This window comes from Gymnogyps californianus, chromosome 3 (genome assembly GCF_018139145.2).
Source record: "Gymnogyps californianus isolate 813 chromosome 3, ASM1813914v2, whole genome shotgun sequence".
NCBI classification, from domain to species: Eukaryota; Metazoa; Chordata; class Aves; order Accipitriformes; family Cathartidae; genus Gymnogyps; species Gymnogyps californianus.
In genome coordinates, this window is record NC_059473.1 from 45,997,896 (window position 1) to 46,068,112 (window position 70,217).

Here is a 70,217-nt window from a genome sequence, read left to right on the forward strand (position 1 = left end):
AATGAGATTGCTTTTGCCTTTAGTTTGCAGAACCATTTGTTGACAAAGAGCACGTACACGTTTGACGCCTCTCATACCTGATTTGTCTCAGAAATCAAGTATATTAACTCATTTCTCACATTTCCAGTCAGGCAACCTATTTTACAGTTCAGTGAAGCATGTTTGTTCAAGATTCACTACTAGTTTCTCTTGTTATAGACAGTACCTAAACTCACTCAGGACAAAGTCAACTGACATAGAAGATGAAATTTCTCAACTTTGACCCAAATTTACCAGCATATTTTACAAGCACGCTGGTAGTCATTGTTATAATTGTGGGAAGGACACTTTATTCAAGAACAAAATCTTACAGAAACAGCATTCACAGTAACATACCCAAAAAAACAAGGCCATGACCTGTTAATAATAGCCTGCAATAGGTAGCAACTGCAAAGCCTATCCACCCAGCTCTTTGTCACCTTTATCTCTGTATAAAAGAGATCTTGGCATCATAATACTTCATTGTAAAAACACGCATGGGCAGAGGTGATGTTTTTCCATAGCTGGTCCAGAATTGCTCAATTGTTTTGAAAACAGATCTATTTTAGGACATTTGTGTATTTGAGACAGGACTTGCCTACAGCTTAAGTTCCTCCCCGCCCCGACAGGCTATACTATTCACTGAATTCTACAGGTCAATTCCCACATTTGTTTTCTGTTTGTTGTTCAAATGAACACTGTTGATGTAAAAGAAGACATTAGAAAAAAAATTCCATTTAACAATACTCCCAATCCTCCCTTCTCCTTTACTCTTATCAGTTGCAGTGGGAAAGACAAACCAGGAAACTGATGAGAACAATAGTAAGGGAAATATCTCTCAAAAAATGCTTCATGATGTGAGACCATTCATGATGTGAATCTAATCCTCATCTTAAAAACATATGACAGTACAAATACTTCTGTCCTTGTAAATGTCAAGTTTCACTGGGAACACTGACAGATACTGCAGTTTTAAGAAGGAAGTATGGAAAATTAACATGTCAAATCAAGTTTTAGAATCAGTATTTGTAAAATTTTCCACAGAAATGCAACACAAGTGAAACTGTGTTTGCACTGTTCCTTAAGAAGGAAAAGTGTTAATACAGAAAGGATCTCTTAAATCAGACTGTTATTAGATATACAAGTGAGCGCACTGGTGAGTAATACAAGATGGCCACAACTGCCATGTGAAACCCAGGCTTAGTGAAAATTTAAAATTCAGTATCAATTTATTCAGAATATGCAAGAACAATCCGATTCACATTAAACATCTGTAGCATATTTAAAAAATACACCAATGTTTAAAAAGAGTTTAGGTATCATTTGCCAAATTCCATTGCACGTCAGTTTATTTCCCAATTTCAAAAGGGAGCAGCAAGTAATTGATTATATAAAGGCAAACATATGTGCATCCAAGGCTAATATAGCCATTTAAAGTTGTAGCAACAATATATGAAACAGCATAATTATTTTTTCTTTTTTTAAACAAAAGTATTTATAATCAGTTTTACAAGTAAGGAATCAAGCTGTTAACTGTTTAACCAGTTAAATACTTTCAGTGCAACAAGAGAACTGTTAACATTTCAGAAAGTTTATATAGAAAACACATCTGCTCAGTACTCATCACTTCTCACAGCACAACAGTTTTAGTACTCAACTGACTGGCTTGTTGGATACTAACCACCAAGCTGGCTGGCTTCCAGAAGAAGCAAAATAAAGACCGTCAGCTCATGTCAATTTAATGCCATTTTGACCTGTAAAGCACTGAAAGTTTAACTGAAAAATCATGATGACTTTTATGACATGGCCTGGAACAGTCTTTACCAGTATTGCTACCAATATTCCTCAACTTTTACTTACTAGTGTTAGGATATGGGGGTCAGTTACGCATGCACATAATACCTATATCCTAAAAAACTAGTGAACTTTCAACACAGAGTTTGTGCAAACCATCAGAAAAAGCGGGTGGAGAATCTAGCCGGGATCCTGGACCAGAAGACACACATAAGACTGAAATTCATTAGCTTCCATTTGACCACTCAACTTTTAACAGTATAGCTAATTTTTAAATCCTTTTTGAAAACAAGCTCCTCAAATGATTTTTTTCTTTTTTTTAATTGAGCCCTTAAGTGTAGGGCCTTCTCCTCATCTGCCAAGTATCTTGTGCTTGATTTCCTAGCACCTTCATCGCCCTTCTGGATTTTCTCTTCTCCTGCTACAATCCACCCATTAAACCTAAATGGATGCTTTGCTATGTTTTTGATGCCTATGCCTCTCCCATCTTTGACAAAAGCCTGTATTTGAGATTCTCACTCTCATCTATCTTTTCAAAAAGGTCACAGGTGAGAAGGACCACCTGACAGTGTAATTGTGGCTTATGCAAAATATTTACTATTCTAAAAATACATGCCACTTAATTACACTGCAGTAAACAGAAGAATTCTAATCTATTATAGGTGGTTAAGAATGGCCAAAAACACTTAAAAACAACAACACAAAGGGGTCTGAAGAACAAAGATAAATTAGCAGGATTAAAAGTGTTTTAATTTTAAAAACTGCCTTGAAAATACGCAGTTCAGCAAGCAGTCACCTTCTCTTGTATTACCCAGATTCTGCAGCAAGAACATTGGCACAAACATCCACCTACTAAAACCTGAGTATTCGATTCTTTGGAACACAAGTAGCAGCTAGCTTCCTAGTCAGCGCTGATGTGCAACTCCACAAAACTTGTTCAGCATGCTGACAGTATTTAAATTTAAATTGCAGTTCAGAAGAGGCACATAGGGAAGTAACCACAGCTAAGCAAACCCTGAGCAAAGTAGTTTTCAAGCCATGTTTTCAGCCCTGGTTTATCTTTTTGAGAAAGCTTTCTGGAAGGTTTTATGCAAGACAAGAATCAAGGTGTTCATTTATTTTAGACTCGAAAACCTCAGCCAGGCAAACAGGACAACTGACTTTTTTATCCTGCCTTACAGCAGTGCTGGAACTTGCAGAGGACACTGTAGATTCAGCTTTGGTTTTCATAGGTGTATTTATACTTAAAGTGACATCACTACTCCCTTTTTTAATGAAATAGTTTTCAAAGGCAGTTTTGTCTTCCATTTTTGGCCACTGCTGCAGTATATTAGTACTTTCTGAGCTTTTTTTCTCAGTTGCAACCTGAGCTGCTGTTGTCTGCTCAAAACAGATTTGTTTTGGTGGCCTGTTATAAAGTGGCATACCCCTCTTGCCATTTGCAGAACCTTGGTTTGATTTTTCTTCCATAACACGAGCGATTTTAACAGGCGATCCACTAACATTCTTGTAAGCTTTTGTATTAGCAACAGAGGGTTTAGGAAACTCACGCTTTGAAGCTAAGTTGATTTTCTCACTGGCATCATCAGTATAAAGTGGAAAGAAGATGCCACTACGGGGTGATTTTTCAAATTTTATCTCATTTTTAGGGATTGGTATTGTCCTTATGGCTGAACGATGCTGTGAACCAGGTGTTTCACTGTTTCTAACACTGCTGCTAGAATTCATGCTTTTTTCTGAGAGTCCACTGTCTCCTCCTCCAAGGCGATATCCCTTTCCACTAAAAGGCATCAGATCTTGCATATCACGCATTTGTGTCTTGCCTGCAAAATAAGAACAGAAGAAAATAAGAAAAAAGTTAGTAACTTTTTCATATATAAATTATGGGCTTACTATTTTATGTGCTTCACCCGAAAAATCTGCTGCTTGAAAGCAGTGCAGCAAACTAAGCCTTTTGCAAATAATTAAGTTGAGAAGGAGCCTAGAAATGCACAAATAAAATGGGCCCTGTTCTTTGCTACTTAACAGTAATATCTAAACAAAGCTCATGTAGTGGTTGATCTGTATTTGTTCAAGGAACTGTCTGGACAAAAACAGTTTGGAAAAGAAAAAAATAATTATTTTAAATACCGTTATTAGTTGACTCAGAATTTGGAAGTTTTACTGGCTGAGTTTTCTCCTTGGATTTCTTAGAGAAGTTCTCTGGCTCCTTTACTTTTGTGAATGTACCTCCACACGTCTCTTGATGCTCAACCCACCAAAAGTCTCGTGCAGAGGGTGCTCTATTCATCGAACGTTTCACATATCCGAAGTAAGGTTTTCTATTTTGACAGGGGCCATTGCATCGCCACCAGTGCTGGCGGTACAAATCCACCTCATCATGAAAACTATGATAGATCTAGGTTTAAAAAAAATAAGCAGTCATTCAGAAAGTTTCTAATTTTATATCACTAGCTCTACAATATTTTTAAAAAAAATATATTGCCATTTCATTCTTTCCATTACTGCTGTGGTTTTTACATTATCAGTTAAAAGAGCTGAGCCTGGGTAAAATTTGATCAACATTTAGCTACCATTAAAACAAAGCTTTGAAAAAAGACAGGATGCGTAGGAATATGTCCTAGCTATCTTGTTTGAACTGCAATAAAATCACTTTGAAAATCTATCTACAGTTTCACCCTAAATGACGTACTCTTTAGAATGCATTGTAAACAATACCAGTATTGTATTCTCCCTCCAGCTCTTATGTTAATTGATCTTATCAGACACATTATTTTCAAATATCATCAACCCATTAGCCTCTACTGACACAAATCTTAACTAAAACAGACTGCTCTTCCCCAAATATTATTCTGAACATGGAGCTATTCTGTCCCTGGTATCATTAAGTTGTTTCAAGTTTAAAACAAAAGTTTAAAGAAAAATACTTACAGAGGGAATAATTGAAAATTATATGACTAACAACTCACCACATCTTCCTCAACCTGTTCCCACCATCATCCCCAACAAAGTAACTATAGAACTGGCATACACTTGGATGCAAATTTGTATTGGTACCAACTGTGGAGTGTCTAACAAGAACAAGTATATTACTCATATGTATTACTCGTATATATTACACCAGGCATACTAAAAAACCAAATCAGGAAGACACCTCTATTAAATTAGGTTAAGTGGATTATGCTTACTGTGACATTGGCTCCAGTCAAGCGATTAATGCGACGCATGTGTTTGCAGAACTCTGGTCCATGAGATTCACGATCTTTGTCATTATTAGTAACAAAAAGCAGGGCATGGATCATTTCATGCAACAGTGTCTAAAATGACATAAATCATTAGCTATTTACCAAAAAGCATTACATATAGTTTCAAAATTAAGCTGGAAGTATTTTACTCCTCTACATTTATCTTGGTACCGATCTTATTTTCATGCATTCACATATTCAGTCTGGGTCATAAAAACATAATACTTATTCTACCTGTCAAATCAGATTACCTCTATTTCCATACCACCAAAACATGCTGGAGAATATTACTACAATAAGTGACATTCCAAAAAGGAGAAGTAATCCTCAGACTTAAGTCAGATCTTTAAAGAGATCATCCCATCTACAACCCAAAAAAAGAGACGCTTGTGAGAAAGTTGAACCTCTACAGCATTTCTGTTTATTAAGCAAATCTGAATGTTGAGCCAACTCAGAGCAGCAGCCCTGACAGAGGCACAGGAAGCAACACAAAGTTATGTTTACAGTCATACCCTGTATCCTTATTTTCTGCTGTTGGCCTTTTGACCTAAAAGATGAAACTACAGCCATTTTCTGATTGTGCTTACAGTCCAAGTTTGTTTTTAATATTAGAGGATAATTTAGGAGTAAAAAAGTTGGGGTTTTTTTCTTTATGAAGTCAGTAAAATAAACAAGTGACTTTAGACTCCTACTCAGACTTGCCCATTTAGAAACATAAAACTGAAAGATTACCACGATACTGCAACACAAGCAACACAAATGTAACAATAAAGCCACCACTATTTTACTATCTATAAGTCACTGTATATAGAAATCCCGCTATGAAGTGTAAAATGTTTGTATGGAGTGGTGGGGAGGCACAATACATTTTATGTGCAGATTCATGAGCAATCTTCAAATACCTCAACGAGATCCTTCCTTGGTCTTAACTTTAGAAGTGGTTCACTTAGACGAATGGAACACATTCCACCTTTTCCTTCATATCTACACACTCCAGCACAGCTGAAAGAGTCACAGAAAGAAAATATGAAAAGCTACTTGTTTCTGTAGTACATGAAGAAAATTGAGAGTTAGAGCTAAAATGCCATCCCCTTCCAACACATGCTAGGTAACGCAGAACATGAAAAAACACTTTTAGTAGTTACTTGAAAAACTCAACATCTTTAAGCAAAAAAAAAAAAGCCTGCAAGTTCCTTAGAATAAGTTGTGACTGACCTAGCAAAAGTGAAACTATAATTTATTAGATCTCTTGCAATCACTTAATTCAAAGCTAGCAATCCTGAAAGAAAAAAAAAAAAAAAATCACAATGGACTGTTCCAAGCTAACCTGTTTAGGAGGCAGAGGACTGTTTTCATTAGAACTCCTGATGGAGTGAAATACATAAAACAGAGGCTGAAGATACACAGCAGCCAACACCGACTTAACCGCTGGTTGCTGCAATTTCACGCCTCCCCCTCCTTTTGACTCTTACTGAACCTTCACATATCATCACTTCTGCATGCTAATCCAGCAGAAAACACTTTTTTTTTTTGTTACTTAGTCCTCTACCAGTTCAGTATCCAAATATTTTCAAGTGTCTAAAGAGTACTGCAACCAGCAGAGGACAAGAGGGGACAGGACTCCAGCAGCCAGCAATTGCATCAGCTGATCTGCTGCAGAACTGCAGCCTGCAGTTCAAAGCTTTTTTTTTTAAAATCTCAGATTTCCTGTATATTCCCCTTCCTAGTCTATTCTAAGTCTTGTTAATATACTATTATCATTTCATATTTGCCTTTCTGCCATGCTGTAAACTATCATAAAAACTGAGAACAAGAGAAATGACAGCAATACAAGTATGTTCTTTCAAGTTTCAACATACACCGTTTAAGACCAAGTTATTTATTCCACTTTAACATCTCTGCAGTTTTCCTGCACCACGGGAAAAGCCATTTATGGCTGCCAAGGACAACAAATGAAGGACAAAACAGACAATGACAATGACCAACCCACATCCTGGGGTACGAACTATGTTAGAAAAGCAGGAGGCTCAAATATGTGGAAGAGAAACTGTGGCACTAGTACATCGCCCCTATGAAGCCACAGTTAGGAGCAGCATATAGCGAGCGACAAATGACAGCTTTTCCTCCCCCTCCCTGAAACCCACAGCTACATGATGAGATGAGCTGCTGCTTATTTGATGGGTTACAGCCTCTTCCGACAGCTCCGACACAGCACCAGCACACTGCTGGGGCCCGTTCAGAAGCACGGCAGCTTCTGAAACCTAACGCCGGTGACCGCCATCCTGCAGCGCTGCTCGGGAAGGACCGGCTTTCCCCGCCGCCTTCCCGCTCCTGGCGAGCCCCCCCCCCCCCCCCCCGCCCCCGGCTCCCCACCCGAGCCGGGCGAGGCCTGGCGGGAGGCCGCTCACCGCCGCGCCCGCCCCGAGAGCCCCGGCCCCCTCCCCACGCAGGGCTGCCCTGCGTAGTCCACCGAGCGCACGCCCCCCCCCCCCCACCCGCCCCAACCCGACGGCGTACAGAGTCATGCGTGGGCTCCACGACACCTCGACAGCCGCCAGGCGCCCCCAGAAGAGCGTCTCGTTGAACTGCACGAAAAGGCCGTGCACGTCGGGGCTGGGGTCCAGCAGCTCCCAAGCCTCGTCCACCACTGACAGCGGGCGGAGGGACGAGGGGTCCGGCGAGGCCTTAGGGCACACCGCTGCTACCGCAGCCGCAGCCTCCTCCTTATCCTCCGCTTCCCACAGCTCCTGGAGCTGCAGCGCCAACACGAAGTCCTCCTCCATGCCGCGCAGCGCCGCCGCGGGGCCGCCCCAACGGCCGGGCGATAACGCCTCGCCGGCGGTCACGAGAAGCCCCCGGGCGCATGCGCACTGTGCCACAAACAGCGCAACGCCACCACCTCGTTCCGACTACGCATGCGCCGAACACCCTCTAACGCCCTCCCCGCCCGCGCATGCGCGCAGCGGGACCCGTGTGCGACTCCTCCCCTGCCCCGCCCCGCCCCGCCCCGCCCCATCCGAGGCCGGCGCTTCCCCAGCAAGGCTGCCCCGCGTCGCTCCGGGCAGTTGCTTTCCGGCGGGGCGCCTGCGCATGCGCGATCGGCGAGGCGATGCTGGCGCAGGCGGCGTACGTACCGCTGTGCGCAGGCGCAGCGGCGGTCTCCCCGGCGGCGGCCGCGGCGGCGGGGCGGGCGCCGGGCGGTGGCGGGGCTGGAGGCGCGGCGATGGCGCTGTCGCTGGGCGAAGGCGGCGGGAGCCGGCTGCGGCGGCAGCTGGAGTCGGGGGGCTTCGCGGCGGGGGAGTACGTGAAGCAGCTGTCGCAGCAGTCGGACGGGGACCGGGACCTGCAGGAGCACCGGCAGCGCATCCAGGCGCTGAGCGAGGAGACGGCCCAGAGCCTGAAGCGCAACGTCTACCAGAACTACCGGCAGTTCATCGAGACGGCGCGGGAGATCAGCTACCTGGAGAGCGAGATGTACCAGCTCAGCCACATCCTCACCGAGCAGAAGGGCATCATGGAGGCCGTCACCCAGGCCCTGCTCCTCCAGGCCGACCGCGACGACCCCGCCCTGGGCGCCCGCCGCGCCGCCGCCGCCGCCGACCCCTTCCTGCCGCTGTCGGCCAAGGAGGCAGCGGCCAGCGAGGAGGGGCGGCAGCGCACGCTCACCACCCTCCTGGAGAAGGTGGAGGGCTGCCGTGACCTCCTGCCCGAGAGCCCCGGCAAGTACCTGGTCTACAACGGCGACCTGGTGGAGTACGATGCTGACCACATGGCGCAGATCCAGCGGGTGCACGCCTTCCTCATGAACGACTGCCTGCTCGTGGCCACCGCCCTGCCCAACCGCCGCGGCGCCTACCGCTACGATGCCCTCTACCCCCTCGATGGGCTGGCTGTGGTCAACGTCAAGGACAACCCACCCATGAAGGACATGTTCAAGCTGCTCATGTTCCCCGAGAGCCGCATCTTCCAGGCTGAGAACGCCAAGATCAAGAAGGAGTGGCTGGAGGTGCTGGAGGAGACCAAGCGCAACCGGGCCCTCAGCGAGAAGCGACGCCTGGAGCAGGAGGCCCTGCCCCGGCCTGCCCCGACGCCCCTCGAATCCACCAACCCCTTCGAGGAGGATGAGGAGGAGGAGGAGGAGGAAGACCCCTCTGCTGAGGAGGAGGTGGTCGACCTCTCACTCGAGTGGATCCAGGAGCTGCCTGAGGACCTGGACGTCTGCATCGCTCAGCGGGACTTCGAGGGGGCGGTGGACCTCTTGGATAAACTCAACGAGTACCTGGGGGACAAGCCTGTGAGCCAGCCCGTGAAGGAGCTGCGGGCCAAGGTGGATGAGCGGGTCCGGCAGCTTACAGACGTGCTGGTGTTTGAGCTGTCTCCAGACCGCTCGCTGCGGGGAGGGCCGCGGGCCACCCGCCGAGCTGTGTCCCAGCTCATTCGCTTGGGCCAGTCCACCAAGGCGTGTGAGCTCTTCCTGAAGAACCGGGCGGCCGCGGTGCAGACGGCCATCCGACAGCTGCGCATCGAGGGCGCCACGCTGCTCTACATCCACAAGCTCTGCCACGTCTTCTTCACCAGCCTTCTAGAGACGGCGAGAGAGTTTGAGACGGACTTTGCTGGCAACAACGGCTGCTACTCGGCCTTTGTTGTCTGGGCCCGCTCGTCCATGAGGATGTTTGTAGATGCTTTCAGTAAGCAAGTATTTGATAGTAAAGAGAGCTTGTCAACTGCGGCAGAGTGCGTCAAGGTAAGAGGGTCCAAAGAGGGTGGTGTGACATGATAGCCAAAACAAAGGCTGCAAAGCTTGTAAATCCTCTTTTCTAACCCTAGTTTAGTTGTTGACTCTTGAGTGGGTCTCCGGAGAGGTTTCCTGCATTGAAAAGTTAATGCTCATTTGGGGTCGGTTTGGTTTTTTTCAGTTTAGCAGAGGAAAGCATTAAGATGAAAATACACAGCAAGAAAAACCCTGCCTTTATCAGAAATGCAAAATGTGTGTATTCTTAATTTGCCTTTAACCAGTAGGAGGTCCTAAAATTTACATAAGCTGCATCTGAATGATGAGTATTTGAAGACCTTTTTGTTTGTTTTCCAAGCCTGTCCTGGACTACATTTCCATAATTTTTTGCAAGACTAACATTCTCAGGTTATGGTTTCTTTCAGCTTTCTTCACACACAAAAAAAAAAGTGTGGGGGGGGATGTTTATAATGTAATTGTCCAGAGTATTTTTGACAGGCAGGGTTTCTCTTTCAGTTATTAATTTCTCATTAATAAGGAATTTCTTAAAGCAGGAGAAATAAGTGAAGTATGACTAACGCTTCCCCGTTTTCTGAGAATGATAAATTTGGTAAATGTGTAAGATGTAAAGGGGGCCTGCACACTAGTAACACCCTTCACTTTTTGTTAATACCCAAGGTAGCTAAAGAGCACTGCAAGCAGCTTAGCGAGATTGGACTGGATCTCACCTTCATCATTCATGCCCTTCTGGTAAAGGATATCAAAGGTGCTTTACAGAGCTACAAGGATATCATCATTGAGGCCACCAAACACCGCAACTCTGAGGAGATGTGGAGAAAGATGAACCTAATGACTCCAGAGGCCCTGCGGAAACTCAGGGAGGAGATGAGGAGCTGCGGGGTAGGCAATTTTGACCAATACACGGGTGATGACTGCTGGGTCAACCTTAGCTATACTGTAGTAGCTTTCACTAAGCAGACTATGGCCTTCTTGGAGGAAGCGTTAAAGCTTTACTTTCCAGAGCTGCATATGGTTCTTTTGGAGAGTCTTGTGGAAATCATCCTGGTGGCTGTCCAGCATGTTGATTACAGTTTACGGTGTGAACAGGACCCTGAGAAAAAAGCATTCATTAGGCAGAATGCATCCTTCCTGTATGAAACTGTCCTTCCTGTTGTGGAAAAAAGATTTGAGGAAGGAGTTGGAAAGCCAGCCAAGCAGCTACAGGATCTGAGAAATGCTTCACGATTGATGCGTGTAAATCCGGAAAGTACCACCTCTGTGGTGTGAAGTGACCTAACAGTTCTTATGAACAGAGTGTGAAAGCACTTACTGAAAATTGTAGAAAAATTGTACATTGAATATGTGAACTAAATGGTTTTTTTGAGTCCCTGAAAAATGCAGAAGCCTAACTGCTGCATTCCAGAAGCTGAAGACTTACAATCAAAGCCTGCAAAGATGCAATGCTTTTCTTGGTGGATGGGGGGTAGGAGAGTGAGAAGTAAGGTCGAGGTCACATGTGCTTGGACAGCATATCCTATAAGAATGGCTTGTGTAGTGTTTGTGACTTGGGAAATACTATAATATACAATTTTTGGCCAAATGTTTGTGAAAGTCTTAAATATACGTATACCATATGGCAGGAAAAGATCACTTCTCATCACGTCACTGTAGGAATTCTTTTTTAAGGCAGCATTTTGGTAGGAGGGGAAGTGCTGAAACACTCCCAGGGTGTGGTATTCGGTGAGGCACATCCACCATCCAGATGTGACTCAGCACTGCAGATAAACAACGTGGATTTGCACAGTCTGATTTGTTTGGTAGCAATGCAGACTCTTCAGTTTCTCCAACGTTCAAATTCTCTTCATTCATTTCAGAGGCAGATATAAATTAAAAATGGTTTTGGTATAGGTTTTTGTGTTTGGGTGAAGCGGCTTCTTCTATTTAATAAGCTGGCCTGTCAGCTTAAATTACAGCTCTTGGAAAACAAACCTTCTGCTGTCAGAAACATTTGTTCCCTTCACAGAAGAAGTGAGAATAACTTTCTTCCCTTCCCCTTTGTGTTCTCCTTCCTTGTTTTCTCATGGACTTCATTGGGGTCAAGTCTATTTGATGAAGTGTGCCCTCTTGCTTGAGGTGCTGTCATAAATGCATTACGGGCCATTACCTACTGGTAGAAACCGTAGTGAAGAGGCATAAATGCTCTTGAGATGTGCAGGGCAGGGAGAGGGTCTGAACATACTGCTTCATTTGGAAGAAACAGAATGCTAGTTTTGCTGTGCAGAAGCAGCACGGGATGAAGAGACTGGGTGTGAGGCTTTTTGTAAATGATGTGATCTTCAAAATACACACTCTGTCTCTCCTGCAAATATTAGTATCATTTCCTGTAATACAGCAATAACCAAGAAGAACTATCTTTTTTGCAGAAAACACAAGGACTGTATTTGGTTGCGAACTCTAATGTAGATGGGGGAAGTTTATGCAAATGCATGTATGTTTGGATTGAATGGTGATGGCTATCTCATTCAGTATATGTCTCTGGAAATAAAATAAGTCCAGTCTTGTGTAAAGGCTGGCTTTAGAAAGCTGTCAGCATCATCTTCTAAGCTGTGTAAGCTTCCCCTTTAGCGCAGACTTTCTTAGTTGTGAGAAAATCATGTTACAGCTAAGTAACCTTGTATTAGACCCTCAATAAGTGTTCTTGACTGGAATAATTGAGTATCCTGTTCCTCTTGCACTTTCACGTGAAAGCTTTTGCAATTTGTATCATGGTAATGAATGCCTTGTGACTGCCTGAACAAACAAAAGATACCGCTAGTAAAACATCCTGTGTAACTGCTTGTACTGGAACTTCTTCATTTCTCCCTATTTTCACAGTGCTAGTTCAATGCAGTTTTCACTTTAGTGGCTGGTTTTCGTTCTCTTGCTCTTTGGATGCCTTTTGAACTGTCGGATTTTGCAAAGCATCCTGCTGTCTCTGCTCACTTGCTTTCCAGTGTTCGGGCCTTTTGCTAGCAAATCACAGAAAAAAAACGTACAAAATGGTTTTAAAGGGTAACTCATTGCTCTTAGCTAAAACTGGTTGAAAACCACTGAAATAGCTATAGTTTTATTTTAAGGTACAGGGACGGTAAGAGTTAGAACTTGTGTGAACATGTTATGTCTGAGAGAGAGCCACACAGGCGTTATTTCACTAGTGAACTATTTTTGATACCAGAACCTAGTGAAGTATATCAAAGTAATGTATTCTCTGTCGTCTGTTTGAAGTGGGCGAAGGTAGCAACCTGGCCTTACTTAATCTGAGAAACACTTTCAAGTGGATTGTAAGTGAGAGCTCTCCATGATGACGGGTATTTTGGAGGAGAGGGAGAAGGGAGGGCTTTTCTCTCAAGACAGGTATATTTTATTGTTTTCTTTACAACAGAAGAAAGCAGAATAAATACAGATGAGCCTTATGTAATATTGTTGGGTTTTTTTCTGTGCAAGAGAAGGGTAAGCTGTGGAACTGCAGCTCAAGACTCTGATTATTGTGATGCTTGAGGATTTTGTGTAAGAAGCTGAATTGTGGTTTCCCGATTCCCAGCTCTGGCATAAGATTGAATAGGAGGAGAGCCCTATTCATGCTTCTACTGCAAGCTGGTGTAGCACATCTTCATCCTCATCAGAGGATGAAATGTAGAATGTAATTCTGCCATGTGCTCTGTTATGCCCTTGTCACCACTCCCTTCATCAATCTGTTTGCGGCATGCAGGGCCTACTGATCTTGTCTCTGCCGTCATCCATGGAGCAGTGGGCTTACGTGGATGTTGGTTTTAATGGATCAGGGAATCTGGCCTTTCGTTTGGGTGATCAAATATCATGTTCGTGTGCCTGTCACAATTCAAACACACATGTGGATTTGTATAAACTGCTGTAGGTAGCATTGATATTTTGTAACTTGTGAATCTATTCAAGTAATAATAAAAGAAAAACTAACTTAAGGAAAATGGTGTGCAATTAAACACGCTTTGTATGTTAATTCAGTTAACAGAAAAAGTCAACATATGCTGAGAGTCATGGTTTAATAAATTTCTGATTTGCAGACGGTAGTTTGGAATGGCACTTTTCTTTTCCTGAGCTGTACACTTGTGGGGATAGTGTTGTTCAAGTTGGGATTTGCAGTAACTACTGAATAATACAATAGCAGTTTTGTTGATTTGGGGAAGAACTAGTCATATTTTTTTTGTTTTGAGACAATTGCATATAAAATCTGGTTTCCTTTAGCTGCTATGACAAAATTGTGATGTGTAAAAATGAAGATTTTTCTTTTTTAATTCAGATGAATTTATGTATTGGAATTTAATGCAATAACTTTTCTGAACAGTGAGGACCATGTATTAAAACTTTTGGACATACAACACTAGTTGTGTATTTCTGTTTTTATTACATCATCGTCAGAAAGGGGATGTTAGTTCAAAGTTCAAGTCCACTAATAAATTTCCAGTGAAGTTGAAGAGCTTCAGGTCAGTCGTTTGTGAGGGAGATGTAAGAGGCAGCCAGGTGATGAAAGCGAAGCGATGTCACTTCAGTTACATTCTTACAAAGCCAGCGTGTGGAGTAATATGGTGAAGTTGGAAGAAAATGTTTCTCAACATTGTATCTGAGTCAAACTGAGGAGAGGCTGTACTCCAGTCTGACAGGACTCTGGGCAGGTATCTGAGGAGGCCTTACCAGCACCAGGGCAGCGTAACGCTGTAGGGTTTGTTACCTTCCAGAGATTGTTTTGTCACTGGAGTCCATTCGTACTTAACGTGAATGCTGAATGTGCAGTACAGTCCATCTCCTCGCTAGGTGGAGCGTTGTCCGTTGAAACGGCAGTATGCCGTGGGCAGGCACAGGTGTTAAAGCTGTGCTGCCTCGCAGCGTGGCTTGGGATGTTTTTGTAGCACATTGGGGAATGAAGATGCTGCACCGAACGATTCAGATGTTAGGGTCAAACCTTTTTCCTTCCTTGGTAGTGCTTTTCTTCTGCATTTTCTAGTTTTTGTACTGTTAATTTCTTAATTCTTCATGTTTTCTTTTCCTGCTGTGTTTCTATGCCATTGGCAGGCATCCTGCAGAGGATCTCAGCTTTCTACTTTTTCTAAAGGTATGTACCAACATGTGATTTTTGTTCTGCCTGAGAGACCCTCTGCTAGACTGCAAGCCCCTGCAGAGATGTGAAAAGTTGCTTGTCCCAACTTCAGCTGTCTCGTGTAAGATGTTCTGCCTAGTGACTTCTCAAAGTCAAGCTTGTGTGACCTCTTGTCATTTTACTTCAATATTGGACTGAAATTCCAATGAGAGCTCACGCTCATAATGTGGCTTTGCACTCCAGCACAATAATGCAGAAGATCCCCACCACCAATCTTCAATTTACACACTCTTTACATTCCCTTTGCTGCGCAACTCTTATATTTTAATTGGGTTACCTTTTACTTAAAAATATTAGTAGTTCTGCAAACTCCCAGTGTGTTTTCTCCGAAGAAAATCAAATCCAGAATGGGGCTTATCTGTCAAGGAGCTTTGTCAGCATAGCCTGTGGACACATCCTTTTCCTCAGAGGCTGAAGAGTTGTGGTATGCATTCAATCCCGACAAACTCTGAAAGGCAGTGGAGAGAGAAACACCGCAAACCGTGAAAAGAATGTTTCCCAATCTTATGTAGTGTACTGTTTCTGTGAAAATAGATCTACGCCCTTTATAATTACAAGGAATGCTGACTAGAGTAATAGATCAGAATTTGATTGAGCACCTTGGACACAGAGTAATTACCTCTTGAGTATTTAGGAAACTTTGCTGATACAACTTCAGTGGCCTCAGCGTGCCCTGTAACACAGTTCTCAACTTCAGGGTTACAGGCTCAACTAGATTCTCTGCTACAGATGTGCTCTGTTTGACACAGCAGAGAGAAAGTACTAGCAGGAGGCCTGGCCTGTGCTGACCACTGAGCAGTATGCCCCTTCCCGGTGGTTTACGTGACTGATCAGGACAGCTTTAAGGCAATTTTAGATCACCGTTCTGTGACCCTGTGGTATTTATCCTCTCTCGCTCCCCATGCAGTAGCTGGATCACGGCTGCATTCCTTTCGATGGCCTGAGCATCCCACTTCTCACCCAAGCAGAAGATTACATGGGAGGACGGAGAGAACCTGCTCCCCAAATTACTTGGAGAGCTGTGATGGCACATGGTTACCAGTGGGGGTCCCACAAGAGCTCTGTATTGGTGAGCATCACCTCGGCGCAGGGAAAACAGGCATCTGCTGTATATGCAAGCAGATACGATTGCATTCAATTTGTTCTCATAGACCAGTACAAGAGCTAAAAGCAGGTATGAAAGCTGAGATATTAATCTCTTCATGTCATGGCAGGAGCTGGACTCTGAGGCATCGGCTTAGATTACCCAAAATATAATTTGGCCCTGCAGCTGTTGGGAATCTTGTTCAGATGTGCTAATATGTTGGCATGTGATTATTGAATGTATTGCACTAGGGAGGTGCACCAGGGAGAAGAGCAGGTAGCACTAACTTCATTGCTGCTTGGGAAGTCCTTGGAGATGCTTGCATTAATGATGACTTCAAGTTATTTAAAAAAACCAAATCATGCAGCTCTTCAGCTAGTTGCACCAACACACACGGTTCTTTCTCTGTCCTCCCGGAAAGCTGATCCAGTCAAAATCAAAACTGTCATGAAGGTGAGAGAGAGTTAGCCAAATCCTTTGCGATACGAGGCATGTGAATCTAAACACCTGCAAACTTGGGCAAAATTGAGATCTGAACTTCAGACACCCCCGAGCCATACTGCGGGCCGAGGGAAAACTTTGCCTCAAACACTTCCGGACTTCAAATTCTCTGGGCTTTGAGTCATTCCTACTGTTTCTAAAATCACAATTCATAGACAACCGTCTGTGCTAGTCAGATTTGTTAAGACTAACATGTTTTGGGTTTTGTAATTACAGCTTTACAGCACTGCTGCAGTCTGGAGACTCCTGTTGTTATGTTCATTTTCAGTTCTCCGGACCCAGTTTTCACAATAGGAAGGGGCCCAGCTCCCTGCCCCAGCTCCTGCAGGATGGGCTTGTCAGAAGAGTACTTGAAGCTCTGCAGAGAATCCTTCCTTCCTCAGGATTCAGTGAATTTTCCTCTCAAAAATGTGGGTCTCTGATAAGCAGCTCCTGTTCTGCTTTTTTTTCCCCTCACTAACAATTGGCAGGATTGTTTGTTTTCCCACTCCGCAATGCAACTTCTCCAGCAGAGGTGCCAGATTGGCTTTGTGGAGGAAGGAGGCCAAACTGCATGTTAAATTACAGTCCATGCATCTGTCTTAACGTAATTCAGGCCATATACCTCCCTGCCTGTTCTCGCTAATGACAATGTATGTGGGGAGGAGGGGGATTGGGAGGGTTGCAAGGAAAGATCTGTAATCTTTGTCCCTCCAACTTCTATCCAGCAAGGTGCTTAAGCACACACTGAAGAGCATAATATGTCCCCCCCTGAATATGAGAGGCCCACCTCTATACTTAGAGCTAATTAGATGTTAAAGTGCTTTTCATGCGTGGAGCATCAGTAAATTTCTGTTGTATTTCGCAAAACCAACTGGCAAAGAAGCGATAGAGGGGCAATACTAGAGCAAGAGCAGCACATGAGCGAACAAAATGTGTGTTTCTGTGACACCTCAACTCTAGTGCGACCAGTTGTGGTCCCAAACAAAGCCTTCCCCTTCTTCAGTGGGAGCAGTAGGCTCCATAAATCACCAGTGTTGCAACTTTCCAGGAGGCAGCAATAACAGAGTTGGACACGCTAAAATAAAGTTGCTTCATCTGACCGGCTGCGATACGTGGCACCGCGTTAGGGCGGAGGAAATGTTCTCGGGAAAACTATGACGCTTAACGAAGGGTGCGCAGCAAGGGTGGATCAGCTGCTGTTCCGGGATGTGCCTCCACCTGAGCCCAACACCAGTGCCGGCTGGCACAAGGGGCGGCAGTCCCAGCCTCCTGCCCACACCTCCATCCTCCCTCGTTTTACCCACACCCAGCGCCTCCCACCGTGAGCGCTTCCCTCCTGCCATCCACCCGGCCTGCAATAGATCTCCTCCCTCCCGGTGGGATTAAACCCCATCTTGTTTGCTTGGCGACAAGTGCTGTGCGCAGTAGGCAGAAGGCCCCTGCACTGCCGCCTGGCATCTTCACGCCAAATAGCCCCTCTCCTGGTGTGCCTGTAATCAGTCACCATTTTTTGTTTTCCCCTGAAGTTTATTACCATTTAAATAGCGTTCCAGCCTGAGACGTCCTGTGGGGTTTCTGGCTCTGCTGCCTCACACTCTGTGAAATTAATTCCCGTAAGATTGTGTCCTCACAGGAAAATGGTATGGGTTCAACTAAACTGGTTTAGAAACTGTTTTAAACCCACACAAGACCTTCTGTGGCCCTTTAGTTTTGACTGGAGCACTTTCTACGTACTTGGCTTGGGGTATAATACACTTAGACAGGAAAGTGTTTATTCCCAACCAAAATTACAGCACCGAATCCTGCTGTCTGGGGCAATGTTTTTGACTACTGTGGGCAAATTCCATATTTAACTCAGCATGTGTTTTCAGGCCTTGAAGATTTAAGGGCCAGACTGCAAATGCCTTTAATCAGGAAGCAATTAATTGCACAAATTTCCTCCTTGCAGTCAGCGTAGCGCTCATCCAGGTAATACTCCCTGTGAGGCGATGGCTCATGCCTGTGCACTACCTTTATTACTGTATATCTCTGCTAATTAGTTCCTGTTGGATGGTAGGCCAGGTTGCTACAGGGGGTTCAGATAAAAGGTACAATCAGTTAAGACAATCTAAAGATAGCTTTAAGAAGAAAAACAAATGGTTTGTTTTCCTGCTGAGCTCTTTTGTTTTTATTATTATTATTATTATTTCTGAAGAAAACTCGCAAGCAGGGGTCGTGCTTTTGATGGAAGTCAGGACTAGGTTTGCAAGGGTTGTTCCAGTACCTCGATGTCGAGCACACTCGACTGGAGCTTTTTCCAGAGTACCCTGGTGCTCACCCAAGACCAATCCCAAGTAGGAAACACCTAGTTCGTCTCTTTTGCACCCACCTCCATGCAAAGGATCACAGTCCTGGTTCTCCCTTAAAAACGATGCTCAGCTTCACTTTGACAGAGGTGTATGTGTGCCAGGGCAGGGAGAGCCAGGGGGGATGTTTAGCCCTCATTGACAGTCCCTGGGGCAGTGCATACACCATGTCTCACAAAACAGGAGGGTAAGGCTTCAGCTGCCCCTCTGCCCCACATTCAGGTCAGGGCCATTTACCCCTCTGCTAACGCTAACACCAACCTTGCTCGCTTTTTGAAACACAGGCCACACATCCTTCCTGTCCGACATGCTGCCTAGAAATGACAAACTCCCTCATTATGCTCTTATTATAATTTACTAGCAGAAACCTTCCTCTCTGCACACACAACTCTTCATGTTTGACTATTATAATTGTATTTTCAAAGTTATAAATAACACATTAGCCTGGTTTATGTGTTCATGCAAGTCAAGCTATAAACTGGCAGATGAATGAAATTAACTGTCTCCAGAATTCACATTTCTGTCACTTATTCAATTATTTGATCAACATAATTGCTCAGAGCAAGAGCTAATTGGAAAATGACATGCGTTTACCCTTTCTATAGAGGAGGAGAGGCTTATCAGGTATTTTACTGCAGGCACTTTCATTACTTCCAATATTCTGGAAGAAACAAGGTTTTTAAATGAGCCAGGCCCAAACACACAAAGCTTGTTTGCTAGCCAGATGCTTTCCCACCCTTAAAATAGTTCCAGTATTTTGCGGTGCAAGGGTTTGAACAAGTCTATACTGCAGTACATGCAAGTACCTTGGCACATGTGTATGGGAGCCGCAAGCCAAGCTTGTCTCCAGGAGTCTACAGCACTAAGTGTGTCCTTGCTTCTGTATATCTGTATTCATGCTGGTGCTGCAGCTATACGTGTTTGGTTCTGCCTATGACCGGCTCCCATCCCTGGGAGCTGATATGGAGAATATGGGCTGGCTGAGGCAGAAGAGCCTCTCAGGAGTGGGAAAGGCAGAAAGTGATTTTTTTGTTGTTGCTGATACAGAAAAGACTGTAATTCCCCACCTTGCCAGCTCAAACCCCGCATCAAGGCCACAGTTTGAAACACTGATACCTTTGGAATGATTGTTTTGTCCCTCGCCTCGCCTCGCTCAGATGTTCTGGTTAACATTGAGAGTCTGCACACACACGCACATCCCCACGTCTGTGCACTTTGTTATTAAATGAAAACCTAAGAAGCGGGTGCCAGAGCAGAGGGGTGGGGATGGAAAGGATCAGGAGGTAGGAGACTCAAATCCTAAACCGGTCCCTGTTTCCATTATTAGCTCTAGCATTGTTTGGGGTTGGAATATTTAATTTGTTTAAGTAAGAGACAAGCAAGCACTTTTCCAGGCTGTGTGGAGGGGGAGGAAGCTCATCTATCAATGCCAACAGTTTGCAACCTATTGTCTGCAGGCCCTGAGGGGATCTGTGGGTTATCTGTAGGGGAAAGGGAGCTAAGAAAATCAACGTGTTGTCAGTTGCCTTAAATTCATGACAGATGGTCTGCACCTCTGCTGGAAAATATTGGGGTCTGCAAATTAAAATTGGGTAAAAGCCAGTGTGTTTTCCTCCTGCTGTTCTTGAGCAGTTCAAGCATCAGGTTTTGGCTGCTTGAAAAGACTCCAAAAGTGGTCCACGGAGCATGTGAGGGCTGAGAAACACGCTGTACTGGATCTCGCCCCCTGAGCTCCAGCTGTGCTGCTAACACTGCACAAGTGGTACAGGACAGCTCTGGGAAACTCACTGTACTGCATGCAGTGTCCTAGGGGCTGGTACTGTCTATATTTGATGAGAAGTAGTTAACCAGGTGAGTAATTATTTAGTTCATCCAAGAGGAGATTAAGAAATGAGTGCAGCACAGCCTATTTGTACTTACACCAGGAGATTTCTGATAATGGAGGTTTTTTAGGGTAGGAAGCAAAAGTATACAATAAGAGAATAAAAAATAGCTCCCCCATGGGTGGCTAGGGAGCTTGCAGTGCTTGTATAAGTGTCCTGGTCGTCCCTGGGGGAAGGGAAGTTAGATCAATTGAACTACCTGTAAGCACAATTTTGTTGTGCTGCTTAATGGGGATGCCCTGCAGTTTGGAGAAGAGGGGTGCTGAGGACACTGGGTGCCATTCCTGCTCGCAGCTCTGCTACGCACATGGCCACAGCAAGCTGAAAATGAGGACAATGCCAAGGTTTGGTGTCCTGTGAGTGACTCTGGCGAGTGGACAAATAGCCCCTGAGTGTGATGCTGTGATCTCTAAGCTGTGACTAATGGTATAAATCAGTAACCTGATGGCACCACAGGACATCTCACATGGAAAATGCAGGCTCCTTTGTTGCCAGCTCTAGGCACAAAGGGGAAAAAGAAAAAAAAACCCACGATATGTTGGGATCTTGCAAATTCAGGCCGCTGCCACGGCCAAAGCAGAGGGAGGAGGCAGCCCTACAGCCTGCCAGGCCCCAAAGCAAAGGGGTGTCACAGGCGCCTCGCACAGACAGCGGGACCGGGGCAGCTCCCAGGGGAGCGCGGCGCCCCCGGCTCTTCACCCCGGCTCCGCACCGAGATGCGGCCGGGGAGATGCTCCCCTGGAGGCCAGGCTGGCACCCCCCGGCCCCGGCCCCGGCCCCGGCCCCGTCTCGCCCCGGGCCGCCCCCACGGCCGCGGCCGGGCGCCGCGGCGGCACCGACAGCAGGGGGCGGCCGCCGCTGCCGCAACCCGCCCGCCGCCCCGCAGCCGGCTCCGCATCCCAGCATCACCGCCGCCCCGCACCCGGCCCAGCAGCTCCGCATCCCCACCGCCCCCACCCACCTTCAGCCCAGCAGCCTCACAGCCCGGCATCCAGCCCCGCAGCCCAGCAGACCTGCACGCAGCTCCGCAGACCTGCAGCCCCTCCACCCAGCACCCCTGCAGCCTCGGACCCAGCCCACAGCCCTCCAGCCCAGCATTTCCACATGCCCACCACCCAGCAGCTTCATATTCCCCCAGCTCAGTGTCCCAGCAGTCCCACAGCCAAGCACACCGGCAGACCTGCATCCAAATGTCCAGTTCTGTAGCCCTGCAGACACACAGCCTAGCATCCAGCCCTAAATCCCCAAATCCCTGAATCCCAGCAGTCCCACAGCCAAGCACACTGGCAGACCTGCATCAAAATGTCCAGTTCTGTAGCCCTGCAGACACACAGCCTAGCATCCAGCCCTAAATCCCCAAATCCCTGGATCCCAGCATCCCCACAGCCCACCATCCAGCGCAACATCCAAGCTGTACAGCAGCCCCAAAGCTCCGCAGCTCTGCAGCTCAGCGTCCCCGCAGCCTCACACCCAGCAGCTCAGCAGCCCAAGCTCCTCAGCATCCCAGCCCAGGGCATGCAGCAAGCGAGGCTGGCACAGTGCTGCTGCTTGTGGGTCGAGGTGTTATTGTGGTTTCTGCCCTCAGGGGCAACGACAGCTGTGACTGTGGATGTGGTTGTAGTTATACTGGGGCTTTTTTGCCTGAGGTCCTGTTGCAGACTGTACTGGCAGAGGTGCTATTTCATTCCTGGGAGCTGGAAAAATCTTTCTAGTGTGGGCTTGCCGCAGCCTGAGGAGGCAGCTTTACAAATGCGCAGGATGCAGCCAGAGTTACTGGTGCACTCCTGGTCCCACCACTATGCAGGGTTGGAGGCAGGCATGCAATGTGGGTAAAGAAAGGCAGCAGCTGCCTCTGCAACTTCTTGGCTCCAGTGCCACAGCCTGGTACTTCACTGCGAGCTTTGTCCCCATCAGGAACAGTCCCTCCCTAACCACAGTAACAGATTTTTCTGCGGGATTTTAGCATTAGAAATGAATACTGGAAACCTGGTGCTTTTATTACACTGGGACATTCATCCTGCTGACTGTGAATCAATATGATTGCATTTCTGCAACTGGAAAATTCAATAAATATATGCAGAAAAATGATTCGCCCCCAGTTTTTTGTCTATTTCTGTCCACTTTCTTGTCCTGCTGAGCCTCATGCTGGCAACTCCTTGCAGGAGGCCGGTAGCATGTTCAATCTGATGGAGCGCTCCTCTCCTGCCTGACTTAAGCAGAGCCTTGCTGTATACCTGAAGCAAAGGCACAGGTGTGCTGCTCCTCTGTGAACATATTCCAAAGGCATATGTGGGCTGTCTTAGCTGGAACTTCATCCTATTTTTTATTCAGGCACAAAATATCTGGTTACTATTTTCAGTGGAGAGAAGGTACTTGAAATGGAAAAAGTCCCTCAAGTAACAAAATGGGATAGAAAATCAAGCCATGGAAAATATTTGCAGGCAAACAATAAAAATGCAGTTTGAGTCAGTGGAAATATTTTATTTCAGTACTTTCAAGCTGATTTTTTTTGATCACTTAAAAGTAAAATTATTTAAATTGTAAAAGACATTTGAATAAAGGAAACACTATTCTAAATGTCAGCAATGGAAAAATGTGATGCTTTGATATTCGTAATTTTTTTCCTTATTACTTTTATTTGAGAAATGCATTGGGCATGTTTTCTTTTGTAGGTCCCACAAGAAAAACAATAGTTTTAAGGAATCATTTTTTTTCAATTAGAAAATATTTTGCTGAAAACTCCTTTCTGGAAAAAAGCTGGAAATAGTTAGTGTGAAAAGTCTAGCAGGAAGCTTTTAGTTCCAGATGTGTTGTTCTACTTCCCCTGGTATGACAGGTACTTAAAATTAAAGTTCAAAGATGCAGTGCCGGTGGAACTAACTACATATTTCCTGATGTTTGTGCCTGTCAGTGCAGGGGTGGTTAGACCGCTATTTACAAATCCAAGCTTAATTCATTCTCATACCAAAGGGAGCAATCAAAACCCCAGTGATTCCCAGAGAGAAATCAGGGCCAGTGTACTGGAGGCTTTCTCCCATCTTATTTCTGGCTGTGTTGTGTTCAGAAGAAAGATGAACATAACAGATACAGTCCAATCCCAGCCCTCCTCTGGTGAGTCAGAGTCAGCTTCTTAGGTCTTACGGATCTTAAGTCAGGAGGGAAGGATGGTCTTGTGGCTTAGGATAAGGACTGTGAGTCAGAAGAGTTTATTCATGAAAAAAAATTGCTCCTTTCCTTTATTAGCAGATGTCTCTGACCAGCCTAAGCAAGTTGCCACTAGAAAATTTCAGCTGTAGGCATTTTAAAGCTGGAGGGGGTAAAATAAAAAAGTCCAATTGACATTTGATCATTTCTGCAGCAACATTACATTTATCCATAACCAGTTGTCCTGATAGAAAAAGGACAAGCACCAGGGTAAATATCAGAAATATCCTGATTTGGGTTGCAGGCTAGCTAAACTCCCGTTGATTAAGCTGGGAATGTTGATTAAAGACCTCAAGCTGTGACCCCAACAATTCAGTCAGGTTACTCCTGCTGCTTAGCCAGGCTTGAGTTAAATTGGAAAGCAGGATAGAGCCTCAGTGAGTTTATCAGCTCTGAGCAGGGTGTTTCTAGGCAGATAATCTGCAAGTACCTCCCTGCTCAGCCCCGGAGTCTTACGGGGGATTCAATAGGTTGTCTGTGTGCTGGTGGGAGATATTAAAGTTCTTCAGAAAAAAAACTAAAAAGCAACCCAGCTTTGGACCAATCCTCTGGAAATCAGTCATTCAGTCCGTAGAGTTAATGATCAGTTGGTGGGTTAATAGCCAAACATGAAGTCAAGGGTGATTAAAGCTTAAAAAAAAATTAACTGCTCGGTGACTGTAGTCAAAGACAATATTCGGTTATTTTTTGATGGTTACTTTTCTGTCTAGGCTCCCACGGAGGCTGACAAGGGATATTTTAACTTGTCAAGGCAACAGCACCATAGCAACAGAACCCTAAGAAGCCCGTCAGTTTGCTGCACAGGACCTGTTTTGCATACCAGGCCTTTGATCTTTAAGTGTATTTAGCATTGCCATTTTTTTATGAGTGTGGTGAAAAGGTGAAATAGGTCCCTTGTTTAAGTAGGACAATTTATTATTGTCATTTAGCTTTTGAAGGACAAGCCATGCAGAAGAGCTCCAGTCAGGGCACAGAGGCCTTGAACGCAAGAACATTTACGCTTGGGTTAACAGGGAAGCAAGCTGCATGAGGGTTTGCAGAATCCAGTCCTTATTGCATCGGAAAAAAAATGATATTTTTATTTGTTCATCTTCAATTCATGTTTCCTCAGTTTACTGACAAAAGAAAATTTAATTATTTGAACTACAAAAGCTAACGCAGTAAAGGTAAAGATAGGGCTTCTCCCTTCTGCTTCGTGCCACGGCAACAAGATTGTTGGGCAAACTTTGGCTGAATAACCTATCATGCCACTAGCTGCTGTGAAAAGTAGAAGGAATTCAGATGAATTTTGAGGGCACCAGTTGAGTCTGTCGATCCAGCAGGGAAGGAAAGAGGAATCATTGCAAACCAAATGGAGACTTTTCCAGTGAGACTATGCAGAGATGGTATGATATAGCTAAACGATATAATACCGGTAAGAACAACTGCTGCTTCCAAACACTAACTGTAAGAGGCAAGCGTCATTTCTTGTTTCTGTGATCCTTCTCTGATAGAGAGCAATCTGAAATCCAGGACAAACAGCATTTAACAGCATCTAGCTGTACATCTGACAGCTCTTGACTATATCTTCTCACAGACTCTTGGGCAGCAGCTGGCAGCACGAGTGGGGCAGGGCTCCGCTCGGCACCCAACACCCGTGTGTGCCTCACCCACAGAGACCAGCAGTCCCCTGGCTGCAGGCAGTGCCCGGCACTGGGCAGCTGGCTGCACTTGCACGGGGAAGGGACCCAAAAGGGCTCCCATGAGGATATCCAGTCCTGTGGTTTTCAGGCTGCGCTTCAGGGACACACTGGTGATCCACAGGACAAGAGGAGGTGGTCAGTGAAGTGGATGGAGAAAAAGTGAATGGAACAGGCACATCTACTTCCACACATGCAAACAAATATTACCATGAGGGAGCAAGAGCACTGAAATGTATCCCGGGCTTTGTCTGGTTTCCTTTCTGTTGTCAGTGAAAATCACCACGGAGCCATTGCACTTGACAGTCCTTGGACTGTTTTCCGAAAGGATGGTTGGAAGAGCAACTGTCAGGAAACACCAGCACATCCCAGTTGCCTAGAAATAAGATCAGCTGTCCCTAACCATTCCTGACAGCCCTGGGTGTCTCACCTTGCTGGAGATGCCTCAGCCCCTGGACACAACTGCAATATGCAACTGTCCATACCATTTAAAAGTTTGTCCTGCCATCTGTATTGAGCTTTCCGTGCCACAATTTGAGCTCATTACTTCTTGCCTCATTTACCTCCACATGCTGTGGAGAGCACATTATTCCCTTTCTCTTCGACGTGGCAAAGCCGAATTTTGTTCAGCTGCTTGTTGGTCATATGGCCCTTTCGTGGGGGCAGCCCGTCTTTCCTTCGCCTCGCTGCCCACCGGCAAGCCAGCAATGACCCATTTACACCAGAGCAGCCCGGGAACAGCACTCTCCGCTGCTTTCCTTTTCTGTTGCATTGGTTTTATTCAGTGCTGTCTTCCCAACCTTAACCACCTGCTGGATTTGCCTCTAGTTTTGAGTCCTTTTCAAGCGCTCATTCCTACCCCTGAGCTTTATTTCCCAGGAGCAGCCAAAGCACATTCTTGTTTCCTCAGGAGGGTTGCCCTTCACAAAAGGCAGCTCCCAAACCCACGGAGACTGCACTGCACACACACACACATGCAACCAGCTCCACATTAACCAGGACCTAAGATAACCCAAAGCACAAGAAAAAAAAAAAAGAGCTCTGTGTATAGTCAGTACCTGGAGCTAAACAGAGATATTCTACCCCTCATATTTTTTTGTTAATTGTTGCTCTGGACATTTTTGTTTTATCAGATGGGGAAAGACACTCGAGACCTCACTAATTTGTGCCTCTTGTCAATGGCTCTTTGTTTTCTTTTAGGTTTTTTTTCCTTATTTTTTCCCTGACTCTATAATAATTTTACTGTTCCCTTTGGTAAGCTGGCCACTTGGAGCATTACACCCCTGCAAGGCAGGCCTGTCTTAAACCTGGCTGTATTATTATTTGTAACAGCAGCAGCATCCGCTGGGATGGCAGTGATGCACGCAGCCAGGGCTCCCTCTGTTAGGGACTGCGCAAAAAATCACGCTACCTACGTCAAGCAAACCCAGCTCCGCAGTGACCAGGACAAAAGAGATTGAACCCCAGATGAGAAAGCACCTTTTTCTTATAAAACCAGACGAAACGCTTTGGACTTTTCCCTCATAGGCATTTTATTGCCCTTGTTAATGGCAGGCTTTCTGTCTATACTAGTGTAGGCTAGCAGCAAGGTACTAATAAACTAATAAACAAAGTGGAGGCAGGGCGCAGGCCCAGGCAGTTGCCCGTACAGTTAAACGGTTGGCATTGTCCTTGCATGAGTTTGTCCCAGACAAAGCAAATATTCCCGCAGCCAGTGCCCAGGCATGTTTCAGGAGCCGGGGTGGGCCAGGGAGGGTTCCCGGCAGGCGGTTTGGGCACAGCTCTCCGGCTCTGGGGGGACAAGAGCTCGTCCCTCTGGGGATGGCTGGGCATGCCGATGGGTCTCGGGGGCGGAAAACATTCCCTGGCCTGTCTTATTAATTTATGTAGCTGTAGCCTTGATGTCTCGGCACTGCACAGCTTTTAATGGATTTACTCATCCCAGCATCCCTGCGGGGCGGGGAAGTGCTGCTCAGCCCCTGGGTCTGAGGGGAATAACAGACCCATGGGGACACTGAAAGGGCAACGTGGCTCCAGAGAAGCCTTCAGGTCCTGCAGCCCGCTTGTTTCCCAGCCTCCTGCCCCAGCCCCAGGGCTTGAAGCCCCTTGGGCTGGTGAGGAGGAGCCAACCAAGGAGATGTGCCCCAGGTCTGGTGGGGATGCTGAGATGCCCGGGACCACACGGGGCAAGACAGGGGCACCTCCTCTGAGCTCTGTGGCTCAGACGAAACCCAGCCTGGTGAGGCTGGGCGGCTTAAAGCACGCACCAGGCAAGTCTGGTCCCGAGAACAGGGTCAGGCTTGCACTTAACTTGACCCTTAGGGACTTGCAGAAGCTTAGGCAGGGACCTGGCTCCTCCACCCAGTACGCTTTGCCTTACTGGGACATATGAGGCCTCGGGGCCTGTCAGAGATCATGTATCAAATCCATACGGATAGTTTGTGCAGAGGAAATTGGTGGGGTCAGGAAGAGCGGTGGGTGCTCAGCGCTTTACAGCCTCATTGCCTGAAGTTCCTCTGCTGAGAAAAACAGAAAGCAGTTCAGCATCAAGAATTTTCCATGTTTTTTTTCCTCATGCCTATGTTAACAAGGAGATGATCAGTCTTTTAGCTACTGGGTCATCTGTCTCTGCTCTTGGATCATGTCCATCACCATGGTGTCAGGGACTGCGAATACAGAGACTCTGTGTTCATTAATTAAGGCATTATATGAAAATGCACTGTTTTATCTACAGTCCTCTTTTGAGATTTTTTTTGTAAGCAATATCATTATTTTGATAACTGAACAGTCACGACTGGACCTTTTGACAGAGCACCTTCAGGTTTCCAGGGCCAGCTCCCAGGCACAAGTTTAAAGTCCCTGCAGAGCCCTGCGCACCCGCAGTGAGGATTTGCGGCAGGAGGAGGGAGGTGTCGGGAGCTACAGCTCCCCACTGGTGGTGTGACAGGCGGCCCTGCCCCAAGCCACCCAGCTGCAGCGAGCCCACCCCTGGCCATAACCCGGTGATGAGCTTTGCTCCAGCCAGCAGCCAGCCCAAGGCTCCGCGGGGCAGGGATGGATCCAGGGGCCATATGGATCCAGGCTGTGAGGCTTCAGCTGTATTTATCCCAGCCTTTTGTTCTTCCCGGCTCACCTCTCGCTGACACCTGCACACCTCCTGCGTGGCGGGAATATTTGTGCCCTTTCCTGCTCCAGGGCGCTGACAGCAGAGGTGCAGCGAGGGCCCATTACCCACACAGGGTGGGGCTGCAAAATTGGACCCCACCGAGGAGGTGAAACCTGCGCATGGCCTTTCCCTAATTATTATGCTCCTTGCTGAGTCTTCTCCTTGCTCGGTACTGCCTCTGGTAGGAAAGATGTTTTTCTTGCGTTATCAACACAGCTTAAAGGCAAAAAGAAAACTCAGCAAAATGAAAACTAGCACCAACAAAAAAAAAATCCGTGCAAGAAGTCTGGGCCTCATCCACTCTTCTGTTAATTAGCTTTAAAGAAAACAATAAAACCAGAAAGCAAAGCAAAAGCCGACAGAGGTAATTGGGCCGGGCTGCTGGAGAAGCAGGAGCTGTGGGAAATGGGGAGATGGCTGTGGAAAGCATCAGCTTGCAGACAGCCCCAGATTTCTGAGGTCTGCCTCTCCCCCAAGTCCCATTTTGTAGCAAATCAGAGTAGATGGGATAATTATCGCAGCTGTGTTTTGGGCTGGTTTAAGAGGTTGTACTTTCCTGGCTGCCTTTGGAATGCAACAGCAGTGGCAGGCAGCATTCCTGCCAGCACAGCCCGGCTAAGTCCACCAAAACAAGCAACCAACCAGCCTTCTGGAAGAACTCGCTGGGTGATTTTTGCCTGTTAGTTTTCAGTGACAAGTTTCCGAGGAAAACAGTAGCATTTTAAAACCCACATGTACAGCCAAAAAAGCTTGTGGACTTTTCCCTCCTCCTTTCTAGCAAATAGTTTGCCGCCTCTTTTACAATGCCATTTCTATTGACATAAAGCGAAGATAAGAAATGTTTGCCCGTGCTGCCTCGCTCAGTTTTCCATGTGTGGCTTCTGGCTGATTTGCCATGTGTCCCTGCTGAGGTCTCAATCCACTTTTGACTGAAAGCACCCGGGTCCTTGCTTGGCTTATCATGCCGACACAGCTGGCAACCTATTAATCTCCTGCTCCCAATGCCTTTACTTCAGTGGGAAAGCTCTGGTGCCTTTTAGTGGTTTGTATTTGTAGCTAACAGAGGCTGGGGCTCAAAGCCCCCAGGTCACCTGCCCATGAAAACCTCTCTCCTTAACCGTTGGAGCAGGGGGAGGTTCGGCATTTTCGTCCCTCTTGCTCTGGCACTCTCTTTCAAAGGTATGGAGAACCACACAGCAGCAGCAGAAGTAGGTCTGAAGCCAGGATCACATTATCTACCAGTAATGCTTTGCCCTTGTTCACATCTTTAATCTGAGGACTTCAAGACATCTAAGAAGTATTTTCTCTTATGCTGATAAACTGAGGCTCAGTTTTCACTCTACAGAAGTTTTCCTGTAGAGCTATGTTTTTAGGCACATGAATTCTGCCTTCTCCCTCCGCAGCTAACAGAGGACACTGGTCTGGCAAGGTTATCCAGCAAAGGAGTCCTTCAAATCTCATTCTGTTCAGAAAACTGTTTTAAAGTAGGCTGGCTGGTGAAAATAAGCCACCCTGGAAGGGGTTGCCTTGTAGAGCTGTGTTGGTAGTACTGTTCTGGCAACTCTTTCTTTGTAAATCCAGCTAAATCCTCAGGCAGAGGGAGGTTTGTGAGCAGGAAAGCTGGGACTAGAATGGCAATTTCCTGAGCCCAGCCTTGTATGCTGGCCAGGCGACCCCCTGGCTGGTAACAAAATAGTTAGAGAGGGACTCACAGGTAGCGATAAAAAAAATAACTTACATTGTGGCTGGCTTCTACGTCTGGTTATCTATACCTATTATGGCTGAAAAGTTCTAGCCTGAAAATCTGGAAATTGAAGGTTTTCATCCCTTCCCTGAAAAAGAAGAAAAACTTAATGCTTGGCTAACTGCTTTCCAGTATCCCAAACCTGCTTACTGTTCCTCTCCCAAAGCAGATTTCTGGCGGGGCGAAGCACAGTGTGCTGAGAAGTACCTGCTCCTCCCCGCTGTGGCTGCCAGCGCCGGGGAGGTGGGCTGGACTCAGCGCTGAGCTGGCTCAGCTAAGCTGGGGATCAGGGAGGCACCTGGGAGCCTCCATGTACAAACACCTGAGCCAGGACACTGCAGATTTGGATGGCAGGGTTTGCTCTGCATGAAGTGAATCACGTTTTTTGCTCTCCTGCCGTTGTGTTACCACGCAGCACAGAAAAAGCCGTGGCTTTTCCCCCTCTGCTAAGCTGCCCCAGAGCCAGCTGTAGAGGCTGTACTGCGATGCCCACCCTCTAAGTCAGGCAGCTATCAGGGAAGAACAGCCTGCTCACTTTCAATAAAACTGACACTTGCGCTGGCTTGTTCCAAGCCTTTTAATCCCCACCAAGAAGATCATAGCAACTGTTTTCAGGAAAGATCTTTAAATGTGGAAAGGGAAAAAGCTTTTCAGCAGTGGCCATGGGGTTCTTCCAAGCTTGATACCAAGAGGAAGCAGCCGGCTCCAAAAGAGATAACACTAGGACAAATGGTTGTTTTTCAGACTTTAAGAGTAACCAACTAAAAATGTACGGGCCAAACTGTCCATGGAGGCAGGTTGGCACAGATCCATTGGCTGGGGCAAGCTTCACTGGGGAGGGTGGGCGCAGAAGCGAGTGTGGGAGCATCCCTGCAGAGCAGACGGGTCTCTCTGCCCCCCTCACCTCCCAGCACTGTTGTCAGAAGTTAAGTCCCCCATTAGGAAGCTGCTCTCACCCTCCATGAAATATGGGTTCATGCAAGGACACGTATGGCCCAGCAAGAGGTGCCCCTGGGGACATCCCATGGTGGTGGGGAGGTGGTGGAGTTCTCCAGGGGGTACTGATCTCTCTTCATCCTGGCTAGTGACCATTTCAGCCTGATCTGGACATATTTTACAAGCACCGTAAGATATCACTCAGCATTATGAGGCTGTTCAGTGTCCTGGTTCTCTATGCCTAGGGGAGACACGAACTGTCTGCTCCCTTGCACTCCCTTTCCTCTCGCAATGTTTGCATTTGGGTTTAAGATGTGCAAAACCTGCCTCCTTTGCTGCTCCGTTGCTGACTGTCTCCCTCTGTGCTCACTGCTCTGCCCCATCAGCCTGGGCTCTGGCTGCATTTTCCCAGTCTTCCAGCCAGGTCTGATCACATTATCCTCTGTCACGACTCTTTTGCAAACTGGGACCTTATTCTTACACAGAGCCCCGCATCCAAGATGCAAAGAGATATCCCTGCATTTACTTTATCAATATGTAAAAGTGCCAGCATTTTTAGGTCTGGCCACCGAGGACTCCCTGGTCCAGACACAAGCTCTGCATCTCCCATTGCACAGCTGGAGTCCTCCCGGCACCTCCCAGCTCTCCCTTTGCAGGCCTGAGAGATCAGGCTCATTGCACCTGTTGTGCCACGAGGGTGGACATTTTGGGGAGGAAACCCCAGGTCTGGCAGGCTTCTCTGGAACTTGGCTCCCTTTTGAAGCAGCCCTGAGGCCTGAAACTCTGGCAAGGTGAGGGGTTTGGGTATGGTGTGCAGGTGAGGTGCACAGAGGGGGGTGAGGAATTTTGGCGCACACGGACTGCTGGGGTTCATCCCCATTCAAAGAGACTCTGGGTGTCTAATTAGTGTAAAAACAAAACAGATGCCTGGCATAACCCTGAAAGGAAAACCGATAAAGGTCTTTTAGCTTGGCTAGAAAAGAAAATGTCTGCTGTACAGAAAATACCTCTGAGATACCGTCGACTTTAGGAACACAGATTACGACACTGAAGATTGGAGTAGGAGTGTACACGGGAGATGGTGGATTGCCGTCTAGGCTTGGGCATGAAGGCCGTGGAGATCTACCTGTGGGGTCACATGAAGAGGCCCATAAATGCAGGTCACCTCAGCTCAAGTATGGGTGAAGGGTGAAGAGAGTGCTCACAGCAGGGATGAGGGCAGGGCTGGAGCAGGAACCGGCAGAGGCAGCCAGCAGCGTTTCTTCCCAGGAGCGCTACAAATGTCGGGAAGGCTGTGGCAGAAAAGTGACCCACTAGTCTGTCCTGACAGGGAGGGGGTTGCGTAGTAGGAAGGAAAGTTTTTCCCAGCTGCTGGAAAGAGCCCCTAGAGATCAGGAGCGTGTCGGACTAGGATTTTGACAGCTGTTTTGGGAGTCCACCTGGGGAACTGGTGGGGTTGCAGCAGCTAAGAAAAACTAGTAAGGGCATTCACGTATGGGCTGATGCGCAGCGTGGCAAAGAGCATCCGTGCTGCCGATACCATGGCTGTTTTGAGTGCTAGCGGCTCTGCCCCTGGCTCCTCAGAGACGTGTGTCCAAACTGAGCTGAGCTGTCATTTCTCTGCTCAGCTCTCTCCTCTGCCACTCTCACCAGCCCCACCAATGTGCAGCACATTGCCCAAGCATGTTTTCTTCTCTTCCAGCTTAGTCCTTGGATTTACTTCCCTCTCTCCAGATTGTCTCTGTAAACTGGGGCTCCTGGGGCAGAAATAGCATGGCAGGTTATAAATCCCAGCGAGCAGGAGGGCAATGAAATGCAGCACGCCACAGGGCAGGGGCAGTTCCTTCATTCAGATGTTTGGCAAAACTGGTATCTTTGTTATTTTTCGTACTGAGACATTTATCTGCCACCACCTAAATCTTACCCAGTGTGTCCCCAGCAGTGCCCAGGCAACCTGCTGGGGCCACTGCTTGGTCCCTGCTCAGACCCAGCAGGGAGAGCCCTGGGAAGAGTGGCTGGTCCGGAGCAGAGCTCCCACCTGTGGTGCACCCAGAGGGGTGTGGGGCAGCCCTAGGGCAGTGAAGGGCTTACAGGACAAGCAGGCAAATTGGTTACCATCACACAAAATACAGGACATGCAGCACTTTTCAGCAGCTGTGACCCTAGATCAGCTGAAAAGGATTTTGAAAGCGAGATAAAGGGCTCACCTCCCACCGTGATTCCCCTGCAGAGGCACTGCAGATAGGAGGTTAGGGTTAATTTGTTTTCTGAATTAACTAGGAATTTGGGAGGCTTGAAGCAATTGTGCTTTGTTTTGGGTTTGGGGTTTTTTTTCAGGTTTATCTCAACAATCCTTTTTTGCCTGTGAGTTTTTGGTAGCCTCTTCTCAATCAGAACTTAGCTGGAGGGGTGGCAAGAGTTTATTGTGTTAATAATGTGTGCCTCTTACTGATCCCTTTCCCCAGGTAGTGAAAACTTCCCTGAGATCGATATCTTGGGCAATGAAAATGTTCTTTAAAAAAAGCCCTGGCATATATGTTTGTTTTTTTTTTTATTACAAATCAAATATATAATAAAAGCAACAATATCTTGTACTTCTTTAGCCCTTTTCCCTCCTAGTTCTCAAAGGACAGCCTCAAAAGCACTTCTCTGGAGTCAGAGCAGGTCAGAGTCGTCCTTCATACAAGCTGCCTTTTCTTTCCCAGGTTGTTGCCCTTCCTTTGCTCCCTCATACTTCCCCTTTCTTTTCTCCCCACCTCCCCTGCCACTGGCCAACTCAGCTGCGTCACTGTGATCCTGCTCTTTGGAAAATGAAGGGGTGCATCACAGATGGGTTTTTTCCAGACCCTGGGGTTGCTCTTCTCGACAAAGAACAGGATCTTGGTGACAGCCCTGCAGAGCAGGCTGTACCCTTCCCTTGAACAAGCAGCAGTGCATCACGTCATGCTCAGAGCGTGCCGCCTCACTCCCTCACCTCTCTCTGTGTCAGGCTTTTCAAGTTTCTACAAGAAAAAAAAAAGAAAGCTTTCATTCTACAAGGCCAGCATCCAGTTCATTTTTTTTATATTGCAGGGAAAATGATAAGCCAAGATATAACAATGACCTCCTTCACGTCTTGATAAAATAATTTCCTCTCTCTGTCATTTTTCTCAAAGAACAATATTTGACTAACGCAAGCATGTAAGATAGAGCAAGAGCTTTTCTGTGAACTGGCAGATAATGCGCCAAACTCAGCCCTGAGACAGACAACTGCCACCCTGTTGACCTATGTGGAGTTAAGCCTGTTTATCCCCCAGCTCAGAGCTCTGAAAACAATTGGGTTCAAACCTGTAAGATGTGTGCGTGTGATAGGGTTGAGGCCAAAAGCTTCGGAGAGGGCGGCTATCTGTTACAGCATCCCTCCATCAATGCACCCTCAGCTCACCGCCAGCACGGCTGCCCGGGAGCTGCTCTGACTTGCTGCTGTGGTGCAAACAGGCCCCCCCTCTGCAAAACAACTGGTTAGCTCATCCTCTTACACAAAAGGCTACTGTATTTGGTAGGGCACATTACAGTATAGGGCAACCATGCAGCTCTGAATCCACTCACGCCCCCCTCCCCGAGCACAGAAACAATGCAGACCGTTATAGCTATCTCACTGGAGCCTACGTAGCTCAATGCATTGACTGTATTTGTCTACTGAAGGTGTTCAAAAATGTGCACGTGGCATTTTTCGCTCGCAGCATTTGCATGAAGAGGTTTCTCACGTCATCTTTTGACGCCGTTCAAACAGATTGTCACCCAGTGCATATCGCCTGCCCTCTCATCTCTCACCTCCAGGAGCTTTCCTTGTGGTTGTGCATCTTTTCTCTTAATGAGTTCTCATTGCAGCATTGATACGGGCCATGGATTCGCCATTTGTCACTGCAGATAAGAGGTGACATTGTTCAGGCATCCTTGTGCCCTCAGTTGGGTCATATTCCGTCCTGGCGTCAGAGATCGCAGTACATCTGCTCACCTTCACTTGGCACACTGTCCAAAACGGAGAGAAATTAATCTGCTGTCATGACTTCAGCATGCCATGACACACTGCCCAAGATGGCCAAAGCCAACCAGCATACGGTATTTACCGTATTTACCGTCAGCGTGTTTACTGTATGCTGACTTGCAGCATCACATGCCATTCCACAGTACTAACAAGGTACATGATTTATGGGATGCTGCTGGGAGTAAAATATAGTTAAAATTTAATTATAGTACTCCTTTTATTTCTTTCCTTGCATAAATGTGGTATGAACCTAGTCTGGTCTATTGACTTTTCTCCAATTTCTTGTTCCCTGAGGTGGAAAGGTGCTCTGGATTTCTAGAGATGGAAAACTACCGACTGCTGGGCTCTGGCAGGAGAAGGGTAACAAGCATCTGGGCATGGAGATTGAGACTCCTCTTGACAGCTCTGCTTCTCAGGCACAACGGGCCTTTCTATCAAAGCTCATGTGTGTGCGAGACAACTTTCTTTGGCACTACTCGGAGCCTGAAGAATAAACTCTCAGAGGGAATTAGAGCCTTAAAAGCCATACCTTTTCCCATTGTGCGTGCCTTTCATTAGCATTGCCTTGTCTTGTGCAGAGATGCAGCTATGTATACTCTCAGAACCATGCAAAATAAAAATGAGACACGACTGCAAATGTGGCTCTGCCCCCTGCACAGAGCATTAGGGAGCAAATGCATCAGACATAACAGCATCTAGTCTCCATGCTCCATGGAGTTCTTCAGAAATGACTGAAGATGTTATTCCTTGTCTTGCGTAGATCCTGACTACCTTCAAAGTTTCACTGAAGCCATTTGTTTTCAGTTCAGAAGAAGGGACACAAGTCTCTGTAATTCACCCATTTTCCTCTTGGCTCAGTTGAAGGAAAAGAAGGAAGGACCTATAACAATTTTTGGTACTGGGATTAGTACCTGATTTTGATCAGGGATGTAATTTGTCACCTGTATCACTCCTACACCAAGCTATGTGGTTCACTGTTGAAACAGCATCGGTGCTCAAGATGTTACCACACTACAGGTAGCTCTGAGCTCCCTCAACCATTACCGCAGACCAGCCATGCAAAAGCTTCTCACCCCTTTCAGTGAAACATCTTGTGGGCTGAAGCTGCCTAATACTGAATTAAACGCTGTGACTTTGCAGCCAGGTGGCTGTGCAGCACGTAGGCTTTAGGGCTCTGCTATGGAGGGAGCAACCCCAGGAACAAGTGTGGCAACAGGCTGCCGTGGTGGTAACCTTTCAAATAGCTGCAGCTGTTTGCAAAGCAAACCTGCACCTACACACGTAATGTTTTTCCCTTTCCCGACAAGACTAAGCCATATTAGCATTATCCCAGCACAACTGCATCCATACTCCGGGGAGTTAGCTGCAACAGTATTGTTAAAGCAATTCAGCTTTTCTAGGTAGACAGGCTATAATTACACTATACTAAAATAGAATGCTTTTGTTCTAACCTAGGCATCCCCATGAGGACTTGCACCAAAATAACCAAAGGTACGAATTAAGCCATTTCTGTTATTTTAGTACATGCCTGAGTGCAGGCAGGCTCCCATTCCAGCCCTTCTGGCTGTAATTCTGCAGGACTGGGGAGTCCCACGGGTGGGTCGGTGGCCCCTATGGGTCTTGAGCATGAGGGTCACACTGAGCCCCTGTGCTCTGCTGGCTGCTGTGCTCCGTCCCTGCCTGGCTGTGCTCCCTGCAGGGGGTGGGTGGGTGCTGCTGCCCTGACGCAGGGCTCCAGGGAGCTGTTTCTTCCCCACGCCTTCAACTGCAGGCACAGGGCATCCAACCTGGGATCTTCCCAGTTGCTTTCAGCCAGGAAGGACCTTGGCTCTGCCCCTGCTTTGGAGTGCCCAAAATGTTGTCTAAGTGCACGAGCACCGTGACCCCATGAAGAGCCACAGCGCCTGTTCCCATGGAAGAGGCCAGGGCACATAGGAAAGCAAGATCAGCTGTACCGAGTGCTTATTTCCGTGAGGCATGAGCCTTGGCAGGGCCTTCGGTGCTCAGATCACACAGCTCCAGGGTTTAGAGAAGCAGGAAGATGACAGCCCCCATAAGCCCGACATTTCCAGCTCCTCCAGTGAGCATGGGACAGGCAGTTGGGGCATGATGGGCAGCTGTAGCACGCGCTGCGGTACAAAACCAGCTGCATCACGTGGGTTTCCATTTCAGTGAGGGAAATGGGAAAAGAGCACTCCAGGTCGCACTAGGAACTCAATGATGCTGCAAATGGTAAACTGAAATCCCAGCTCTGCCATAGACTTATCAGCACTGATTTGGGTAAGGTGTTTAAGATACCCGTCCTTGCTGTCTGCAAAATGAAGATACTAACATGTATATCCCAGATTCTCCCGGTGGCACCGTGGTCCCCAGAAGAAATGTGTTAATAATGTTCCCAATTTAGGGCAGAACTAAACTGTTCAGCAGCCTTTTATTTTCTGTGCTCAACCACAAAACCTTCCATGGCCAACTTACTTCAACGGTGCTAAAAATGTAATCCCCCCTTTCCCACGGCACACGGCCCAGTTTGTCCCTCCCCAGGCCTGCAGGTGGGAGCTTACTGAGCGCCCGCTGCTTCCACGGCAAACACGCCGAGAGTACCCGTCGAAACTCAAGTGCGCTCCCGCCCTGCTAAGTCCTATCGACTCCACTACACCGAGGCGGGCGAGGGGGGCAGCACCCCCAGCGCCCCGCAGGCAGCGGCGGGCGGCCCGCATCGGAGCGCCGCCGCCGCTGCCCAGACCTGCACCGGGGACCCTTTGGGCCGGCAGGCGAACCCCCCGGCCCGCGGCGCCCCGCTAACGCTGACGGAGCCGCCGCCGAAGCCCCGCGGCCGCCGGTAGCTGCGGCGGCCCGGGGCGGGCGGTGCGGGCCCCGACGGGGGGGGGGGGGGGGGGGGGGGGGCGGCCCCACCCCGCCGCGCCAGCCAATGGCGACGCGCGGCTCGTCGCCGCGCTGCGCGGCGGGGCGAGCGGGCCAATGAGGGGCGCGCCCGCGCGGCGGCGGCGCGCCCCCGGCCCGCCCGTCCGCGGCCGTCGGGGCGGGCGGCGCGGAGCGCTGTGGCGCCGCCTGCCGGGCCGGGCAGGGCCGGGCCGGGCCGGGCCGTGCGGCGCCGCGCCGGCTCCTCCCCGCGCGGCGCTATGTCACGCGGAGGCGCGGGGCCGGCGGTCGGGACTCGGTAGCGCGGGGCGAGGCGAGCGCAGCGCAGCCGGGATCCCGCCGCCGCCGCCGCCTGCTCCGGGAGCCGCCGCCACCGCCTGCGCCCGGGAAGAGCCAGTGGCGCCGGGGCTGGCTTCGCGGCGGTCGCGCCGCGCCTGCCGGCCTGCCGGGGCCCCGCACCGCCCGCCCGCCGCCGCCGCCGCGCCCCGCCGCCCCCCGGCCGGCGGCCCCGGGCCGCGCGCCGCCCCCCGGCCGGCGGGGCTCTGCGTCGCCGCGCGGATGCCGCCGCAGCAGGAGGGCGAGGCGGGCTACATCAGCAAGCCGGTGCCGGGCGGCTGCGAGGTGCCGCCGGTGCCCCCGCGCAGGGTGCGCAGCGGCCGGGCGGCGGCGGCGCTGGGGGCGGCGCTGGGCGGCCGCTGCCGGCCGGCGGGGACCGGGGCCGGGGCCGCGGCGGGGGCCGGGGCCGGGGCCGGAGCGGGGGCCGAGCCGCGGCGCAGCATCAAGTGCGTGCTGGTGGGGGACGGCGCCGTGGGGAAGACCAGCCTGGTGGTGAGCTACACCACCAACGGGTACCCCACCGAGTATATCCCCACCGCCTTCGACAACTTCTCCGGTAAGGGCCGGGGGCGGCCGCGAGGACCGGGGCGGCGGGAGGGGTGCTGCCGCCGCGGGGAGCGGCGCGTCCCGCCTGTGCCTCCCCCCGGGGCCGTGGCGGGGCTGCTGGGGGTGGGGGGGTGTCCAGCTTCGGTTATTTCGTTTTTTCTTTATTTGGGGGCAGGACCGCACTCCGGCAGGACCGGAGCTTGTTAGACTTCCCTCGCAGCCAGCAGCACCGGCTGATCTCCCGCGTAACGGAGCCGGGCTGGCAGCTGGTGTCGCGCGCGGCCGTGCCGCCAAAGCCGGGCTTTAACTGTGAACTCTCCGGTCTAAAACTTCCAGCTCTCGGCCAGATAGGAAGCGCCTAAAAGGAAAGCTTAAACACTTGCCTTGTCTCACCGTTGCAAAGGGGGAGGTTCTGGGTTTTCTCTTTGGTTCAGCGGGGGGCTTTTTGTGTCCCGGGCGTGTTGAAGATGTACAAGAGGATAATGAACTAAACCCTTTGTAGCAGAGAAAGGGCCCGGGCCGCTTGGCTCGCTCTCCCCGCTGCCATCTGAGGGTTAGTGCAGTCCCAGCCTACCTCATCCCTTGCGGTGAAATGAATCGGAAAGCCCCGCAGGGCTTGTGTGTGCCCAAGTGTTTGCGAGAGACTCCCTTCCAGCTCTGTTAAGTTGTTAAATCTGAACTAACTGAAGAGAAGACTATAAGAGCTGAGAGATGGTAAATCTTATTTCTTCTTTCCTTTTTTTTTCTTTTTCTTTAATGGAAAACGTGTAAAGTTGGGCTCACCACGCTTTTCCCCCTCCCTCCTCCTTTCTCTCCAAAGCTGTCGTGTCTGTCGATGGCAAGCCGGTGAGACTTCAGCTCTGCGACACAGCTGGTCAGGTCAGTGAAGCCACTTATTTGATTTAAGTGACAGCGGGAGGGCAGAAGTTGTTGCGCAAAGTAGTGCTGCTAATGACTTCATGGATTTGAAAGGATTCCCAGTGTTTGATCATCTTATTAAACTGCTATCGTTTTCACTGCTGCGTAACCCACGGCTTTGCCCAGTGTCTGTTGAAGGGTGGGGGATGTACTGTGCCTCCGTATAGGAGCTGGGCACAGGCTGCTGCTCTGCTGGCTCAAGCTGCTGCTCGGCTTAGCCTGACTAGAAAGGCTGAACATATTGGGCATTCAAGGGCCACCTGGTTTTCTCTTTGAGCCGTTGTCACTGTCTTTATTTTTGCTAAATAACTGCGGGTTTAAGAATGATGGTGTTTGGGATGTACACATGCAAGGCATCCACAGTTGTAGGTGTCTGGAGATAGAGACTGTTTTTGAAGGGACAGAAGGTTAAGGGAGAAAAAGTCCTATTGGGTGTTGTCCATGGAGGCTTCATATTTGCCATTCTCACCCCCTTAAAAACTGCTGCCGCCCCAAAGCTGAGGTTTGCTGTAATCTAAGTCCTGAAGAGTTGAGGGTGGCTGATGCCTCTCAGCTCCTAGTTTGCCCGATACATAAAAAGTGCCCATTTCTTACCGCCTTATATTTTCTGGAAGTCCCTGGCTCATACCACCCTGAGCAGCGTGCAGCACTGCTTGCCAGGGATTGAGTCTGAATAGCCAAAAATAACCAAAAGTATTTTGCTACCTAGCTGGTGTTTGAAGGCAGTGGGAGTTAGGTTCCTGTGCAGCTTTGTGGATCTGGGTCTATGCCTTCACCAAAACCACACTGAAAAATCTCAGTGGCCTTAACATACAAACCTATTTAGATGAGTTGTAACTGGGCGCCCTACTTAGGAAAGGGGTTTGAAGGGCTGTGCAGTCCTAGACAGCAGTGTAGGACTCCCACTTGCCCTACAAACCAAAGCTAAAATCCTACAAGCAGCCTTCTGTGGGTAATGATACGAAGTAAAACAGCAGAACTGTCCCATGATTTCGTGTCCTGCTGAAGAGACGGGGTGGTACCGCAGCAGCCGTGGCTGTGCGTGTTCATGTGCAGAGCATGGCAGGTGAAATTGCCATCGGGTGATAGCCTGTGGATAGGCAGCGCCCGTGGAAACGCGGCCGCAAACTGCAGGAGGGACGGGCAGGCCGAGTCACCTCTTGCCTTCGCTGCCATTAATGGTTAAGGTGTTTGCCCTGGCTGCCCAAGTGCAGCTGGAATGGGTAGAGTCACTGCCTTAAAAATGAAGGGGTTATCTAAACTGACAGAAGTCATCCTGAATAAAAGATACATAGCTGGATACTTTGGTAAAACTGCTGCCGTGAGATGGCTGCTGAAATCTGCAGCTAAAAAAGCACTCCAGGCAGAGGGAAATTGTATTTCAGCATCACCAGCCCAAAGAGGTGTAGAGTCCCTGCAGGTCACGTACCTACCATTGGGACTGCAGGAGTGTACTTGGGATATAAAGGGCACTATTTCGTCTCGGTAGAAACCCTTAAGATCTGGGTTTGGCTTTCAAACCCATTGAATCGAGCCCTTTTGAGGTTTCTCACGTAGCAAGAAGAGGCAGTTACATGGCAAGGTGCCTTTCTGTAAACGGCCCTGTCGTTCAGAGCAGCATCTCTCAGTAAATGCGGGGTTTCTCTCGAGCCAGGCGATGAGAGCCTGGTTTCCTCTGAGGCTTAATCTGAGAATCAAGAGAGCTAATGAAGCTTGCTTTCTTGACTCGTGTTTTATAAATCGCTGTCTCTCTCGGAGATACTGCTGGAAGAAATTCATTCGAGCAGAACAAGACTTCTGAGGCTTCCAGGGGGCTTTAAACTGCATATCCTGGGCCTCCAGAGGCTTTAAAGCAAAATTTCACATCTTGAAAATTAACATGGAACTTGCAATTCAGCAGTAGACTGCTGGTACCAGAGAGGTGTTTTCAGCTGTGAGTTCTTTGCACTTTCAATTGAGAGCTTTTGAGAACACGGCCCGTTTTAATTAAAATGTCACTGCCGCTGAGGCAAATCCTACCTGTTCAGGCTGCTAGTGTTACCCTGCTTTTATCCTGCTGTCAGCATAAAAGCAGCCTGCCTGGAGTTAACCATTGCTTCTTGCTGCATTCTTCGCTGAGGATCAGCACGCCTTTGTTACCATGAGGTGTTTGGCTTTCTTGTGGCTAGCTCCTGAAGCTGAAAAAGGGCCTTGCTTTGCTGGAGTTTGCACTAAAAGGAAAAAAAAAAAAAAATGGAAAGGTAGCGCTGGGAGGCCTGTTTGCAGCTTGTTTGATGTGGCATGGGTGGGAGGGAAAGGTAAAGCTCTTACTCTATGCCATTGGCATGTTAAGCCTGCACATTGTGAGTCATTATTGCTGCCATCAGTTTTAAATCCCTGGGCACAATGGCAGGGAAATTATTCCCATATCCTGTAGGATGTTGTTAAGTAGTCACCAGTTTAAAAGCCTATTCCAGGAAAGCCTCGCATGCTGCCGCTTGTGTGCTCTGCTCTTGTCTGTATCTGGAGGTAGGGGTGTCGGCAGAGCAGCTTTGAGGTACACGGGCGCTCCTCATCATCGGAGCAGCTCACTGACTCACCCCTGTAAGAGGTGGACCGGTAGAAAGTACCTTCTCCCTCCCGTACTTCGATTTTTGGCTTTGTTGCTCGTGTGCCATAACCTGCTTCCCGCAGCATTGCTGCTTTGCTGAAACAGGGCAGAGGGCCTGTGTACAAAGAGCGAAGGAAATATTTAAGCACTTGAAACAAGCTGTGGCTTTAGTCGGAAAATCTCAGCTACATGGGGAAGCCACCGCCTTCGTCCTGTGTGCCCGACAGTGGCAGAGTGCCTGCTGGCTAGCAGCTGTGGAGGGTGAGACCTCAGGCTGGGTACGGGCGACTTCTGCTCCTGACGTTGGGTGGTCTGGGTGCTGATGTCAGGGTGCCTCTCAAGAGGGCAGCAGCAGGTGATCCTTAGCTCCTCCAAACATCAGCGGCAGGCTAGAGCTGGGAGCGTATCAGGGCGTCCTCCGGGGCGGCTGTGCTCTTTCTGTTGGGTGCTAACGTGATTTCGTTCCGTGCAGGATGAATTCGACAAGCTCAGGCCTCTGTGCTACACCAACACGGACATCTTCTTGCTGTGCTTCAGTGTGGTGAGCCCCTCGTCCTTCCAGAACGTGAGCGAGAAGTGGGTCCACGAAATCCGATGCCACTGCCCCAAGGCGCCCATTATCCTGGTTGGGACGCAGTCAGACCTCCGGGAGGATGTCAAAGTTCTCATCGAGCTGGACAAGTGCAAAGAAAAGCCGGTCTCGGAGGAGGCTGCAAAGCTCTGTGCCGAGGAAATAAAAGCTGCGTCCTACATTGAGTGCTCTGCTTTGACTCAGAAAAACCTCAAGGAGGTCTTTGATGCGGCCATCGTGGCTGGTATTCAGTACTCAGATACCCAGCAGCAACCAAAGAAATCCAAGTGTAGGACTCCAGACAAGATGAAAAACCTCTCCAAATCCTGGTGGAAAAAATACTGCTGTTTTGTATAGGGGTTGCAAGGACCTGAGTGCTGCTCTGAGGAAATCGAATAGAGGCTATATTAGCTGAAATTTCATTCTGTGTTGTCCCAAGTGTATAGTGTAGATCTGTATGTATGTGTATATGTTGCTACTGGATATCTCGGTTGCCCTTTCAAGGGTGGCAGAAGGATTCTTAGTTAAATAATTGCTATAAATCAGGTCTGGCATCCAGTTTCATGACTAAAGCCTCTCATTAAGGAAGAAGAGCACCACATGTCTGTGAGGGTAGAAGGATTTGTCCAAAGGATTCGACTTCTTTTGTTGTAAGGTGTATGCGACGGGGAGGAGCACACCAGAGGCCTTTGCTGCCAGGGCTTCGCAGGAGGAACGCACGAGCAACAGTGGAAACGTAGAGCTCTGTACATGGACGATCAAAGGGAAAAACACTGTGCCTCCTAACTGACATTGTAGCTTTAAAACCCCACTCCTGCTCTCTTTTGTTGTCTTCCCAAGGCAACGCTCTTAGGGATCGCTTTAAAAAAGGTATGCGAGAGGTGTAATCTATACACAAATGCCATGGTTGGAAAGGTCATGAATATACCTTCAGCATGCGGTGAGGGAACCTAATCCCTTATGGAGCTGACATCTCGTTTGTCACCTCCTGACTTTGTGAAAGTCCTTTCTGTCCTCCTTCCCCTGCCCTTCCCAGGAAGCCGAGTGGAAGCCCAAGAACATGACCAAGCTTTAACTCGCTACCTCGAGCAGTGGCGATTTCCTCTGTATTTTTGCAGACATGACGACAGTTCATCTGTTTCAGCTGAAAGGAATGTAAATGGTGTTGTGTTGGAGTTTGGGTTTTTTTTTTTTAAGAGAGATATAACAAATATCCATGCGGCACCATATAAACCACATCTGGTTTTAAGTCTACAGCCAAAAATTTCAGGATGCCCCTCCTTACCTTTTATGGCTGCTAAACAAATAACAAATCAGGCAGATCAAGATTTATAACAAACTGGACTCTAGAAACTGAGGCTGCTGTGTCCTCTTCACGATGCTGTTTTCAACCAAGTTAATGTTTCCCTTCTAAAGACAACAGTTGCTTGTGGTTGAATCTTGTCCAAGCTTGTAGTCATGAAATTGGCTGAGGCCACCCCGGAAATTTAACTGATAATTTTTTTTTCCCAGATCAGTCCAACAGATTAACTGAAATGTGCCTAAAATGTAGCTGAGTGATCAACATAGTGCAGAGTTGAGTGTGACCTATTCTCTGACTAAATCTGGTTCCTACTAAACTAAGCCTAATTCCAGCCCCAGCGAGTTCGAGAGACCTGAGGGATAACGTGACTCTCTGCAAGAATCAGTATTTTAATTTATTCTGCAGAGGACATTTAGTTTGTGCTGTCTGTCTGTCTGCCTTTTTATGGCCCTGACTACTTTTTTTCCCCCTAGATATTTCAAGATCAGATTATATTCTTTTTTTTTTTTTTTCTTCAGCCATAGCCTTGAAGTGACCTTTTTCATAGTCTTAAACTAAACTGCAGTGACAGAAAGCTGGAATCTTTTTTTCATCAGAAATGGATCAATGCCTGATATAAAGAAGAACTGTGGAAGCCATTTGAGTTGATAAAGCTGACCACAGTTTACCTCCTGGCCCTTAAAGAAAATGACACTATGTAAATGGATTCTGGGCTGTATTGGCATAGGCTCCACAAGCAGTATTTTTTCCTCCTCTACAGTGAAATGAGTGCAGAATGGGTAATGTTCCGTTGCTGAAAACTTGAAAATGGGATGGAAATCTTTACCTAGGGCCTGATTCAATAAAAATGTGTTGGCTTCTGCACTGGAACAGCCTGGAAAAACAGTTTCCATAGCACAGAAGCTGGATGCATTTAACTTGGTTGCATCTGGTTGGTAATAGTTTAATGTTTACTGGTCATGAAGTTAACATCTGAGCCTTTATATTTCTTACTCGAATGCTTTGACAGGATTTCAGATATGCAGTCATACCGTCATCTTGGAGAAAAACATAAAGCCAGATTTCTCTTGGGTGCTTTGCTTCTCTGTAAAACGGTCTCAGTCGATCAAAAATGTGGGTTTGGGGAGGAGACAGGCTTGAATCTGAGCAGCTTCCATTTGCAAAAATAACAAAATTTCTTCTGCAAGATCATACTGCTTTGTATCATGCTGTACTGGAAGCAGTAGGTTATATTTTATAAGCAGCCTGTTTCATAGTCTGGAGTAGCATTACTTTTAAATGTAGCCAGCTGTGACTGTTTCTGAAAATGTGATGTATATACAACTTGTTATAGCCCTTTACTAGGTGTGTGTAAACTGAGGTCTAATAACTTTACGAATACTACTCTACACGGGGCTACACAGGGTCTAGGTTTTAGAAATATTACTTTTAAAATCACCAGTATTTTACGAGCGCAAGTGAGGGGGAGATGTCTCTATGTAGTCTATAATCTGATGTGCCTTATAAAAAAAACCTCTCTTCTGTTTTCTAAGTGTAGGCTATATTCCGAAAGAAATATTTCATGTGAGAATGATATAAATGAGGTATTTGGAAATAAATTCTGACCTGTGTATGTGTCTGCTGCCCGCTCGGGGAGGCTGGAGGGCAGTCCCTGGCCGTGCACCGCACCGATACCCGGCAGGGAGGAGGCAGCCACGCTGCCAGCCTGGGGCTGCGCTCCCGGTGCCCCGGCAAAATGCCTCTGGTTAAAAAATACAGACTTTTGCTCGTGCTGCCCTGTCCCCAGGGGGCTGGGCTGGGTGGGAAGGGTGCGATGGCAGGCCTTCTGCCTCCCCGGCAGCACGGCAGCCTCTTGCTGTGACCCCACAAGGCACGGGTGGGCTTGTTGTGCCTGGCCCCGGAAAGCGGGGTGAGCGGCAGGAGGAGCACAGCCCGGCCGGGGGCAGCTGGGGGGACACTGAGACTGGTGGCATGGTGTTTCACCTACTGCATGTTGCACCACGCATGCCCTGGGGGAGCCAGAAGGCATTTTTGGAAGAGCGGAGCCTGTTCCCTCTTGGCACCAAGGGTCTTGTCACCCCCTCCCTGGGTCCTGTCCCTCGTGCTAGGGCCGAGGCATGCAAGGCTTGAGGTTGTTCATGCCCAGCCCCCTGGTGGCCATGGCACAGGGGCCTTGTGCCCTTGGGTGTGGTGATGGCTGCCCTGGGGCTGCGTTAGGTAAGTGAGGAGCAGCATCTAGACCCCCGGGCGTCCCTGCAGAGCCAGCGGTCCTGCTACGAAACCGCTCTGGAGAAGGAGCTTCGCTCTGGACCAAGGTTTGCAAACTGTCACCGTTGCGTTTGTTTCTCTGGGAGCTGAGTGGAGCAGGCACACCAGGCTGGCATAGCGGGATGCCCTCCCATGCCGCCTGCCTCCCGGGTTGTAAGGCCGATGTATTTTCAACCATCGAAACACGTGCAACCTGCACGAAGTAGAGAAAGGGGATGGATGTGCTGTTCCTTTTTCCCATGGTTGGTTCCTCACTGAAACAAAGCCTTGGCTTCTTTTCTGCTTTGTCAACCGACACACCGGGGACTGCCAGGAGGCTTGTTCACCTGGTCATGCCTGCAGCACAGCGACCCTGCCCGAGTGCCTGACCCACCAGCAGGCTCCTTTGTGGTGAGTACCTGGTGCTGAATCACCCCTGCCGTTGCTGGTGCCTTTGAAGAATCACTTCCACTGGGTTTGTGTGCTGGGCAGCGTGAAGTCAGGGTGTGCTCGCTGGAGACCAAGTCACCCCACCTTTGCACGCTGACTTTGCAGGAAAAGCGGTCGTGCTAGCTGAGAGCCCAGAACCCACCGTTGCCAAATCCCGGTGCAAAAATCCCTCTGCTACCTGTGGGGCGTTGCTTTTCTGCTGAGGCAGGCTGCTGTCTTACGCATCCTGACATCTGGACAGGGCTAAGGCAGTTCAGGTCATCCTTTACGCCAGGGTAACTTTGTGCATGTGTGTGCTGCTGTGATCAAAAGGCTCCTTCAGCTGCCCTACTTCAGATACTGGATGGGCTGGCAGCTGAGGCTGATAAGAGCGTACTGAAGTACGCCCGCTGTACATAAGGTTTTCCAGGAATGCTGAAATCGCTGCCGCTTTGTGATGGATGGAAGTTCCCAAGAGAGGATTTTGTTTTCTTTCATATAAAATTAAAGTGCTCTAGGAAAAACTGATCTTTTTTTTTCCATGGAAAAACATGTCACCTTTACCATTTTCCCCCATGTATTTTGTGCATTGGACATACCTCTAGGGTATGATTGAGGCTTGACTAGAGCTGAGACGTTGACAAATGTGGCAGTTTTGGGAGAGGGTGTCTCTAAGAAAACTTCACCACACTCTTACTTTGCTTTTTATTTTCTTCCTAGACATCAGTTACTGACCGTAGAGAGGGAGAGACTGCTGCAGGAGAGGGCCTATTTGTATGACCACATGCAGCTGACCTAATATTGTCATATGTATTATGCTTAATATACACTGAACCTTACTGAAGCATGTGAGTGCCCTTAGAATTGAGCAACCTTTCTGAGCTCTAGTAGATAATCGATGTGCTCAGAGATTTGTACAGAAGAGACCTCTGTCAACTTCTGCCTTTAGTGTTGCCCTGGCATGCAGCAAGGTGGGGAAAGGGGAAAAAAAACTACTCAGGAAAGAGAGAGACATTATAAACCTCAGAAGAACTGGCAAAGGGACTCCTGGGCAATGGGGAGTGATAGAAATTACTTTTACCTACTTTAGGCATAAGCAGATTAAAAGCCCAACTACAGAAATGCATGGGGAAATGAACAGCCCCAAGGAGCGCTGTTAGGTACAAAAGTACAGGCTTTTCTTTAGGAAGTCTCAAAGCTGCAGATAGCTGGAAGCTGGGAGGAAATATCACTGCACACTATAGGGAAAAATCACTCTGCATTTGCTTGGTTCTTATGCTCTCTACCCAAGCATCTGTGCTGGCTAGGGACAGGATGTGGGATGAGGTGGACTTTTGGCATCAACCAGCATGGCCATCCTAATGTGTTTAATGTTTTTGAAAGAGCAGGAGGGGTTTCAGGCTAACAGCAGGGCCCCAAGATCCAATAGGACCTTCTGAAGCTTTAGCTTCCCACATTGCTGGCAGCCAGTGGGAAGATGTAATGTGATGAGGGTTGTTCGTTACCCATTTAGTGCAGTCGTCTATGGTATAACCTGGGGAACCAGCAGTTGTGTAATTCAATGAATTTTACCATCATCTAAGGCAGAGTATTCTTCAGTGTTACCAATTTATTTCCCCACACTGTTTTAACAGGATGGATAAATCAGTGATGTGTATGAAAAAAGGCATAAAGCCCCACCTTGGACCAGCTTTTTAAATTCAGCCCCAGCTTTTTCAATTCAGCAAGGGAAATGTGTCTAGAGGAGGAAGTGTGAGGAGCAGCCCTTCTGATCTACAGGGGACTGCACCAATCTCCTGAGGAGCTCCTCTGGCTCTTCAGTGCCGAGCAAGGAGACCTGCAGCAGACACCAATTCAGATGCTCGTCGTGGGTGCAAGAGTGTCCCCAGGTGTCTGTTGCTCTTTAGGTCTGTGCATTTAGGTCAGATCTTGATCTTATTTGGAGGCAAACGAGGAATCATTTCGCCAAGGTCAGCAGAGTTGCAGACCTGTAAAGCTTTATGTAGCCTGAAAAAGACTCAAGCAGGGATCCCTGTTAAGCTTCTGGAGTTGCAGCTATGCTTGTAATGACATTGTCTCTATATGGCTCTTTCCCCCTAACTTCACTGGGAGGGATGAATATTGATCCTCTATTGCTGCTCAGTTTTGCTGCTCTTGGCGGTCCCCTGGGTCCAGGCCACCTACTTCAAGTCCTCTGTAAATTTTAGCCTGCTATTTCTGTGCATAAGCATTAATTACCCAAAGGAGCTAGTTTCAGTGTCTGCCTCACAGAGTCACGTAGGAGTCCTTTGGTTATTGTTCATCAGAGGACAGGCTTAATCACTTGGCTTATGCAATCCCAACCCAACACCTCTTGCAAATTATTTTGCTCACCCTTTCTAAAAAGTGTGTTGTCATCACCAATCTCCCCATGTACCTATCTGATTTTTCTGACTCCTGGTCCACAATTTATTCAGTTAACTCCAAACATCTTTTTAAAATCCTCTCTGGGATGGTAATTTTAGCAGCAGTGGCCTAATGGGGTTAATATGGATGGGATAAACACGACGTGGGATAAAGCAGGGTCCTTGTGCAGACAGCCGCTACTTTTCCTGTCACGGTGGGATGTTCCTGCCCGTGTGTGTGCCGTGGGCCCTCCATGGCCACCTCGCCTGTGTCCCTGATGCCAGCCTCTGTGGTGGTGCTACTTGTTAACGATGGCAGAAAACAAGTTCCAGGCGGAAATGTGACTTTTATGTTTCGCGTTTCCATTTTCAAGTTGCTGATGGAGTGAGAGCTGCATGCATGGAGTAGTCTTTTGTCCTGGCAGGCACTTGGTCTTCTATGGTTCAGTGGGGGTAATAACACCATGAAACAGCTGCACCGCTTTCCTCTGCCTCACTACACCTCGTAGTCTTTCGGCAGAGGAACGCCGAACAAGATTTATCTGAAAGCAGTGCTTGAACAATAGCCCCCCCAGTCATCCTCTCTTTCTACGGCTGCCTCTCCCCCCGTGTTCCCCTCTCTATAAGCAATTATCTCATTTATTTTTAATTCAAAATGGCACGTTGCATGAAGCCTGCTGCTCAGTATTTTTCTGCTCCCTGTATCCCATTCTTCCACCTTTTGAGCTCTGTCATGGCCTTTCCACATTTTAATTACAAGCTCAGCAGGCTTCAGGCTTCCCTGTTCCTCAGGGCTGAGCACAACCACCCCTTTTTCTTTCCCCTCATTTTCGTAATCTGCCACAACCCACCCGGGTGAATCTGGGGAGAAGACGGGCAGCGTATGACAGAGCAAAGACTGAAGATTGGGTGGCGATAGCAAGGGGGTAAAGTCTCTCCCGCTGCTCGTTGTTGTGGTGGTGATAAGGCGGCACCGAACGCCTGCGTCCGGGGCGGCTGTTGACATCTCGGGGCGAGGGCGCCTGTATCTGCTGGGCTACAGGCAGAGCCCTGGCCATTTTCAAAGGGCTTTGAAGTACCCTCTGACAATCTCCTCGGGGAGATAAGAGATTGCAGGGAGAGGAAGGCGTTCCTGGAAACAGTTTCAGCAGCACGTATGTTTATCTAGGCTGGGTAACCCAGAAGGAGGCCAAAACCTGGGCCGCTGACACCCGAGAAGATATGCAGGGATTCAAGCAGAAAATGCAAAGTAATGTGAAACCTCAGGTTTTTAAAGTTTAAATCAATCATTTTTCTAGCATCTGACTCAGGCCTGCAGTTGTACGAGGCAGACATTGGTGGATACATCCCTGCCTGGTCCTTTCAGTACCTGCATGGAGCTGTTGTTCGTGAATTTGCCTTCTCCCTCGCCGATGCTGTCTGCCCACGCAGTTGTCCAGGACAGCCAGCCCCAGAGGTCCCACACCCACTGCATAAAGAAGTATTTGCTTTTCTGTGTTTTAAACTGAGCTCCCGTTCGTTCCATCACGTGCCCCCTAGCTCCAGCGTTGTAGGAGGTGGTGAAGAGCAGTTTACAGGTAAATAGGTGGCCAGGTGACCAGGTAAATGGCAGTGTGACTTGATCTACTGCCTCCTCTGTTTAGTAAACCACCATTGTATTTGCTTTTTTCCTCCCCAGCTGAAGAATCCCAGCCTTTTTTAGTGTCTTCTCATAGGACAGTCGCTCCATCCCCTCGGTCATTTCAGTTGCCGTCCCTCCAGGTCTCCCCTAACCCCACTATCCTACTCCTGAGGGACGGAGAGCAGAGCCACGGGCAAAGTCTATGCCCCATGTTTTTTCTTCAGCACTCTTCCTGGTAATGCCCAGAATTTTATTGGTGGTGTTTCAACAAGCTTTGGTGGTGAACCTCGTCAAAAACTTTCTGGAAATCCAGCTGTATCATGTCCCTGGGACCCCCGTTACCCCCAAGCTTGCCTTCACCCCTTACAACTTCAGCAGCTTTCCAAAAGGATTTCCCTTCACAGAAGGCAGACTGGCACTTTCCCAACAGACTGTATTGTCCACGTGGTCCATTGTGTTATTCGTTATTATAGCATCTACTCTTCATGTGAACATACAGGAAATAGTCTTTGCTGTGAGACCGGTACAGCACTGGGAAGGAGAAATTGCCAGAAATTCCTCTGATCCAAATTTTTCTATGGGTCTGTAATCTTACCAAGGATGAAAGTCAAGCGACCGCTTTCTGCATCATCCCCTCCATCTGGAGGACATGGATAGTGAAAATTTCCTATTGCACCAGAATACTATAAGGCTCCAGTACGCTAGGCCAAGATTTTCAGGTGTGACACAAGTTTTTGGCCACTTTGGTGGGTAGCTCACCAGGGATTGTTCAAGAGGTTTGCTGATCACCGACCCAGTGGAAAGCAAGTCCCTTTATCATTATTCCAGGTCTGATTGCACAAATCCCCAGTTGCATTTTGCCCTTAGGAGGGCACAAATGCTTGAGGTGCCTGAGGTGGGAGGCAGAGCAGCAGCGCAACATAATATTCTCCTGCCAGAGTGCTTTGAGAAAGGGGTCTCCATGTCCTTCTTTAAAGTATAACTTAAAACTGATTTTGGCTCACTGGACAAATATTTTGTGCAGAATATGTCATTTGCCCAGTTAGAATGGAAACACAGTAAATTTTGTCAAAATGACATTGAAAATGTTCCCATAATAAATTTGGTTGTGAAAGGCACTTGTGCAAATGCAATGTTTGTAGTGGGGTCACAGAGAGCAGATTTGGCCTAGTAATTTTAAAATATTCCTAATTTTCTGGGGGTTTGTGATCCCAGGCTTTCAGCAATATACATCTGCTGTTGCTTGACTTCAGGCAATGGGGACACTTGACATACTGTTACGCCAGGCTAGGAAAAAATGGAATATGATATTATTATACCTGCTAGCTTTAGCAGGAAAATGCAAAAGAAGCAAGCAGGTTGGACTCTAACCTAATTTTTAAAGAGGTGAAACTCCCCTTTGTCACATTGGGAGCTTACTGTCAGGATGCAAGGTGCAGCCTGTAGACATGATCAGGTATTTTACCCCTGTGAATCCAGAGAAGCAATTGTTACATTCAATGCTTTTGGGAGCAGCAACATCAAAATAATGATGAGAAATGGACAGGAGGCACTTGGCAAGCCTGATGACAGATGGATGCCTTGAGAAGCACCGTTATTGTTTGGGATCCAGTCCAGATTTTTGGAGGTCTTCATCTGAAGGGTCAGTTAAAGCAGTCGCTAAACCCCTTTAAAGTGCCACAGATCGGTCCTAATTGGGACCAGGTTGTTCTGACTGGAGGCTGCGTTTGCTGGTAAAGCTTTCTGGCGTGAACCAGGGCTGGCCCACCAGGAAGCAGCCCCAGATCCTCATTGATCTGTGACAGTTCAAAGTGAATCGACATGTCACAGCAGCTTTCTTATGGGTCCTTTGCGTCACTTTACTGTGCAGCTGAGAGTCTTAACATTTACGAGGCTTGAAATTTTGACCTACGCTTTGGACGCAGAAGACCATGGAGGAGAGGGGCACAGGGAGAGAAATGGCAGTGGCAGCAGGCAGGGTAAGGGCTGCAACCGAGCAGTGCCCTGGGGCTGCTGGGGCTCTTCGCAGTCCTGACAGTTGTAATTTCTGTAATAAACAGGATAAAAAGGTGTTTGGGGCTGGGGAGTGCTAGATCCTAGGGTCCCAGTTTAACACAAGCCCCCATTTGCTTTGTAGTCCAGTCTATAGGCTTCAGAGGGGTGTTTCCACAGTGAGGACAGCAGTTGCTGCGCAGGTTCCCATTCATTTTCCTCTGACACTTTGTATTTCTCACCCAGGCACTTCTGTTTCTGATTAATTAGCAATCAAGGTGGCAAAAAGATAGCACAATCTGGTGTTTACAAATAGCTTTGTCTCAGTGGGTGGACCAGAGTGGAGGTTCTCAGGACATGTGGCCCATAAAATCCCCGTGATGGAAAGGCTGGGGGTTGCTTTTTTTTTCCCCTTCTCCTTTCCTCATCCTGGTTGGCGGTGTTACTCCTAAGAGCGGTGTCACCGATTGATAATTTCCCTGGGTTCTGCAATCAGGCTGGGACTTCTGCTTCAAAGACTATTCCGTTGGCTCACCCAGGTCCCCGCAGCCAACACGCGTCTCCTTTCAAAAGCGAACACTTGAGTGGGAAAATGTGTAATAAATGGAATAGCAGCATTGATGGTGCTCATTTGGAAAAGGAGATAATCTCCTTTGTTTGCACTACCACATGTTAACGAGTGAAGCATCTGCGACGTTTGCTCAATAAAGCTGGCGCTGGATTTGTCTCCATTGCCTAGAAAATCCCCTTTAATCTTGTGAAACGCTATCGCTGTAATAAGAAGTATATAATGACTTGCATCACTTTGCTTATTCCCCTCTATTGTGTCGATCCGATGTGGTGCCAATTTGCAAATATTTAGCTAGATTAAAGCATTAGGCTTGTGTGAGGGGGAGAAGCATCATGTAACAGGAAGAGAGAGAGACGAGCCAGAATTTGTTGTATAAATGTGCTTCCAGACACTTTTTACTCAACACTTAAGTCTTTTGGTTTTATTTCTCCTCCAGTAAGCTTTGCATCCAGGCAATTCAAGCCTTTCCCCTCCACCTTTTATAGCTGCTGATAAAAATTAGATGTTGTTTGGTCCTTTTGGGCTGCATGTTGCCACATTAGTTAAACAAAAAACTCATTTATCTGTGATCCATTTGGCTGTGCTTGAAGGTGGAATTGCTCTGGCTGGGTAGCTTAGGAAGGCCTTAGTTTTGTGTGCTTTTCTAAGCAGGCACATGGGGCTGCTTATGTGAAGAGCCGGAGAGTTTAGGTGAAACGAAGAGGGAGAGAGGTGGGATTTTCCCTTTGCAGTCTGGTTCTTTGGCCTGCAGACTCAGGTCCCAAATCTGCTCCCGGTTACACTGTGTAACTCTACAGTGACTTGATTTACAACAGCCCACTCTGGATTTAACTCTGCGTAATTGATGGCAGAGTCTGGTCCTTATTATTCGTTCTGCACCTAGCCAGTTTAAAGGGTCAGGGAAAATATCTGAGGAACAGAACTGCCTTTGATCTTTGGTTTAATATTTCTGCTACATTTTACATACACAAAGAGCTATTGTGGCCTTCCGCTAAGAATTGTTCAGCAAGGAGAGGCATAAGAAGTGGTCCCTGTGATGGTGAGGGAGCTTCTGGGATGTGTGAAGTGTAAAGTAGAAATAGGTGAAGGAAGAAGATGGATTTCTCCCTCTGTTATTCCCACTAATAAGACTATATGCAGGTAGAGGAAAGGAAAATAGTTAGTGAATACACGGCCTCTTTATTAGATCTTTTCATTTGAAATTGTTGGTTTGCAGTGTCACAGAGAATGACATTGTGAACACCAACACTGTCACTGTAATACATAGTGGGGTAGTTGCACCCAAGAATTCACATTTGCCAACATATACCCTAGACTTGTGCTACCTAGTCATTATTCTAAGTATAGCGGTAAAAAAAAAGATAAGACATCTCAGTTCACTGTTTGCACATGCTGGCTCTTGTGACATCGGTGCTAATATTTAATTTCACCACTGTCCCAGAACGTAACAGGAAGTGTCAAGAGGGTTTCGGAGAGGTGAGACATATATCTGTAACATCTGTTCCGGATACTCACCAGGGCCCAGTTAATAAGTTGTATTTGACGCTATCTGAGCATAACTTGCTTTTCTTCTTTGCTTTGCAAATCACCTGTAGCAGAACAACGGGATGGAGACTTGAGAGGTGCTTTTCAACACCACTCATTATGAGAAGCAATGCCGTGTGTCTTCCCTGGCATGTCAACAGCTCAGGTTTCCCTTTGGAGACCCATCTTCTCCAAATCAAGTTATATCAGCCATGCAGAGCAACCAGTGGTCGGAGGGTCAGGATTAGCCCACAGGTACCATTTTACCTGGCTTCCAGACATGCCAGCAGGTCTCCGGGCCAGCCAGACTGTGGTGACTAGACTGCTATGTGTTTTGGGGGATCAAAGAGGAATGAAGACCTCTGTTAGAGCTATTGGAGTTTGTTAAGTCAGGTGCAGACTGTGCAAATGAATTTCTAATGGTCCAGGGGCCCAGCCCTTGACCAGCAAGGTGGGAGTGAACACAAGGTGGGAAGGAAGACAACATGTAAGCACAGAGTCTGCTGTAGGAAGAGAAAGCCTTAGGTAGTAGAAGGGATTGGCTTGGGCTTCAGAAATGTTTTACTTTTAAATCCCTACCCCTGGTTAGAGAAAAATAATTTCCATTCTGTGCTGATATCTGTGGGGGACCTGTCTGCAAAATGGTAGTGTCTAGAAAAAAATATCACGTGAACATACATTCTCAACAAATTGCTTGTATTGAGATACTTACTGATCAGAAAAGGAGGCTGTCTTTATAGGCTGTTCCAGACTTTCAGCTGCATACATACAGGGAATGAAGAGCACTTCAGATCTGTATTGACGTTTTTATCCAGCGGCATATAAAGCACTGCTGCCCCATAAAAATTCAGTATATCTGCTGTCTGTGTGCAAATTTTGTCTGCTTTTTGCATATTACTTCCATGACTTGTTGATGTTCAAGCTGACGCTGTGGAAAATTGGCTGTTTTCACTTCACACAGGGAATTAATTATACTCTTGCCATTCTGACTCGCAGAACTCACGCCAGATAATTTTCACATAAGATTAGAGGACTGAGCAAACCTATGAAAAGCCAAACAGCATCAGCCCCACGCCCCCTGCCATATTGAGGGACAGGCAATAAGAAGCCAATTATGTCCCCAGGAAGGTTTACACACTTCGGCTTGCATCCAAGCACAAACATGATAATGACTGGAAAAAATACATTTGTCCACAGCCTGTGCCAACTTTTTAGCTTGAAGTCCATTAATCCATGTGTCACGGGTTGATAGGACGTCCCCACAGACAGACCTGTGGGTCTCTGCTCACAGAGCACTGGGTGAGCAGCAGCAGCCCTCCCAGGTGAGCAAGATGCCTGCAGCCCTGCCCGCTCCTGTGTCCTGCAAAAAGACCCCCATCCTGCTCAGTTCAGGAGAGGCTGTGGATATTTAGCTCTCAGCGGGATATGCCCGGCCTAAACTGCCTGGATCCCTGGGTTATGGCTACACAGGGGACGGGGACGAGTTCCCAAGCTCCCTGCTCCTGGTGCTGCCCCAGCTACACCCAGTCCCTGCAGCACTATGTGATCCAGGACCCCCCCCGGGGCGTGCTGCAGCGCACACCCTGCCCACGCAGCCCAGGAGAAGACGACTCCATTGCCTCACCTGGAAATACCTGAAATACCTGTAGGCCACACGTGCTCCCTCACTCCAGGCTTACCGAGCACCCCCAATGACCTTCCCACCCTGCGCTCCAGCTTTTCTTTTCGCCTCTGCCTCCTCACTTCTGGTCTTGCCTAACCTTGGCAGGGCAGGGGCTGGGCCCTGTCCTCCCCTCCCGGGGAAAGCACGTCCTCTCCTGGACTGTGCAAGGGTTTGGGTTTGGATTGAAACTTTGCCTTGCAGGGCGATTCCTACAGTTTTGGAGTGGATTTTCCTTTCCCAGAATCTGCTCTCCAGTACAGGCATAGCGCAGATATTTCCTCTTGTAATTAGTCCTTGAGCTTTAGAAAAAAATGCAGCTTTTTAAAGGGGAAGGATTTTAAAACTCTCACTGAAGCGAAGCGTCCGAGCTGACCCGCATTTTGGTTTTACTGTCTCAGCAGGGTCAAATCCTGCTTCCGAGCGACTGTAACATGAGATTTGGTTTATACCTACATGCCTAGAAAATGTAACCCAGGACTTCCCCCTCACCAAACGAGTCAAGTCAAGTGCCAAAAACCTCTTTCCTTCAGTGGGTGAAACGTTCTCTCTCCATCCTTGGGTGGCAGGCCTGTTCTCAGAGATGGGAGCTTAAATCAAAGATTAATCTGGGGCGTAACCTTGAAGGGCTGGCCAGCAGAAAGACCAGTCACATGAGCAATATGTGAATTTTCCCTTTCAGCAACAGGCAGCACCGTGGCTGTGGCAGACCCTGCCCTAACTCATCCCACTGAGACCACGCATACGGTTGGTGATAACACAGGCTTTGGTTTCCACAGAGAGAGGCATTTGGCAGGGAGGCAGGAGCCAGGGGAAGCCATACATCCGAGCAGCATTGCAGAGGAGGCCCTGCCCTTTCCCGGGGTGCCCTGGCAGGCAGGAGCTTGCCACAGCCCTGTCCCAGGGACAGGGTCTTCCCACAGTGCGGCCATCTCAGGGTGGCTCAGAGCAGAGGGTGGCATGCAAGCAGGGAGGGCTCTAGGACACCCAGGTTCCCCGGCCCCATCCAGCTCTGAGCTGTGAAGCTGAAGAGAGCAGATACTCCCAAGCACACCCAACAGCTTGCTGGGGAAGGGAGGCTGTGCATCTGGGGACAGCCCTTGGTATGAAGCATCTGAACTTCACTCTCATACCTTGGTAGGAAAGCAATTGCTTGGCACGTCTATACAGCTCAAGGCACTGAGGAAATGCATTTTGCAGGAGCCGTGTCCCGCCATGGCAATGGCTGAGGCAGTGTGCATGCCCTATATCCAGCACCTGGGATTCCCTGAGGGAAAGCTGATGGGTGCTGCTTTGTTAAGAGTCCCTTGAGCCTTCCAGATAGCAGTAGAAGACTCCTCTAGGATGACCAAATCTTTGCAAGAAGGTAGTGCAGCACTTGGACTCTTGTGCTGAGGTTGCACTGCAGGGTTCAAACCTGGGATAAAGTCTGTAGGAGCATCTCCTCTGAGTTTCTAAAACACAGAGAAAAACCTGCCTTTCTTTGAAAAAGGCAGGTTTCATTCTATAAGTTTTTTATTCCTCCTATCCTACAGACACTTTTTTTTTTTTTAACATAAAGACCAATGTGGGTTTTATGTCAGCTCTAAGAAACCTTCATTTACCCTTTAAAGAACTTTCATTTACCTCCCAAAGACCTACCTTATAGTTGAACCTGGAGGGCTGAGCAGGATTCCTCTTCCAGAATTCCCAAAAAACATGCTTCCGTATTTCTCACAAGGATTTTGAACACCCCCTAAAGAAGGATCACAGTCTGCAATAACTGCATTACACAGGATGTCGTGCCCTGAGACTCTGCCCACAATGCAGACCTATAATCCTGAAGTTTCCATTTTCCTTTGTTTAATCTCAATGTCTGGCTTCTTGAGGCACACCAGCCTCCTGGCTAGCAATGCCACTTGGCCAGAGCACGAGCGTGGAGATTTTACAGCGCTTATTTCTTTGCAGCTGAGTATCTGTGTGATCGTCCAGTCCCTGCATCACCTGAATAGTGTTCACAGCCCTTGCAGAGCCAAACACTCAAACAATAAGCAGACATCCCCAGGCATTTTGGCCTTTATTTTACTGAGCAAGGAGAAAACAGAAAAAGCTAAAGTCTCCCTGAGCGTGCACGGGCAAACGCACACAAGTCACAAGTGAATGATCTGTGCAGGAAAGTCTCTCCCGGCCCTCGCAGGCAGAAGTGGCCGGCAGTGATTTAAAGCTGCTGTCTGCAGAAAACAAGGGGATGATGGCTCCATTGCTCTGCACACAGCAGGGAGCAAGGGAACAGATATCAGGCTCAAGCAGGCCTTGCTTTGTGTCAGCAATAACCGCAGGGTCACAGGAGGATTCTGTTATTAAAGAAAATAAATTTGGGTAAGTTGGGCAGTTATTCTCCAGTGGGCTGTTTGAGACTGATTGATTGGACCACAACTGGTACCAGGAACATGAGGGCTTTCTGACCGACTGCTGCTCTTACAGCCATATTTCGCCTTCTCTCTCCTCTCCACTTTGTTTTCTTTAATAGATGAGGAGACTAAAATGCAGGTGAACTCTGTGAACTGCAAACAATGGGAGCTCAAAGCTTCCTGAATCGAGACATTCACGGGCAGTGCAGTATGTACTTTGTGCTGGGGGGGCTTTAGTTCCTCTGGAGGAAAGTAAGTCAGTCACTTGTTTGGAGACTTAGAGCTTGCGCAGCATTAAAGAGAATAAAAGAATTGAATTTGAGAGAAGGAAAGGAAGGAAGGAAGGAAGGAAGGAAGGAGGGAAGGAAGGAAGGAAGGAGGGAAGGAAGGAAGGAAGGAAGGGAAGAAAGAAAGAAGGGAAGAAAGAAAGAAAGAAAGAAGGGAAGAAAGAAAGAAGGGAAGAAGGGAAAGAAGGAAGGAAGGGAGGAAGGAAGGAGTCAAGGTGTTGCAGGATACTGGGCACTGAGATGCTGAGGGAACCTGCCCCCTGGGTCAGGACTGATGCCTCAGGACTGATGGCCTTCAGCATCCAGGAGATGGCTGTGAGCTCTGGCTGCGAGCAGGGGAGGGAAATTCCGCCCGCCCCCCCCCCAACTTTGCTCAGTGACTGCAGCATGGCACGGCTTGGAAGGAGATAACAGCTGAGGAGCTGAGAGGGGGGAGGCACGTGAGGGCTGAGGAGAGAAATAGTATTTGAAGGCACAAGAAAGAAAAAACAGGGCAATAGGGAGAGGGTGTCTTCAGGAGCTGGTGTGCAGGAAGGGATCTGATGAAGAGGACAAAAGTGAGGAGGACCTCTAGAAGAAGTAAGCACAAGTTTACTGGGCCTCTCGGTGTGAATACAAGGGCAAAAAACATGCCAGTGCCAAACTGGGTAACTGGGAAGCGGTGGGTTTCTGGATATAGACCACAGGTTTAAGATAACTTAAAAAGAGACTCAGTAGTGTGTGTAAGTGGGGAGGTGGATTATGCTGCCCAGGCAATAGACAGCTTGGAGAGCCTGGAGAGACCGAGAGATGCAGCAGCATAGTTCTGCATCAGGAAAAAAAGGAGTAGAATGAAACAAGGTGCTTAGGAATTTGCGTCCTACCTGACCGAGAGAGCAAGAGGGATGCAAAACAAGTGAGAACAAACGCAGGTGGGAGGGAAGAGGTTACAGGCACTTGTGTCTCACAGGATACCTCCTTCTGCCCTGTGTGAGCCTGGCCTAGGGTACAAAGGTCAACTTTCAACAGGATGGAGCCTGCATTAATAGCAGGAACTGTTTGGCCTCCAGTTTCCAGGCACAAACCACAGCAATCCAGCGTGAAGAACAGCTCAGATGCCTTGGCACCTGCTGAGGACTGAGAACAGCGTCTCTATGTACAAAACGTCAAGGAGGAGAAGGAAATATATTCTATACATTGTTCCCCTGACTTAGAAATGACATTTTTATGGGGCTGGAGATTGCCTGGCATCTGTGGAAACTTGGGGAAAGGCACTACCACTTCCATCTCTTCTGGACGAGGGGGGATTTCGTCGCTGGGAAGGGTCTGCCCTGCCTGGGCATGGGGCTGTAGAGGGCATCGATCCCTGCAGCACTGGTCCCTTAACATCAGCAGTAACCAGCCATAGCGTGTGATCTCTGAGTTGGTAAAACCCCATTTTATCATTGCATCCCCCAGAATGTATTTCAGAGAAAACAGACATATGTTCACACTGCCTTGGGTATTACCACAGGATGGGTCATTTTGGCGAGGCACAAGGAGTATTTCTTCATGTAAGACAAAGGGCTGCTCTCCAGACAACAAGGAGGCTGCCTGGGGTGCATTTAGCAGATAACATTTATCGCCTTCTATGGGAATGGCATCTGTGGTGAACATCCCGTGTCCAGCAGAAATCTGCTAGTAAGGTGGAGAAGAAAACGTCCTCAGTCACTCAGTGGATGTGATAGCTCTCACTGCAAAGTCACACCATTTATGACTTGAGTGAAAGACAAAAATGGAAAGTAAGACAACGATGATTTATTCTAGGCAAAAAAGGTGGAAGAAATAGTGGTAAAATCTAACGGTATGCACCACCTAGGAAAGAGTTAATTCCTATAAGACTTCTCTCTGCACAGAAGCTGGAAACACTGACATCCCCCTCAAGCGATGATCAGCCATTGAGATTTTTTCCTGATGATGTAACACTTGTAATGTGACATCTTGCATACATTTCCTGGTTGGGGTAGTTATCTGCAGAACCAGAATGATACCCCCGCGCATTGCTCTGGCTGTTGCCATGATGCCATGAAACTCAGTTGATTTATTGTCTTTTTAATGAAATCAACTATTATTTTACTAATCATTGCTTTGTTGTGTAGCACTGTGGACCAAATTATTGGTTTTCAGCTATTCCGGCATGGACCACTTATGTTAACATATAGGATATAAAAGAGGGGGTGCAGTGGAGGGAAATTATTCCAGCTACCCCGAAAGTAGCAACCCTCATCTTGTTGGTAACAGGACAGTGAATCCAGGATCCTTTGCCTGGTGTCCAGGTGGCATGCTGGAAGGGCATTTGCCTCCTGCAGGCTCCTGTACATATGTGTATATACCTGCCTGCCCGTGTGAATGTCTAAGATAAGGTAGGGCAGCTCAAAAAGCACCAGGCAACTGAATCCTCCAACACATGTCAAGGGCTGAGCTGCTTTTCCAGATTAAATTTATAGTTTATGGAGAAAGCAATTGTTTCGTGATTGCTGTGGGCTATTTTGGGTTGCTACCATAGGAGAAGATGAATTGTTTCCTGTAAATGCCTGTTTATCTCTGTTAACTGAGCCCAGTGTGTCTAGCTCACGTGTAGATGTCACTCACATGTAAAGACATTTCAGACGAATCTTCTGCAAAGCCTGGGAAGAGACCGCAGGCAAATTTCCCAAGAGTACCCAAGCCCCATTTTACAAAGAGCTAAGTGAATAGGTTCTTAGCTTTCATGGAAACCACTGAAAATGGGGCTCCTAAGGCTCCTGAAATACTTCCTCTATGTTAACTAGAGGCTCATGGAAGTCTTCATCTCCCTCTTCCCTTTGGGAAATGAAGCATTGGTAGTTGAGCTCACAGGGCAGCGCTGGTAGCAGCACGAGCACTTTAGAGAGCGGCGGCCGTAGCACAGCCCCAGCCTGTCTGCTGGGCATCTGCTGTGGAGCTTCCAGAGGCAGAAAGGCCAGGACATTTAGGCAGCTAAGTGCTAAGTATTCCCCAAAGTTTCTGAAAGAGTGCCTAGCAGAAAAAAAAAAGGCTAGCAGGAGTCCTGCATGTAGGTCAGGGGAAGAAGGCGGCCCGGCGTACGGCTGGCTGGGGCTGCCTTTGGACTAGGTGCACGGCTCTGGCTGCTACAGAAAGGAGGCAACCGAAGTGGAAAAAATACAGCAGAGCACAGCCAGAGTGTTGCAGGGAATGTGGGAAACACAACTAAGCAGGAAGTTTAGTAATGCTGGATCTCTCCTCTCAGGGGAAGAGGAGGTAAGGAGATGGGGCCGTTATAATGCACAGAGTGCTTTGCTCTTCTCTCGCACCTTCCAGCTAAGGGCATGCAGATATTCACATCTTCATGTCGCCGTGGGTTGCTGCTTGTTTCCACCTTCTACAGAGGGAAGCAGAGAGAGGGAATGTTGTCTCACCAAAGCAAGGCAATGGCAATATTGGGAACTGAGCTATAGCTTCCAAGCCCTCATCCTCTACTTGGTTTGCAGGTTGTGCCACATACACTGGAAGACTGAGGCTTTCAGACTACTTATCATGCTACATCATACACTACATCACGCACAGCAAGACAGATACAACTTAAGGAAGACATGAGGGTCAAAAAATTAAGAGAGACATTTTAAACATTGCTTGTCTAGGGCAGCAGGAGGATTGCTGAGGTGATCAGCAATTCTGAGGACAAGTGGGGTGTGCACCAGGGTTTGCAGTCACAATGTGAAAGTGTCCTTTTGAACAGGAATCTCTGTTTGATTTCAATTAAGATATGGCAAAGGCAGCCCACAGTACTGATCAAACTATACAGAGTCATCGTGAGCCTTGCAATGATCCATTAACTTTGACTTTTTTACTTCCTCAATGAGAGCCATCTTATGGCACCTGAGTGTGCCTTAGTATCCTTTCTAGGATGGAGAGATCAATACTGCCTGCCTGTGGGAAAGTGAGGGGAGGAAAAAACAATGTCTTTGATATAGTTACACCTTTAGTTTCTGCTACTGAGGTAGAAAATGCTCAGAGTACAAACCCTTGTACTTGTTGCTGGGACAGAGATGGACAGAGCCTGTCAAGAAGGGCATCTCTGGGCTAGGATCATGGGATCACAGAATAATTCTGGTTGGGAGGGACACCTCGGGAGTCTTTAGACCAACCCCTGCTCAAAGCTGGGCCTGCTTTGAAGTTAGGCCAGGTTGCTCAGGGCTTGACCCAGCTGGGGCTTGAAAGCCTCCAGGGATGGAGACAGCAGAGCCTCTGCTTCTCTGGATTGACTGACGGGCGAACGTGGAGGCAGAGAGAGAACCGGCAGACGTGGCTCCATTTCAGAAAGGCATTAATGAGCCGCGAGGCTGAAGGATTTCTTGCAGCCAAACTTCCACACCCGGTAAAGCCCACTTGTCCCCAGTTTCACTGCAAGACCGGCGGTGCGGTGCAGTGCGGTGTAGGTTTAGGGTGGCTGGCTCGGCACAGAGCAATGGCTGGAAGATATTCCCAGCAGATGTTGCAGGCTACCCTGACCTCACACTGTAACTATTAGACCTTGGTTTTATTAGCCTGCTATTAGAGCCTGGATGTATTAGATGTATTAGATCAAAAGTAAGGCAGGTATGTCTACAACACAAATCAGTGTGGTGACTGCACTGCAGACATGCCCTTAGAAATAAAGTAGGTAAATATTTAGAGAAGATATGACCCTGGCTTCTGAGAGAAAATAAATGGTATGTAGTGGTGTATGATGAAAGCAATGAAATCAGATACTCTTTTTGGCTTTTTCTCTGCTTAGAGTTTTTTTCCTCTTCCTAAACTAAAGCCCAAAATATTAAGGATTTATTCTGCAGGAGACTGACATTCTGTGCTGAAAGCCCTGGAGGCTTAAAAAAGTTCAAAACCAGACATTTGTCAAGTGAAGCGTTACGATCAGTTTGAAACTCAGCTTAAACGCTGTCTGTGTTATCCCGTTAGCGAGGCTTCCCTAAATCCCATTTGCACATCAGAGCTGCACATTGCCTTACAGATTATTATGGTTACTTACAGTGGCCGCTGACAACAGTCCTAGTTTAACAGAGAGCATCTTTTTCCTGCAAAAGAGATGCTTTTAGACAGGATTGAGGGAAGGAAAAAGAAGACTGGGAGTCGCAGCACACTTTGGGCGCATCCTCTGCATCCTCGGCAGAGATCAGCACCTTCACTTGGGATCAAAAGTAAGTCTTAAAACCATTGTCTGCAGAAGCTGCCCCATGGCGCCAGCCTCCCACTGCCCACCCCAGCCAGCTCCTGCCTTTTCCACTGTGCTTGCTCGCCTCTCACTTGCTGTGAACTAAAATCAGCACTAGGCACAGGTTTGAACCTATGAACTCTATGTCCAAACAACCCTGGGCTTTTGAAGGGTTCAGCTCCAGGTAGACGGAAATCCGCCTTCACAGCTTGCTGTGAAAAAAATCCGCCTTCGCAGCTTGCTGTCTATAAAGAGCAGGGATGAGGCCATCTTGCGTGCTTCCAGCATGCCCCGGAGCAAGCAGGACAAGCAACCTCCAGGCGCAGCTTGTTCCTGTAATAGGGCAGCGTGGTTTTGCACATGTGAGCGTCTGGCAGCTGAGTACGTGCAGCTCTACACGTGCAGGGGACCTCTCGCTTCCCATCACTGGAAGCAGGTCTGCGGAGGGATGTGAGGAGGACCAACCTGTCCCTGTTAGTGATGATGAGGAGCACAGCGAAGGCCCTGGCTCTTCGAGCAACGTGGGGCCAGGAGTACTTGCAGTTGCAGACAGCCTGCCAGGGTGGGGTTTGTCACTGCCCTTCCTCCCGTGATATTCAGATTGTCACCATTCAGCCCCCTCCCTGGTTAGGGATGGAATATGCCTTGGCAGACATTTAATAGCCTTCAGAGTTTTGAGGAGGGAAGGTAGAAGGGAGGAAAGGGTTTAAACTTGTCTTCATGGCTCAGACAGCCTTTGCTCCATTTTGTCCTCGCACCCAAAATGCACTGGCCTGGCCCCCTCGCAGTGCCCGCGTTCACGGCTGGCGAACCCAGCTTTCCCTTGCGGTGAGCCCACTGCTGCGTGCACATACAGTTTCCTAAATCTTTGTACTAGCTCACCTTCTTCACGAAGTCAAAGCAATGACCTTTTCAAGGTCTTTCAAGGTCTTCACAGAACATCAAGGCAGCCAGGGCCAAATCCCCTGCTTTGAAATTTCCACGCAGTTGCTCTCAGTTACAATTGTCTTTTTTGGATGTGAGTCGCCAATAATATCCGCAGAAAGTACGTGCGCCTCAGACCAGCCCTTGCTAAAGGTGGGAGTGGAGAGTGCAGGCATCACATTCTCCCTGGGCTGTAATACCTCTATCGCCACAATGAGATTTAAATGAAGGCAGAGTTTGGTTTAAGGGTTCAAATTCCTAGCTGAGCTGATCTGACCTACCATTTCTCCTGGAAGGCTGGGCATATAAGTAATACCAGTTTAGGTACATTAGAGTCCCTTAGATCCTGTTTGCATGATCTTAAGCTCTGAGCTTCCTGCACTGTCTAGCTTTGTCTCTCCACTGGATATATGCTTGGAGGAGAACCAGGGGACTGTCAGAGGGACTGGGGCAGGAAATGGTTTCATGAGCCAAAGGGAAATCGGAGAAGGTTAAAAATTAGCTGTCTGAATTCTCTGCTGATATCAGTTGGCCTAACATAATAGAGCTGCATTAATTTACTCTAGGAAACCATCTGACACCACTCTTGTGGAGGACTATGCTGACAGAATAGTAACCTGTCTGGGAGAGACAGGGAGGGCGTCCGTGTCCTGTTCGGCACTGACCCTTTGGTGCAGGCTGTTGCATACACATCTGTTACTGCACAAGCACCACAGCAAGAGGCGGTGAGTTTTGCATATGTGAAAAATACTCAGTCTGGGTGTAGGAAAGCCTTTGGAAGCACGAAGTCACACCAAGTTTTCTTTAGTCTCCTCTGAATCTGGCCCAGTGTTACTAAATAACTTAATGCTCTGTAGATTTACAATGTTTGCTGAAAACAGTTTGTATGAAACCTGACCAGCTGAAACAGAGTCTGAGAATATCTCCAGCTTGCAGAGCTGTCATTAAACATTACCAGCGAGCAGCTGGGTTTCCCATGGATAATACAGGCTTGCATTCCTGTCACTGCTAGTGGGAGCAAGCTTCATAAGGAGAGGGAAGAAAACACACCCTGGCATGTACAACCCAAACCGTGAGTCAGAGGAACAGAGGAGCAATGGGTTTAAACTGAGACTACCTATCTTTGCCTCTGAGGCTGAAGTGGGAGGCACGTGTCCCCAAGACGAGAGGCTGGGTTAAACAGGGGTGGAGCTGCCTCAGACACAGCCGTTCATACTGCTTTACTTCGGTGTTCGCATTGCTTTCCGTCCAGCTCAGCACTGCAGCATCGTTAAGGGAAGCAGAAACTTTGGCAGAGAGAACATTTCACAGGGGCTCAGGTCCAACATCAGGCAGTAGAAAGCAAAATAAAAAAGAGGGGTTTCATTGATGACACTTGCAATGGGAGCCATGTGGCATCCCTGTGCTGTGCTAGCTGCTCCAAGCAGGTTCGGGCTGGTGCAGACGCTTTCCCGCAGCAGGGCCAGTGCAGGAGCTAGCCACTGCCAGCCTGCGCACCTCCCAGGCTACCATTCGCAGCAGCTAACGTTGCTTTGCCCTATAGACCTCATTGCCGCAGCACAGACAGGTGATGGCATTTGCCCCTACTTGCGCAGGACCAGCAGCGGCTCTCCTGCCACCAGTCCTAGATACAGTTCAGCAGACAGCTGTGCTACCTCCACGGAAATCCTTCAGAAAAGAATTAGTGGGGAAAGGAGATGAAGACAGACAGAGGCTTAGGGGCTGAGAACATGAGTGTCCTGAGTTGGATTTGCCATGTTGTGCATTATTCTGTGGTGAATGCCCATGGGCATCCACTTGCTGATGGGACAAGTAGCTCAGCCAGCTCAGGAGCCTCCCATCTACCTGTGCTATGATATAACCTGTGAATGTAGGCAGTTACTGCAGGTAGCTATGGCACAGTGCCCATGGCTTTTACCTTGCCTTGGGTGTGCAGCCATACCTCTGGGCTTGGCTTTGAAGATCCCTTTGCAATCAATACATCAGGGATCGAAATCTGGGGTAGTGACCCTGCAGATCACCACACGAACCAGTCCAGAGCCCTGACCACCATCTTCCTCCTGGCCTCTTCCCTGTGCAGCACCACACAAGCGCAGGGTGCAGGCTATGGCTGCAGGCTGGTGGCTGCAAACTGTGGGGCTTCACCCATGTCTGGTTATGGTGGGGGCCTTGCCCCAAGCCTCAAAAAAGACACACACCTAGCCGGGGAGGGGAGCTGCAGTTAGTCTAAATACCTTCTGATTATCCCATGTTCAGCACTTCTCTTAGCTGAGGTGGAGCCTGTTGATCCAGTGAAGACTGGCCAGTGACTGATTTTCTATAGCTCAGCCAAAGGAAAGAAGCCCCTGGGTTTGGATTAGTAGATTGATTTAACCTGAATTTTCATCTCCAAGCAGGATCTGCTAGATACTTGCATCACATCCTTACTCATTTAAAATACGCATGATTTGCCTGTGTACGTGTGGGAGTCACCTGGGGTAGCGCCACTCAACTCCATGGAATCAAAACGAGCTAGGCTCAGGATGCGAGAGCTCTGCGTCAATCCCAGCCCCTGTGTCTACACAGGGACTTGACAACTCTGTTTCCAAAAGGCACCTCTTTCAGAGTGGATTTTCAGAGCATGGTGCCACAGCTGCACAGGTAGATGGGCAATTTCAACTGAAGTTAATAAGAGACACAGAGCTAAGAACCGCCACCCCTGCAACCCAGCATGGCTTTGAAAATGTGCCCCATAACTTTTTTTTTTTTTTTTAAATTTACTGGAGGTTTCTTGGAATGGAAAACACATTTTTTATAGACTAACGTGTGTTTCATGGGTAACAGAGGTGGTGTGTTTCCAACCTAGGCTCAGCAGCAATTGGCACTAGAGCGTATAGGGGAAGACAGTGAAACAATACACAGGAAGTCTTTAAAATACAGTACAAGAGCACTTGGGCTGATGAAATAATAATTGGAAGCTGTATTCAGCAGGGTATTTAAGCGTCTGCCTGATTCTGCCCAGAAACATTTCCACTTGCTTCAGTAGGATTAATCACGAGACTACAAATGAATACTTTAAAACATCCTGCAGAATCATAGCCTGAGCAAACAAAGCACGTTCATTTGACTTTTTTTCACATGTACTTGTTTCAGGGCTCTTGCTTTGGTTGCCGGAGACTCTTGCAAGAGCTTGTTTTACTGGCAAACCTAGAGTACATTTCAAAATCCTGCACGAGGAGTCATGGAAAACAGATTTTAAATGCCCATCCTTGGGCAGTCACGCCAGGAGAGTTGGTGCCAGTAGGGGAAGAGCCCCAGTACCATATGATTTATTTGTCTGGACAGCGTAGCTTGGATTTCATGTATCTGCAATCCAATATTTCATGGAATAAATATCCAAACCGAGTTCTGTTTTAGATACCTGATACGTACAAGATGCTTGAATAATGAATAAATCTGAAGAAATCCCAGTATCCTCCAGGCTATTCCACCCACAGGGAAAAAGAAGTGAAATGCTTCCCCTACCCTGCAAGCCAGTCACTCAATTCCAGTAATAATACCTCAGTTTTCCAAATGCATCTTCCATTTCAAAGCACTTTTCAAATGCTAATTAACTCTGACCATAGCCTTGCCAGAAAGGGAAATATTATCCCATGCTAGGCAGGTGAAGAAGACAAAGACGTAAAGAAGTTCCCTTCCTTGCCCCAAATCTCATAGGAATCGGTGGCAGACAGAGCTGGGGCTAAAACAGAGCTCTTCTTTTTATTGGCTTTTCAGTTTCTGGTCTTGTGCTTTAGCTGTTTGCCTAATCTCTGTCTAGACGCTGCTTCCTTGTCAGAGCAGGACCACTGTGGGGCTGCCTGCCTTTGAACGAGGGTGAGGAGTGGAAGGTACGTACCTCCACAGCACCAGGCTCACGCTGAAGTTCACCCATGGGTGAGGAAAGAAGGCAATGACTAAAAGGGGTTCAGCCTCTGCCTGAGACCAGGCGGATGGGTGGGAGGTGGAGCAGGGGGATGCTGTCCAGAGGAGCTCAGACCCGCTTCTCTGTACCTGCAGCAAGTCGGCCAAGTTTCCCCAAAGCACGCTGCCCGCCTCGGCCTGGGGTGCCTGGGCAGCAGCGCCTGGGTGGGCTCCCTCTCCCCCAGAACCAGGCGGGGACAACTGGGCACTCACTGCTTGGGTCTCCAAGCCCCTCTGGGAAGGGGGCTGCAGCCTGGATGGGCACAGCTGGCAGGGCTGCAGCAGGTCCGGCTGCCTGCCAAGGCTGGACCGATCTCCAAGCCTCCCCGAAGGGCATCCCTTGGCGAAAGGAGCGTTGAGAGCCGGCCAGGCCACAGTAAAAG

At 48.1% G+C, this 70,217-nt stretch overlaps 3 protein-coding genes across 3 annotated transcripts; 2 read left to right on the forward strand and 1 right to left on the reverse strand.

Annotated features, from left to right (window-relative positions):
* Nucleotides 1–346: 346 nt before the first annotated feature.
* SPRTN (SprT-like N-terminal domain) lies at nt 347–7,861 on the reverse strand. Its single transcript, XM_050894307.1, has 5 exons — nt 7,575–7,861; nt 5,960–6,059; nt 5,001–5,129; nt 3,943–4,210; nt 347–3,635 (listed from the first exon to the last, which is right to left on the reverse strand). The coding sequence occupies exons 1-5, from the start codon at nt 7,838–7,840 to the stop codon at nt 2,899–2,901; spliced, it is 1,500 nt and encodes a 499-aa protein (XP_050750264.1). The 5' UTR covers nt 7,841–7,861; the 3' UTR covers nt 347–2,898.
* A 419-nt stretch (nt 7,862–8,280) lies between these two features.
* Nucleotides 8,281–14,188, forward strand: EXOC8 (exocyst complex component 8). Its single transcript, XM_050894490.1, has 2 exons — nt 8,281–9,804; nt 10,471–14,188. The coding sequence occupies exons 1-2, from the start codon at nt 8,281–8,283 to the stop codon at nt 11,077–11,079; spliced, it is 2,133 nt and encodes a 710-aa protein (XP_050750447.1). The 3' UTR covers nt 11,080–14,188.
* Nucleotides 14,189–38,951: 24,763 nt separating this feature from the next.
* Nucleotides 38,952–46,267, forward strand: RHOU (ras homolog family member U). Its single transcript, XM_050894439.1, has 3 exons — nt 38,952–39,285; nt 40,096–40,154; nt 43,256–46,267. The coding sequence occupies exons 1-3, from the start codon at nt 38,952–38,954 to the stop codon at nt 43,709–43,711; spliced, it is 849 nt and encodes a 282-aa protein (XP_050750396.1). The 3' UTR covers nt 43,712–46,267.
* Nucleotides 46,268–70,217: the final 23,950 nt, after the last annotated feature.

Coding starts and splice junctions, on each gene's coding strand:
- SPRTN (XM_050894307.1), bottom strand. CDS start 7,840: ATGGAGGAGGACTTCGTGTTGGCGCTGCAGCTCCAGGAGCTGTGGGAA. Junction 4,211..5,000: donor TGACTGGAGCCAATGTCACA/GTAAGCATAATC, acceptor TTTTAAACCTAG/ATCTATCATAGTTTTCATGA. Junction 3,636..3,942: donor TTCTGAGTCAACTAATAACG/GTATTTAAAATA, acceptor CTTATTTTGCAG/GCAAGACACAAATGCGTGAT.
- EXOC8 (XM_050894490.1), top strand. CDS start 8,281: ATGGCGCTGTCGCTGGGCGAAGGCGGCGGGAGCCGGCTGCGGCGGCAG. Junction 9,805..10,470: donor CTGCGGCAGAGTGCGTCAAG/GTAAGAGGGTCC, acceptor TTAATACCCAAG/GTAGCTAAAGAGCACTGCAA.
- RHOU (XM_050894439.1), top strand. CDS start 38,952: ATGCCGCCGCAGCAGGAGGGCGAGGCGGGCTACATCAGCAAGCCGGTG. Junction 39,286..40,095: donor CGCCTTCGACAACTTCTCCG/GTAAGGGCCGGG, acceptor TTCTCTCCAAAG/CTGTCGTGTCTGTCGATGGC. Junction 40,155..43,255: donor TCTGCGACACAGCTGGTCAG/GTCAGTGAAGCC, acceptor CGTTCCGTGCAG/GATGAATTCGACAAGCTCAG.